The sequence below is a fragment of the Fringilla coelebs genome, assembly GCF_963513975.1.
Source record: "Fringilla coelebs genome assembly, chromosome: 1".
Taxonomy (NCBI): Eukaryota; Metazoa; Chordata; class Aves; order Passeriformes; family Fringillidae; genus Fringilla; species Fringilla coelebs.
In genome coordinates this window covers 8325907-8391513 of record NC_140028.1, presented here as the reverse complement: position 1 = coordinate 8391513, position 65607 = coordinate 8325907, and the positions used below count along the sequence as shown (strand labels likewise).

Here is a 65607-nt window from a genome sequence, read left to right as displayed (position 1 = left end):
CAGCTGGAGATCCCATCAGCAGTGATGCCTGTGGAAGGAAGGGACAGAATGCCACTTTCAGCTGGAGATCCCACCAGCAGTGATGCCTGTGGAAGGAAGGGACAGAATCCCTCTTTCAGCTGGAGATCCCATCAGCAGTGATGCCTGTGGAAGGAAGGGACAGAATCCCACTTTCAGCTGGAGATCCCATCAGCAGTGATGTCTGTGGAAGGAAGGGAGGGGCCCTGCTCTAACGGGGCAGGAAGGGACGGGCAGCCGCTCCAGGGAGGATTGAACTCCAGCAGGCTTTTGAGGAAGGAAAGAGAAAATCCTGTGCAGAGGGCTGAAAGGTTCCTTTGCACCATTGGTGTCTTAATGCCCTATCTGGGCTGGGTGTGTCCATGTGTAACCCAGCACACCCCACCAGGGAGGGTTTGCATTCCCAGCATGGAGCACCTGCAGCCTGGCCAGGCTGCAGTGATGTCTGGGGGGAGCAGGGTTTGCTGGGCAGATGGAAAGGCTAAAGGACACCTGTAGAAGATCCAGACAGGTCCATTTGCCTCCTTTGGCCTGGGTAGTAGGGCTGCTTGCTAGACCCTCACTCCCAGGGAAGGCTGGTGAAGCGCCTCAAGCCCATGGTCACTGTCAGAAGCCCCACAGGTCCAACAAAAGAGGCTCCAGAGTTGTTGCAGTTCTCTGTGCTGCTGCAGCTTTCATTCCTGCAGAGTAAGCAGCAGTTGGTACGTGCTGGCAAGGTTTTTTGGGTCAGGGTGGGTTATCAGGGCTGTAATAAAGGGATAATGTGAGGGTTTCTGTGAATCCACATCACCTTTTAAGATCTCCAGAGTTACCAGGACACCATAGTCTTTACCAAAGCACTCCTCTGATAGAAATCAACATCACAGAGCTGATCTGATGCGAAGTTCATCGGGTCAGGCAGCATACAAAGCATCCTTGGAAAAAAAAGATATAGAGCAATAAAGATTGTTTGAGCTATCCTATGGAATTTAACATGGTAGCAACTGAAAACTGGAATCTCTATGGCCTCACAGTCTTCCTGTGAGATACTGAAATTTTTTATTTTGGTCTTCTTTTTGCAGCTGGTTTTCTCAAGATCATCTTACACATTCGTGCTGGAGCAGACAACAGAGGTTGTATTATTCCCATGTTCTTCTTTTTGCTGTAGGCCCTGGACACACATTCCTTTGCCTCCCATTTTAAGTAGGTTAGTTAACTTCATTTCCTAATGTTAATACAATCTTTGCTTAAGGGAATGTTGCAACTGGATATTGATTTCTTATAAAAGAGATAGGACAGGTCATTTCAATTCTTCATGAACTTCATCTTCCCTACTGCTTTGGCAGAGCTGGAGGACAAAGAACCTGCCCTTGCTCTGCCTCACTGGCACTCCATGCCTTTTCTCAGCCTCCTCTTGCATCAAGTCCTTTGCTACACTGTTGTCACTTTTCTTATTTTTGGGTTTTTATGATCTCTTCCCTTTCTGTGAGTGGCAGTTTTATCCTTCCCTGTTCTATTCTTCCTTCCTTCCTTCCTTCCTTCCTTCCTTCCTTCCTTCCTTCCTTCCTTCCTTCCTTCCTTCCTTCCTTCCTTCCTTCCTTCCTTCCTTCCTTCCTTCCTTCCTTCCTTCCTTCCTTCCTTCCTTCCTTCCTTCCTTCCTTCCTTCCTTCCTTCCTTCCTTCCTTCCTTCCTTCCTTCCTTCCTTCCTTCCTTCCTTCCTTCCTTCCTTCCTTCCTTCCTTCCTTCCTTCCTTCCTTCCTTCCTTCCTTCCTTCCTTCCTTCCTTCCTTCCTTCCTTCCTTCCTTCCTTCCTTCCTTCCTTCCTTCCTTCCTTCCTTCCTTCCTTCCTTCCTTCCTTCCTTCCTTCCTTCCTTCCTTCCTTCCTTCCTTCCTTCCTTCCTTCCTTCCTTCCTTCCTTCCTTCCTTCCTTCCTTCCTTCCTTCCTTCCTTCCTTCCTTCCTTCCTTCCTTCCTTCCTTCCTTCCTTCCTTCCTTCCTTCCTTCCTTCCTTCCTTCCTTCCTTCCTTCCTTCCCTCCCTCCCTCCCTCCCTCCCTCCCTCCCTCCCTCCCTCCCTCCCTCCCTCCCTCCCTCCCTTCAGATCTTTGAGTATAATTTTAGCTGAATACTTCTACAAGAAACTCAGAGCAAACCTGAACTCACAAAAAAAGCAAACCAAAAATCTTAAAATTCAGACCTCGAGATTCAGACTCATTTAACCATAGAAAAAACAATGGAAAATTGCAGCCCAGTGCTCTGAAATTTAGCAGTTTTCCCAATTATTGAAAAGAAGGCTTTAGAGCCAAAATGTCAAAGTGAAAAAAGAGAAGTGGTCCCAGATTGAGCCATCACTGTTTCCCAAGGAGTTTGATGGAAATACCTGTGCATTTCCTGGGTCTGATCCCCCAGCACATGAGCTAATGTTACTTGGGAAGCTGAAGCAGAAATTGTGAGTTGTTCTCAGCACCTTATTGTTCCCAGCCTGTACTCAACGATAGCCTGGATGTTTCTCAAATGTACCAGTCCTTTCCATTGGACTTTGATGTTTGCCACTGTAGACACTTATTAACCAGTCAGAGCTAATAATTTGGATATCACTGGCTTTGTTTCTTATCTTGGATGTATATTATGATCACATTTCCTGAGTGTATATAAATGCATGTACACAGCAGAAAAGCAGATTCTGCTAAGTCTGGGAAAAATGCTTCCATTTGCAGGCAACATGCCTCTAGGCATCCCTTACTAATGCATATTTTTGCCACAATTTCTCCACAAGAGGAGAAAAGATCCTGCCAAAGGCTCCTAAAGAACCACAGTAACTCCCAGTCCAGAAGGCAGTGGTGTTCTGTCAGAAAATACCTGTCCCTACAAAATACACCCTGTAAAAGTAGGACTGTGCACATGGAGTTCAGTCAGCAGATACTTTGTGCCATAAATGCACTTGTATGTTGGTGCTCCTCATATATTTCCCATCCTCTACCAAAATGGTCAAACCTCACCTCCTGGGCCAAGGTTAGGGGCTTCTCCCTCGCAGTGTTCCATACTCCAACACAGAATCACAGAATCACAGAGCCCAGTCCGATTGGATTGGATGGGACCCTGAAGATCATCCAGTTCCAACCCTGCTGCCATGTGCAGGGATGCCTCCCACTAGACCATGTTGCTCAGAGCCTCATCCATTCTGGCCATGAGAATGCCCCAGGGATGGGCCATCCACAGCTTCTCTGGGTAACCTGTACCAGTGCCTCACCACTCTCACAGGAAAGAATTTCTTCCTAATATCTAATCTAAATATACTCCTTCCAAACTGAAGTCATTTCCCCTTTTTCTGTCACTCCAGGCCATTGTAAAAAGTCCCTCTCCACCTTTCCTGTAGGCTTCCTTCAGGTACTGCAAGACCACAATCAGGTCACCCCAATGCCTTCTCTTTTTCCAGGCTGAATTATCCAAATTCTCCCAGCCTTTCTATACAGGAGAGGTGCTCCATCCCTGTAATCATCCTGATTCCCTCCTCTGGATTCACTCCAACAAATCAGTGTTCTTCCCGTGTGGGAACTCCGCACATCGCTCCTGATGTCCAGAGCTACCGAGCGAGCCCTTGGGGGGCTCGGGAGCCTTGGAATGTTGCCAAAAGTGCCTGGTGGCTTGATTTTGACCCTTTGAGAGATGTACCACCTGTATATGGGGATATGAGAATCACTGGGGTTTAAAGGGTATAGAAATAGTATATTACAGGGCAAAACACAGATTTTAAGATTTTGGTACAGGGGGGTTATGGAGACAAGATGAAGGGAGTTGAGGCCTGCCTCGTGGTTCTTCTTCCTTCTTCATGTCTTCCATTTTCTGTGTGACGCAGATATTTCTGATAAGTTCTTAGTGAAGGTACACTTGGTAATAAAAATGATAAGTATTGGGGACAAAAGATAAATATGGTTTATGTAGTCTTTGTTATAAAAGGATGCGACCGCCCTGTGGGTGGTCAGAGTGCCTTTGGCTGCCTTGCTGGTCAGACCCTGGCTGGGCAGAAAGAAAACTTTGTAGAAAAGAAATAATAAACAACCTTGAAGACCAAACCTGGGAGTCCAGCCTCGTCCTTTGGAGCCCGATAGGAGCGAACCCATCTCACGCGTGTCTGGGCAGAGACAGACAACAGCCATCCCAGACAGTCCCGTGCTGGGAGCCCAGTGCTGAAGCAGCCCTGCAGGTGGGGCCTCAGCAGAGCCAAACAGAGGGGCAAACTGCCCCCACAATGAACAGCTCGAGCAGGGCTGCAGGAGGCTGCTGAACAGGTTCTGAGCTAACAGGACCGTTCAGCCTCTCCCATTCTACACCAAACTCTTCTTGCCAAATTGTCGCTAAGGGTGGCAATGCTTTGACTGTGTGCTAGGAGGAGGCAAGTGGTGCTGTGAGTGCTGGAAAGCCCTGTTGGGGCATTTCAAACCTGCCACCACACAGGGATCTGCCCACTGAGGGAGGGGAGCTCTGCTTGTCCTCCTGCTGTCTTCTTCCATTCTTTTCTCAGCGGTAGTTCCTGAAAAGGGATCACATGTGTGTCCAGTTATTATTATTAGTAAAGCTAACTGCATTTTTTCCAGTTGAAAGGTTCCATAAAACCTTCCTTTTTTCCTCTCCTTCTTCACATGTCTTTGATTAAAACTTTTCAGTGGTTTTGTTTTTTCTTCTTATATAGCAAAAGGCTTTAATTTCAATTCAGGGATTCTGGAGAGCAATTTTCATGGCATTATTAAACAAAATATAACAGAAAATACAGATAAATTTGGGGCCAGATCTGCTTGTCAGGATTATGTTGTATCTGTCCTACAAGAGTGCATTTATGATCAGCCTGAGAATATCTGAAGATTGGACCTGGCAGTCCACTTAAGCTCTTTCACAGATGATTACAGCAGTGCTGCCGAAAGCAGGATGTCAAGGTCTGAGCTAACAAAACCCATTTGAGTGAAGAAATGCATAAAGAGAAACATGACACAATTAACAGAGCTGCTCAGGCTTGTCCAGATGCATGGACTTACCTGATGGATGCGGTGGAGGTGGTGGATCCCATCACTCTCTAAACCAGAGATGCCTGGACAGGGCTGGCTGCTGCTGGAGGTGGACTCAGTACAGTTCTCAGACAATGACCCACCTTCCCTCAACCTTCAGTGTCTAAAGGGGACATAAATGAGTATAAAGCATGTTGTCTATGCAGAGCTAATAATTATACAGAGGGCACAAATGTTCACCTCAGGTTTCAGACAAGGCAAAGAAGTTTTCAGACCATGGGGAAAAATGAAGTATCAATGGCAGGTTTATTGTCTGATGGATATAGTTTCAATCACTGAGGTAGGGGAGTACAATAATACTTTCTCACAACACAATTGCATCAAATAATAACCGCTTTCAACCTAAAATGCCACATGTGACTATGAGGACATACAGCTGCCACTCTAAGGCTCATGCTTCTGAGATCCTTGGTAATTCCAGGAGAAAGGCAGAAGGACTTGGCAACGTGCATGGACTCAGTTCATTTAGCCAGTGATGACTCAGCTCATGTTGACAAAAACTTTTGATCAAATTTCCTCTCAGATTGCATCAGCTGTAAAAATATGTATAAATAGGCTCCTTTTCTGTGTGTATCTCGCCTCTCCGTGGAGAGTTTGGTGATATTGTTACTTTAGTTCACATTATGATTCTTTCCCACCCTGGATCAATGCAGTGATGCCAGTAAATCTTTTTATTTCAGATCTGCCCTGAGCTGGAAGTGTGGGCAGTGTGGTGATGCTTCCTGATGTGCTTGGATGCAAGCCTTGACTGGTCTGGTCCCAGCTTAGATGTTTGATCCTGGACTTGGACCCTTCACTGGCCAGAAGTCTGGGGTTTGGAGGCCATGTAGCTCTCAGTTAACATATTGAATTATCTGTAAATTGGTGCTGAGAGTTTCCAGTGGCATTTTGCTGTGGGCTGTGGATCCAGGATCACCCCCAGGATGAGGTGATGCTCAGGGCTCTCAGATGTGGCCTTCCTCCTGCACAGAGGCTGCTGGGTGAGGGAGTGCCTCAGCAAGGGATTGGATTGGTTTTTATTTCTGTTTGGAGGATCATATATTAGTGTCTCCATGAAAATAAACAAGAATAGCCCCAAGCAGTAGCCAACTCCAGGCAATTTCTCTTTGTTCCAGAAGCAGAAATTGCAAGGCTCAAGCAGCCACTAAATAATGTGTGAACAGGACTTGATGAGCTCTTCACTTTTATATTTTTAATGATATAAATATTTGAACTCAGCTCAGTCATGAGAACATAAATGGGGGTGATGCCTTAAGTTTTAGCTTTTATATTTTTCAGGTTCTGTACTGCTTTAGTGTGTAGATATGAGCTTCACATTAAGAGATGGTAAGCTCTATTCACAGGAAGACAAAATGAGTCCTTCTCTAGCTTGGGACCAGGGACAACCAATCCAAATTTCAGGCCCATGAGCATAAATAACGGTGGACTGAAGAGAAAAAGGATGAGACTTCATAAGCCACAGCTATAACTGGACAATTAACTCCAACATGCAAATGGACCAGAACTTATAAAAGCATGAGACACCGTGACCTGTCACTCATTTTGTGACCATTTTGGTTCATCTTGGGCGTAGCCCTGGCTGGGCTCTTGTGCTGCCCAAGGTGGATCCATTGAGGCCACCTAATAAATACCAACTTTATTCTTTAGCTCTGTCTAGTCTCTGTCCTAGGTCAGCCTTCACAAGGCCTCAGGGGAAGGACCACAGCAGCCCAGCACTGGCCACAAGACCAAAACCTGTGCAGAAGAAAAGGCTTGGAAGTGCTCACTCAACTCTACTTGTTACATGAACCATCAATTCATAATTTGATTTCTTTTGGACTTTGCTCCTCACATTGTCTATAATGAAGAGTAAGGACAGAATATTGTTTTAGCCAGGCTACAGGGAATCTGAGATGCTTATTTTTATCTCAGTCCTCCCTTCAGGTTTGAAATTATTTTTGCTGGCAAAATGAGGTTTAGATTTAATGTTTAATAAAAGAAAAAAAGAGAAACCTGATTGCACATGATATTTTTCTTTGGGAAGTATCTAAAGCCCATTATTTTGTTCTACCTTCCTGCTACATGCTGAGTGTTCACGGTGAGGTTGCACCATATCAGATTTCAGGGAGAAAGTGAACTTTGAGGGCTTTGGAAACTTTTCCCACTATCATACCACAAAATCGTCCTCTGATACATCATTTCTCAAAACAGGAGAACAAAAAAGTTTTGGACATGCTGTTGAAAAACTTCATCTTTTACATCATGAGTTTCCACGCACCAGTTAATTTGCTGACAGAAATTCACCTTTTATGCAAAAAACCTGTGCCTTTGGATATGGAGGCTTCTCAAGCAGACCTGGATAATCAAAGTCCATTGCTTTGCCTCTTGTTAAATGTCAGGTTCATTTCAAGTCCAGGAGCAGAACTTGCAGGGGAAGAAGTGGCCTTGGTCAGAGCTGCGATGGGGTGGTGTCACCAGCCTGTGTTTGAGGGGGTTTGCTGTGGTTTGCTGTGTCCTGGCAAGGCAAAGCTTTTCTTCTCAGCAGGATGGGTGCTTGCACAGCCTGTCATGTCCCTGATTTTCTCCTTGGTGGACTGATGACATTGTCTGGCCAAGCTCCCCTCTCCTCCAGCTGCTCAGCAGCTCAGCCCCATCACGCCTTCTACCCCAGATGAGCTCATCTGGTTCCAGCAACACTAAAGACCTTCACAACAGACTTGGGATGCTGGGAGATAGAGATCTTGGATATTAAACTACATGTTGGCAGCACTGGGACAGAATCTGAGAGTCCTGACACACTGAACCAGATTCCCAAGTGGTTTGCTCTGCATACTGTAGAAGACAAAGCAGACAAAGAGCAGACCAAAGATTACCAAACCAATGAATCCCAATGACCAGCTCTCTCTGGTTTAGTATTAATTAATTATAGTATGCACAGTGGCAATGATTAAACGTAATTGGAGCACTTGTACAAGGGAATATACTGTAGACTACTAATTAAAATCCTCTCTGAAGAAAACAAGGACAAAGACTAGATCGCAGAAATCAGCGGGCTTCTGATTAAAGAGCAAAGGCAGCTTGGAAATGATTAATTTGAGGCTGGCATCCAGCCAAAACAAGCCAAAGGAAAAAAAACTTCAAGGTGATGATTCATGCTGCCTTTTTTTTTTTTTTTTTTTTAAATGGTGGCCTTGGGTTTTTTTGTTGGTTTTTTTCATTGTTTTAGGAAAACAGTGAAGAAAGAGGATGAGTAATGGAGACACCAAGGACACTGGTCAGGCAGGTTTCAATAAAACTGATTTCTGGGTGTCTCCTGTGCACCACTGAGAAAAACAAGGAGCTGCCCACAGTGTAAGCCTGGATTTCAAATGTCACAGAACTGCTTCTGAGCAGAAGTTTAACTGGGACAGCATTTAAATGTTATATCCATGAAAAGCTCAAAGTGCCAGAACTTCTTCATGACTTCAGATGCAACAAAATTATTTTGATGCTTCTCTTGGCGCTTGGTCTTGGGCTGTTCTTCCCCTCATGCTTTTCACCAATACATGGAAATGACCTTTAATCTTTAAAAAATACCAGTAGCCACCCCAAATTGTGGCTGCACAATGCTGAAGACAGACTTTTACCACAGGTTACCATAAAGCCTCCCTTTAAAACAGTGTCAAGAGTAAAGTGATGTGACAGCCCTCTGGTCAGGCGAGCCTGTTCCATGAAAACCAGTCATAAATAGGCACAGCAACATTTCACACAAAGGCTCAGGCCGTGGGTGAGTTGTGATGTTGACAATTGACAGAGAGTCAGATGCTTTTCCCATTTACTGCTGAGACAGCTGAGTTTTAATGCAGAGTTGGGAAAAGCCAGAGTAGCTGCACATTGTCTCTTTTTTTGTCCCCAGTGTGGTTTAAAAGTGGAATTCTTCCCTACTAAAAGGCACAGCAATGATTTGTAGGCAATGCAGAAGCACCTATGCAAGATCATCCCTCCCATCCTGAAAGAAATTGTCTAAGAGGGGATCGTCCTCCCATGTGTTTGTTTTCTCCACTGGTTACGGACGGAGAGTACAAGATCACTTTGCATTACCTGTCACAAGTTTAGGTGGACAAAATCAGACAATCCCATCCTTGAAACTGCTTCCAAGAACAACAGGAAGAGATAATCTGAGCCCCTTTTATGAGAGCAGAGACCTCACACCCTGCTTGTAACAGAGGTTTGTGGAAAGCCTTTTCCTGCTCTTGCTTAAACAGTCCGAGTGTCCCGCATGGTGAGAACTGAGTGGAGCCCACCACATCCCCCTCTGCATGTGCAGCCATGACATTTTATGAAAAATCCTTTCCTTAGGATTTTTTCTCCTGAGAAGCTGAGAGGCCTTGGGAACAAAATGTAACCAATGATTATCTGCTGCTGTGGAATGCCACAGGTGGATCTGGAATTGGTCTCATGTGGTTGTTTCTCATTAATGGCCAATCACAGTCAGCTGGCTCAGACTCTGTCTGTGACACAAGCCTTTGTTATCATTCCTTTTCTATTCTTAGCCAGCCTTCTAATGAAATCCTTTCTTCTATTCTTTCAGTATGGTTTTTAATATAATATATATCATAAAATAATAAACCAAGCCTTCTGAAACACAGAGTCAACATTCTCATCTGTTCCCTCATCCTGGGACCCTCGTGATCACTGTCACATGCATGTCCTGGGGAAGATCTGCACTGTGCCAGCCAAAGGGTGCCAACCTTCAGCATTTTTGTCACTACTGGGAAACCCAGATCATGGGGCTGTGGCTGGGAGTGCTAGGCATGACCTCAGAACTAATTAAAAATCAGGACTCAATTAGTTGTAAGTTCCAAGTATCTCATAAAGCAATGAAGCATCTTACTGAAAGATAAAGAATAAAAAAAGCCCCAGTGATTACCCTTATATTTGTCTGTGCCTGTATTGCTACTGCCAGAAAAAACAATCTGAGGGTTTTGAATGAGGCTGCCAACAGTTGGGCTGGTTTTTGTCATGCATCAGGGAGGTGTGTGGCTTTTTTGTGTCCTCCATAAAACTTCACTCCCAAAAAGCCCCAGCTGCAGGTGCAGTAGTTCCCTGCACTCAGGAGCCAGAGGGTGAGTTCTGTGTCCTGGGCAGGGGATGGGAGTCTCCACCTGGATGCTGTGGAGGTGCTGGAGCTGCAGCCTCAGCTCCCACCAGCCCCTTCCTCCAGGTGCCAGCTCAGGTGTCCTGAGCCCTGTGGGGACAGTGTCACACAGAGCCTGTGTGTGAAGGGCTGCCAGAGCTTGGTGCAGCTCCTCCTGGAAGGATCTGGTAGGGAAACCTCCTCCCATGGTCATGCTGAGTAGAATTTGGCTGCTCAGAGTCCTTCAGAAGTATCTGTATGTCCCTTCCTTTTGCAGGGAGCACAGAATTCCCTTTTCCTCCCACTCTACGGTATTTGCATGGATGCTTCAGATGAGGGTTTTATTAGATGCTGCCTGTATTAAAAAATTCCCTAACTTTATCTGTAAATTCAATAAAAGTTAAAAAAGAGAAAAGAAAGTAAGCTTTTACTTGGATAAAATCAGACTAAGACCTGTAGTCTATATTAAACTAAATTCTATACCTTATCTGAAATTATAAAGAAGAATTTTAAGACTTTTAATGAGGTGAACAAATTTGAACAAGAAAGAATGGCAGTTTGGTAATTTGTGATGTGTAATGTTTTGGGAACAATCTCCAAACCCTTGTTAGCAGATGTTTTGGCAACAGAATTAGCTGCTTAAGTACATTTTGTTTTATTATTTATTTAGTTTCATTTTAAGTACATTAAACACTGAATTCTCAAGTCCACTGGCCAAAAAACCCCCAAACAAATAAACAAGCAAACAGAAAAACTCAGGAAAATTCAAACACGGTGAGAATCCAAATGGTCACATTAAAATTAAAGGTGGGCAGGAACTGTAAATATTTTGACCCTTTATTTCAACAGAGGAGCCTCATAGAAAATTCTAAAATTTTAATTCCTTGACCTAAATATGTTTGAAGGACTCTTATATCCCAAACTCTTAGACTGAAGGAAATTTGTGTTCAGGGTCATAAAATGATAGAATCATTTGTGTCAGAAAATGTCACTTGTCACCTGTGAGAAGAAACTGACCCCCATCTCACTACAGCCTGCCTCCAGAGAATGGGGGAGAGTGATAACCTCACTTTTAAAAGGAAGTGCCCACACTTTGGTTTTGAGATCTTTCCAGGATGATGGTCTTGGTGGCACAAAAACCAGAACAGGACCCTCAGGGACTGAGCAGAGGCCAAAAGAGTTTCAGAACTGAGTCAATGTGAGGAACAGGTCCCTGATTGCTGGGACAGGGCAGCTGAGTGCAGGAGCTGATCAGTGCACTGATTAATTGGGTGGTGACTGAGCATTATTGAACATCCATGCTGAAGTCCTGTTAATGGCTGGGTACCTTTATGCCAAAGGGTCATGGAAAAATCTAGGTGCAATGCTTTGAGTGAAGCAGTTCATGCCTAAAAGGAGAGTGTGACAGTGATTAAACCTAGAATTGACTGACCAGGGCATGTAAAAACATTGCATTTGGGTGTCTGAGAACTGCATAAAAACACAGGGAGTAAACAATTTACACTGAAGGATTAAGGTGACCCAGGGCTCCAATAAATGCCTGACAAGATTAAATTTGATTTTTCTTTCCTGAGGTCAAGTTGTTCTTTGTTCCAGTAAATTTCTTTAACCACATTCACCTCCTCAAAGATGTATTTTATGTACACTCTCCATGCACTGCAACTAAGCCATCCTTTAATATTGTGTCATGAATGGACAACTCCTTGTGTGACCAGTGAATGACCTCCAACTTTACTCCAAATAAGTATGAGGTTTTTATCTCTGTGGCAAGAGCATTTACTATTATTAGTGCCTCAGAAATGTTGCTTTTGTTGCATATTTATGTATGGTACAGGCAGAAGGGTGTAGCAGGTACGTGTGCATGCTCATGTGTGAGCATGCAAGGGAACTCTTAAAATTAATTGCCTTGGCACACAAAACCTTCTGGATCTGTTTACATTCCTGAGGCAAATTCCTTAATATATCTGTAGTTAAACTGTTCCACAGGCTCTAAATGCCTGGCTTTGGTATGCTACCCACCTTCCCTGCACAGGGAATAGCTGGGAACATTCAGTGCCTGCTGAGCATGAATGTGCCCCTGATATGAGCACAGCAGCAACGTGTGAATACACTCTGCTGATGCTACTTAATCCTGAGGATGATGTACTGGATTTTCTGCATATTATCTTAATATAGCACAGAAAGGGGAAAGTGTTTGGAGTGTGGAGAAGTGGGCAGAGGGAGGAGAGTGGGGAGTGTTTAAATAGCTTCAGTAATGACCTCGGTGCTGATGGGGGGCTCCCACTCTCAAAAACGCAAACTGAGTATTTGAATTGAGCAAGATTTGCCCAATATTGCCAGATAATGAGCAGTGCTAAGGGCTGGGCAATGCTCATTCAAGATAACAGCGAGAAGTGGCTGTACTCCTACAGGAGAGCGGGTGGGAAGCTCCTGCCCCAGCCCTCAAGGCCACGTCAGAGCCATTCCCAGTGACCCCTCAAGGCCAGAAGTATTAGCTATGAGATAAAGGTTTGGAAACCAGCCTTGATCATGCAGATATTTCCTCCCAGCAGCCTGAGACCCCCTCTTCCCAATGGGTGTGTGGTTCAGGATAGGGCAGTCCTGTGAGAGCCTTACACGGCTGAGGGATCACCATCTGCACAGCTGGAAAGTGAGCAGCACATGAGAAAGGTGCTTGTGGGTAGGGGGATAGTGTGAGTAAATAGGAACAGCATGGGAGAATGAAGGTGGTATAGAACTTAATCTTATCCCCCACTGAGCTGCAGCTGGACCAATTACTAAAGATTAGAAACAGGCCTGATCTTAACAGGCCACACCTGTAATCAATAAGAACAAGTGGCATAAAAGAGTGGATTGGTGGAGTGAGAGGAGTAAGATAACTGATGTAAGGACTGGCAGTGTGTATAGGAGCTGCATTGGCAGAGACTTTAAGGAGGTATGAAGCCTTGGTGATCTGAAAACCCTTGCACTATAGTGACTTTAGAGCTTGTGCTGCCTAAGATGACACTTATGTGTTTTGCTTCTTCTGCTTTATGATAAAAAATAAATAAAAAGGTCTGGAGAAGCTGGAACAGAATATCTACAGCTCCAAACACTGTGACTCAGTGAAAGTGCGGGAGACAGATCCTTTTGGACAGAGTGGTGGGATTGAAAGGCAAGCACAGATCTGCACCCCTTCTTTTCTGACTGCTCTTTGATCACCTCTGCTGGGAATAGAATCACCTCTGAGCAGTCCCCTGTTCCCTCACTGATGTCACAGAGCACATTCTCCATTTCTCCAAACTTGTCTGGTAAAGCCAGTAGCAACATGTTAAACTTTCTCAACAGAATATATTAATGCATCTGTTTTCTTTTCCAAGGTAAAGGTGCCATCAAAAGAGTCAGTTGTGCAAGAGATGTTTTGAATGGTGTAGCAAGGCACTGCTGTAAATTATTCAATTTACCAGGCTTTCTGGTGTTGGAGGCTGGTACTGGGGAATGTGGTGTTCACCAAGATGGTGAATCACTGGAGTTTATGCAACAAGTGCTTTACATAACACCTTGCCTGGTTTTTTAATGCAAGGTAAAGAAATGAAGAAGTTACTTTAGTGTTATGAACATACATATATTTTTGGGGGGGAGAAAATGTCACATATTTAAGGTTCCTTTTCATTTTAATTTTTGTAAAACTAACACTTTTTTACTTGGTGTCAGTTATTTTTGTACTGGTAGAGCTCAGAAGCTCTCACTCTGCAGAGAGGGCTCTCCAGCATCTCTCCACTCCTTTCTGGTTGTCCCACTCACCATTACAAATCCACAGCCCCTCTTCACAAGCAGTGGCAGGAGCTGGGGCTTCTGCTCATGGTACAGCCCCAAGCTCCTTCCAGCAGCTCCCTGTGCCTCTCTGACCCCAGCCTGGTGCTCTTTCTGCTGTACAATGATGAAAATGGAGAGATTGAATGTTTACAGTGATCACAGCTTGGAACAGCACCATGGAAAGAGTCATCAGCCATAGAACAAAATACCACATGAGGAAAACAAGCCTTCACCTGAGATGGAAATTATCAGGTGTAACGGACCCAAAATGTACCTAAGGGAGGAAACCTTTTCTTTCACAAGAGGTGTGTTTGTAGCCACAGCTCAAAGGGCCAGTGTCAAAGGAATAGGAGATCACTGAAGAACCTGTGGAGGACACAATGCTAATTTCAGACTTGAGCCTCCTCCTTCTGGGATCAGTGTCTGCTGGTTTCACCTTGCACACCTCCAAAATGAGAGCTGCCACCTTGATACCAACCAGGAGATAAACTACTGCCCCTGCTACTGTTCTGGAGGCGCTATTCATGAGCACACTTGGACTCACTTTCTTGCATGTGTTTATTCAGAGCTGTCACATGCTTCAGCAAAGATCAGTGTTGATTTATGTCTGCTGAAAACCCCTTGAATATCAGTTACTGATTAAGTTCTTGTTATCATTTGGAATAGATTACTGTGCTAAGGCAGCTCTTGGCACACTCAATAGGATTTGTCTGGGACTATGGTAAAGCTTGGTCAACACCATCCTGAAATTAAGTACTGCTTTATTGTACTTTGCTTTCTGCTCAGGAGACATTTATGAGAGTTCAAAATGTAAACATGAAATTCTGACTTCAGATAAGCCTTATCCAGAAATGTGTGTTAACTGCTCGGCCGTTTGTGTGCATCTGCCTTTCTGTGCCTTTGTCACTTTGGAACATGTCTTTATCTCTCTTTTATGTTTTAATAGTGGCCATATTAGTAACCACCCAGCTTACTGCAGGGAGCATGTCCTTCAACAATGAAACACGCAGGGCTGTGCAACTGCAGCCCAGAGAGGGATGAACGAGATGGCAGAAAAATAAAACTTTCTCCATAGAACTGTCACAGCTCAGCTGCTGCTGCAGCAACTTGGACCTGGCACCCAAGCTGGGGAGGGATGAGAGAGGAAACAAGGTCAGATGGACTCCAGTGTGAGCAGAAGCCAGGTTCCCATCAGTCACTGTCCCTGTTCCACACAAACAAATCCCAGCCTGTAGCTGAAAACCTGCATCACTCCCCCAACCAAACTGCTCCCTGAGCTGGGGCAGTGCTGCCTCCAAGGGCTGTACTGTCCTGTCCTACCTGTCAGGCTCTGGCCAAAGATAACCTTTCCTGAAGGACAGCAGTGTTTTGAAACCTCAGACAACTACTGTCTGCCCACTGACCTTTGCTGAGAGGCCTTTTGGGAGCAGATAGGCATTTGTGGAGACCTTGCACTGCATTTCTCAGAAGCTGAAATGTCCTGTAACAGGATTCAGCATTCTTCAAAGTGCTGCCTCAGACTGCCTCAGTTAAAGGGAAGTATTACTTCCCCCACGTTACTTGTAACCAAAACAATGGACAATATTATACCCTCTGCTGGCTCTGGGCTGTGTGAGTGGGAGAAGGCAAGTCACAAGTTTTACTAACTAGAGGGATTGTTTGATTGCCTCTTAAAAACATCCCTAAATCTGGAGCAGCAAAGCTGCAGCCACAGCCATCTTTCAAGTTTTGTGTTCCTGCAAATGAGGATTTATTGCTTGCCCTGCTGGCAGATGGATGGCTCACCACTGAGTCACAGGGAGCTGCTCTTTTTTGCCTTGTTTGCCACTTGTTTCCCACAAAGGCACAGGATGCTTTGTGTTTTCAGGTCTACCTCTGCCACTTGATTTTTCAGGTGTAATTTAGAGTTTAAAAAAAATAAATAAAAACAATGTGGGAAGCAAACATACCAGCTGAAGACTTCTTCCTGCCCAGGTGTTGAACAAAGCAACCCCATCTTCACCAAGCAGCTCTAAATTATGAGAGTAAAGGCCATTTATAACTTGGAATTCTGATTTTTCCACTGGAAAAGTGGACAGATTTTTTCACTTGAGGTGTTGATTAGGTGGGGTTTTTTTTCTTGGCACTTCTGTCTCAAATGATGAATTCTTTAATCACCCTTTATTTGCATCTGCATTTTCCCACGAAAGATGAAGATTTATCAGATTACCAGCAGTCTCTAATCACAACCACACAGTACCTGAGGTGTGCTGCAAGTGCACAGCATATGCAGAATTCACACACATCCCTGTCCCACCAACACCCAGAAATGGTATTTCTTCTATACACCATAAATAAATTAATAATTAAGAATAAATAAATACATAAATAAACAAGTACTAATCTATTATTTACTGTCAATAATAAGTATTTAATATCAATTCTTCATGAGGCTGGAGCTGCACTTAAAGAGCCCTCTGTGGACTGCTTGTGGCTGGAACAGGAGTGTGTGCAAGTGGACACATCCCAGTGCAATGGGATCCAAGGGGAGAACCCACGGGAGAGAGACACTGCTGTGGCCAACACAGAGCCACCAGCATCCTCCTGGCTGCTCTCAAGAGCAGGAAATCCCAGAGAGGGTAAGAGAGGAGAGCACAGGAACACTGCACCCTGCAGAAAATCTTCCAGATAACGCTGGAATCCTTTGCATATTCAAGCAGGATGGACCCCAGGATAAGTTTCCACCCAACAACTATTTCAGGAATGCAGTTGGGATCCTGCAGGGAACAGCCCAGCCCTCAGCAGGGGAGGCCCAACCTACTTTTAATGGGAGAAATGGTGAGGCAGAGTTCCCTGGGTAGGAGGCCAAGGAGCTGGAGCCTGAAGGGAACATTACACTGAGTTGAAAAGACTTGCTCTTGGCAAACAAATCCTGTAAGGTCTGATAGGAAATTAAACACCTGAAAGGAAGAGCTGAAATGTCTTCTAGGGATTTACCTTTCTGCTACATATTTTACAGAAATCTGGGTAAGGTATTGCCTTCTTGTCTCACTGCAGGGAGTTAAATGCTCCTGAAGTTTCTTGGAGTTTTGACAGGGGTGGCAAAGCCCCCAGGATTTTGTACCACAGGATCATTTTCAGTGCACTGCATGGTGTCCACAGAAGTGACTTGTTCTGTCACAGCTGGGCACAGCAGGAGCTCCATGCCAGAGGCAGAGGTGGGATCCACCACTGCTGCAGAGTAGGACTGAGGTGTGGGGGACTTCCAGGAGCTGGATGGAAGGCAAACCTGCAAAGAGGGTGGGGAAAGAGGATTTCTGCTTCTCCTCACTTGACTTTTCAATTTCTTTGTGTGGAGCTCTTACGAGGGCTGAAAATAGGATGGGTGCCAGAAAACTTGTGAGAAAGCCTGCTGTAGGCTAGATTCATTTACTAGATAACATCTAGTGCAGGAAACTTGCAGCTTACCTTACACTGGAGGTTAAACATTTCTCTGTCTGTCACTGAAATTCAATTTACAGGTGCAATGTAATTAATCCCAGATTGGACTCCCAGCGCAAACTGAGACTTGGGGCCATATTTTATATCTTCTATCCTCCCAGAGGGTATTTACAGTGCAGAAAGATCAGGCTTCTAACAACTACCACTGGGGAAGCTTTGCATTTCTGAAATGTCTGAATAGTGCTGTCCTAGCCCATTTGCTGCATGTTTTGTTTCCACAAGAATGACACAATCACCGTAAACAGCATTTTTAAATGACATTGTGCATGCTGTGAATTCTCATGGTAATTCCCTGAAGCATCTGTTCCTCCATATTCACAGGTCCTTTAAAGGACCACAGCCTACCTGTGTAGAACTTTGCATCCTAATATTTCCTGGTTTCTGCCACAGATTAAGGGTACATTTCTCAAATGCATGGCAGTGAAACAGGGAATTCGTTGAAGACACCTCAGCTAGATATCTCTGAAAGGCTTTCCTAGCTCTTTCCTTTTGGAAGGACTTTTTAGAGGACAGGGTAGGACAGAGTACTTTGTGAGGAGCTGGATGGCGTTGAGACTGCAGCTGGCTTGGGAAAATCTGGATCCAGAAACAGTGTTGGCAGAGCCATGCTCTCCAGAACCTGGCTAATGTTTTCCTCTCTAGCAAACCTTTTACAGGCATAACTTACCCTGGAACTACTTGCATGTTTTAAAGAAATCCCACTGCTGTGTAGCAGTGACCTTCCTGGCACCAGTTTCCAGCTCACTGCTGGTTACAGCTGTGGCAGGGTTTGTCTGGTCAGGGTTTGTCAGAGCTCAGCCCTGCAGCCCTTAAGTGAAGAAACAAAAGGAAAGAAAACACTTGATGACTGATGAGCTCCTCAGAAATCAGTTGCTGAAACAAAAGTTTTATGCCAATATCTGAATTGATATGATTTATCCTGGGCTTTCCTGAGTTTAGCAGTTCTTTGAGTTGATGCTTCCTTATGTGTTTGAGCAAAGGGAGAACTTGAGTTTCAGCCAGAACTCCACTGCCTGCTATTCTGTTTTATACTGCATTTTTCAATTGCATTAACATCCAGTCACTCAGCTAATCTGGTCCCATCCCATCCCACACAAGATCTCTGCTTTTCAGTAAAAAAGACTTTTACTGAAGGATAAACAGTGACAATGTGAGTTTCATCTGGGGAATGTCTGCTTTCCTTTCATTACACAAAAACATAGAGCTGGGCATGTGAGAACAGACACATCTTCATGATCCATGTCCGGAATGCCAATAATTTCATTATGATTTGTCTGGGGATGGCACATACTCAAACCCTGGAGAAGCCAAACCGGTATTTTCCTCATACAGGACATCACAGCTGATCCATCCCAATCTCAAAGAACCCCTAAAATCCTAAAATCAAATCTACAGTGTGTTTATAATTCCTCAGGCTCTTCATAATCCTTTACTCCTCTGCCATACTGAGTCTCCCTGCTGCAAGTCCCTCCTCCCAGTGATGTCCTGTCAGGAAACACAGTTTGCAAGGGGGTTCATGGCACCATTATCTTCTTTCAGCTGCTCTGTGAAGATGGTACCAAACAGATCATTTCAGTTTTGCTCTACTGCTTTTCTACCAAGTGATCAACTCTCATTCTTTGTCGTGAACACACAGCAGGGATTTCCCACTCGAATCCTGGGCAGGTCCAGTCTTAGCTTCTACTAGCAGGAGTGTTCAGACCATTAAATACAAGGTGAGTTTGGTTTGTTTGGGGTTTTGTTTGTTTTGTTTTTGTTTGTTTGGTTGGTTTGGTTTTGGGTTTTGTTTGGTTTTTATGTGTTTGGTTTTTGTTTTGTTTTTTTGTTGGGTTTTTTGATACTATAAATGGCAGCAAAAAGGAGTTTCTGTGTGAGTCTGTGCGTGAAGGGTGATGCTCTTGGCATCTGTACACTCTGTGTGTGACTAAGAGACTTATATCCTGGTTCACACTCATTTCCTTAAGGTCATCACCTCTGTTCTTCTTTCATATTCTTAGACTGATGGTTTCTTTCTCTCCTGACCCTGGGCCTGCAGACTTCAAGGACAGGATTTTCAGAAGTGACTTAAAAAGAGTTTATATCTTGAATAATCCTCACTCCCTTAATCTTTTAGCTCTGAGATGGGGCGTGCTGAGCTGTTTGAGTATCAGCACATGTGCACCACACAGAACACAGGCATGGTTCTGGTATGAGGAAGTTGAAGTGTAAATCAAGATTTTTCATTGTAGCCACCCTTGGTGACAAAACAATGTCTCACCTTGCACTAAGGAGGAGGGTGAGTCATCAAATCTGATGACTTCATTCTTCCCGCAGACACAAGGCAGGGTGAAGTTCACCTCTTTTCCTTCCTCTCTTGAGTGCTGGAAGCTATTTTGGGGGCTGAAATGTTTTCCACACAAGCTCGGGGAAATACAGGGTGTTTTCAAACAGAAAAGGCTGCCAAGATTCATGGAAGTCACTTAGCAGTAGTGGGAAGAGATAGACACTATGAAATAGACATTGTTTTATCAAGACAAAGAACCAATATCAGAGAAGGTGAAAGGCACCTGAGGATATGGAGAGCTGTCATGGAGGACATGACCCGAAGACCCCAGCTTTTCATTTCCTTTGGGTCTTAGTTTGTGGTTTTACTGATACCTGCAGAGAAACAATGAGCTCAGAAACCTCCTGTGAAACTCCTGTGTGCTGCTGTGTGTGCCTGGCTGTGTTTGTGCGTTGCAAACTCCCCTTGTGCAGCTCCCAGAACAGCAATGGTGGTGAAAGCCACACTGAAGGTGCAGGGCAGTCTGAGAGCTCCTGCCCAGGCACGGGAGCTGGTGTGGGTACAGATGCTGAAATTCTGTTTGGCCCTTCCAGGTGTGCCCAGAGTCCAAGGCAAGACTGATGCTGAATTTCCACTGAGAATCCACTTTGGCTTAAATGAAACTCTGTTCTGGTGATGCCTTGGATCTTTTGAGTGTCTGGTCTGGGGAAGAGGAAAAAAAAATAGACTGAGAAATAACTGCAAGGTGCTTATAAGGAGCAGTCACCTCCAGTCTCCTGCTCTTGGGTTCCAAATCCTTGTACATGTAAGCACACAGGAAGTTCTGTCTGGCATTGGTCAGAACTGGAATATTATTGCTTGGTTGGTCACTTTTCCCCATGTCTGGCTTCCGCTTTCCAGAAGTAAAGTAATGATTGGTAGCACAAGAGAGGAAGCAAGGAGACAATTGCAGACAAAGTTGAAGTTTAGCAGGTTACAAACCTTGCTAGGTTTGGTGAGTTCCAGGCTGGGCCGTGCAATGTTGGGAAAGTAAAGTAAAATTTTAACTCAGACAAAAATCCCAGTGGTGAATGAGCAACCAATTCCCTAAGATCACATCCCTGCAAGCACGTCCCTCACGTCTCAGAGGAGTGAGTGATACCTTTTCCTGGGACATACACCTTCCATGTGATGTTCCTGAGCTCAGTGCTAAAAGAAGAGCAGGGCTGCCTGGCATGTTTTGACCTGTCTGTGCTCTGAGTGTGCCATTGCCTCTGATGAGCTACTGTTTTTCATCCTCCCTTTCCCCTTAGGTTTTTTGAGAATTAAAATCTGCAGTCATGAAAAGTGCTTCTGCTCATATCCCTTGACTACAGGTCTGGGTGTGATTTGTTTCCATGTGAAGATATTGATATGCTTCTGAAAGATAAGGCCTCCTCTTTCAATGCAGATAAAAAGAGTATCTGTCCTGAGGCAAGGCACACTGCAGAGCAGCTTTCCAAACAGAGAAAATTTCCTTTCCTGATTCATAGGGGGTAGGTGCCTGTAACACCTGGCTCTGCCATGAACACTCTGCACCAGATTTCAGAAGAGGTTACAGTGTAAGGACATCTGCTGGAACCCTGGATGCTGAGAATTTGAAACTTTCTATGCTGAAAGGAACCGACTCTCAAGAGAACACTCTATTTGACCTGGGGCCATGGAGAAGGCTTCTAAAATGGAATTATAGAACTGGGGTTATGGGTGGGTAGTCTGAATAGAAGTGTGTAATACCACATGGAAGGAAACTTAGAGTTTAAGGTTTTAGAACAAAGTAACATCTACAAAGATAAGATGGAGGTTTTAGGGCAATGTCTGGTCCTTCTTCTTCACCTTCTTCTTCATGGGTTTGTGTGGTATTTTGTAATTGGACAGAAAAGTCCTCATTGCAGGACTGGTTATTGGTTATTGGGTTAATAGTAAAAATAATTTAGATGTCATTTCTTAATTGGATAGTTTAGCTTAAAAGTCCTTGAAGAGAAAGATAGCTAGATGTTTTGTAGCTTGTTAGTAGCATACAGTAGAATTCGCCACTTGAGAGACTCTAATATAGATAAGAAATAATAATAATAATAATAATAATAATAATAATAATAATAATAATAATAATAATAATAATAATAATGATGATGATGATGATGATGATGATGATGATGATGATGATGATGATGATGATGATGATGTGAGCCCAAACAGGAAGTACCATCTCGAGCACTTCTATCCTGACCTTGACAGAGGCAGAAAAAGAAGCCAGGAACTGGCAGACATCTACTCTGGAAAACTTAGTGGGAAATTAGTGGGCAGCTATGGGAATTTTCTGTCTTGCCCCTTATCTGCTGCAGCCAACCAACCCTTCTCCTCCCTCCAGTGCCAGCCTACAGCCCCTATGAGCTTCTGTCACCTGCAGCCACTTGACTGAAGGCACCCACCAGAAATGATGATGCATCAGCAACTGAGCAGAAAAGACAAACTGGTTGCACAAGGAGGAACTGAATGTAGACAGAAGTGTAAAAAGTTACTACTCCCTTCTTAACAATGAATGGGGCAATATGGGGGTTGTTCAGCCCCTGAGCAATTCAAGACTGGATGTCTCATCTCAGGGAGGTTCCCCCTGGGTTTGTAATTAGCAAACACTTTTTTGAGCTGTGTAAGGAGCTCTGGGGGGCTCTCAGTGCTATGTGAAATACTGCACTCGAGGTAAAGGTGTGTGCACTCACTGTTGTCTCTCACCACCATAAATTCAGATTTGTAGGTAACAATGGGAAATAGGGGCAGCAAAGATTTTAACACTTTGAAATCCCATACTGCATTTAACACCTGGACAATGCCTTGGCAGGAAATACAGTAATTTACACTGTGAATGGCACTGCTCTTGATTGCCTGGAGCCTTATGGAGAATGGCAAAAAACTTTGTATCTAGAGATGACTCTGATTTTCACATGAAGCTTGTGTTTTATATGACCAAAGCTCTTCAGCCTGACCAATGACTTTGTATGGCATTTTCATGCTCAACTAGAGACCTGCTATGGAAAACCAATCTATGTAACACTACTGACCTCTCACAGGTTTTCTTGGCATCTTCTGTAGAGGCTGATTTCTATTCATACTGCAGAGCATGGACCTCTTGCTTTGTGTTGTTTTTTGTGACCAAACTACTACTCTACCTCCATCAAAAGGAAAATGGAAAATTACTGATCCTTTTTTTTCTTTGTAAGATCTCTACCTCCTGCTTACTTCTTTTGCCTCTTTCATCTCACTGCAAATAACTGAAATATTTCATTAAAAATTGGTAACACAAAAATATTGTTCTCTCTTATCTCTCTAGGGAGCTTGGGCTTTTCAGGCAGCTTAATAAATAGTACTATGAACCCAGGGCTGTTTTTGCAATAGGTGGCTTTAATTAGTGTTTAATGTAGGCTGGAAAGAGAAAAGGGGATTTCAGAGCCAATGACAGGAAGCAAGTAACATCATTGCCAGGTCAAGAGAGTTTCTTCTCTCAAAAGCAACCATGAAATTTGCCCTGCACAGTTGTGGATTTGTTGTTTCTGGCTCTCTGTGTTAGACTTTTCCACTTTACAGGAAGAATATGTCCATCAATCCATCCTTCCTTTCTCAGTACCACTCCTTTAAATGCTGCCTGGGCTGTTGGCATCCAGCTGTGAGCTTTCAGGCTCTGTCAACATCACCAGGAGTGTGAACTGCAGAGGCACTGAGCCTTCATTTAATTATATGCCCCCAGCTTTATTTTGAGTGAGCTCAGGCCCATGTTCACAGCCTGTTTCTCTGCTGGAGGTTATGTGGGAGGGCAGAGGCTCTGGGGCAGAGAACCCCACCAGGAAGCTGGAGGTGAGTTAAGGAGAGCAGCTGCAGCACTTCTGGTGGGCAAAGAGGAGTTGAACTTGGATTATTGCATGTTGTTATCAGTGGTGAGAAGAGTGGATTATGAGCAAAGCTTTGACACCATGAACTCTTTTTAGCAGCTGCTTTAAAAGCTGTATTTTGAAGAAAGAGAGAGAGAAAAACAACCAAACACTGAAGACCTGGGGACAAATGGGCCACAAGAAGGAATCAGAGTGATGGAGTGGGAAGGGGCACAGAGAGATCAGCCCATCCTTTGCAGAGGAAGAATTGCATATTAAAAGTGCATATTAATGCTCAGTGCTGCCTTTATGTACTTTCACAGATGTCAGAACCCTTCAGGCTCAGCTGGTTTAGCCCTGCTCATGGACCACATGCCCCAGGTTACCTGTGAGCAGGCAGAGTTGTTGGCTTCCCTCATCCACACAGGCAGCAGTGGCAAAGCCACAGAAAGTACCTAATCCAAATTTCACTGTGCAGCAAAAACTTGTTCACATCCTTGCTGCTCTCCCAGCAAGCACTGGCAGAGAGCACAAAACTTTCAGAGATTTCATTTCTCCAAATGTTTCTGTGGTTCTGAGTGAACAGTTGGAAAGGAAAGGACAACTGAAGATGCTGAGACAGCATACAAGGGGTAAAGTCATACCGGGGTGTGCATGGAGATGCCTGCAGAGCAGCACAGGACTGGGAACATGCCAGACTAGGCATGGTGTGTAGTGAAGGGGCTGAATTCTTTTTTTTTTAATTATTTTATTTTGCTAGTAGCGCTAGAATTTTCCTTTCTATGTGTCCATGACTGGGGGATACAGCTGCTTACAGTCAAAATGGCCTCCATCAGAAGTCATAATATGTTAAGAGAACAGGTGTATTTAATCCCCTTTCCAGTAGTTACTCATTAAAGAAGGCAAAATAACCCAAACCAGCAGGTATTGCAAGGGAGGAACAAAATAGTTAAACATGCAGGTGATAAACATCTGAGTTACTGATTAACTCCTGGCTTTTGTGACCCCCAGAGCTCTTCAGTTGGCTTGCTGGGAGACCAAAACACAGACTTGTGCCAGTGCAATAATTTATTATGCATTTATCTCTCCTTGGCACAGGTGTGCCTGGGCTGTGAGTGAGGACAGCACTGCCCTCTCTTGATGGGAAGGGTTCAGATCCCTTTCAACACCTGCAGTGCCTTTCAAAGTGTGTCAAAACAGCCAAAAAGTCCACGTGGGACAGGGTGGATGGAAGTATAATCTCTTCTTTGGGGTGTCAACTGCCAGAAGCTGGGAGAGAAGAGAAGGAATAATTGACTTGCTGTGTGTGCACAACCCTGGGCATCTGCTTCAGGATGTCCCCTGCAGATGGGATGCTGGGGCAGCTTTGGTCTGTGACTCTGTGGCCGAGCTTATGCTCTCAGGGAAAAGTCTGGTCTGGAAGGGAAAGTGGAGACTTGGCCCTTTCAGGAGCAATCAGTGAAAGCAGTGCAAGATGCCTGGCAGGATGGAGAGCAGCCTGATGCTCATCTGTGAAGAAAAAAAGGGGATTTCAGATGCTTTCTTCCACCTGAAGCATCTTGTTTTCCCTCCTGCCCCCAACCAGCTGCACTCAGCGTGGAGTGTTGCCTCAGGCAATATCTCTCCCTGGCTGTCAGCGTTGGTGTTGTCACTTGTTTCTGCAGCCTGTCACCCGGGTTTCGCTGAGCACAAGCTGTTTGCCATCTGGAGGCAGGTCTGAGAAGTGAGGGGGCAGCACTCGCTGCCATCAGGGGCTCAGCTCAGCATCCTCAGCTGCTGGCTCTTCCTTGCGCTGCCCGACTAGAGCATGCTGAGGTCCTGCAGGGATGTCAGGAAACTCCTGGAGATGTGAGTCCCTGAAGAGGGGCAGCTTTGCCATGTGGTGCAGAGGAAGTGCTTCCAAAATTTAATAGCTGCATTTTTAACTAACACAGCTTGTGCTTAAGTAGCTCTGGCAAAGAACTGATCCTGTGACACCCCAATCACTGCTTCACTCTGAGGTTGTAAATGTGGAGAAGTAAGCAGAAGCACCCAGCACCATCAGCAGAGATGGACACAGGTTTGCTGAATGGGCAGGCTGACAGTGAACACTAGACCAGGGTGAGCTGAGCCAAGGAGGACCTAGCTGTGTCTCTGGGGATAGAGGATACCCTGTGAGTGGAGTCTGAAAAGATCCAAGTCTGGTTTGTGCTCTCTGTCACTCCTGCTCAGTCTCTTTTAAAACTCCTCATCTATAAGCCAAAAACAATAGCCATTAAAAAATCCAAACTGTTGTTTCTCACCATTAGCTGCCACAGAAGGCAAAAATGCCCATTTGCTGGACCAGCACATTCTGTTGCTTGACCTGCCTTTGCAATGCTCAGCTTTAATACTTTTCACTTTAAATTTCACAGTAAGGCTCTCTTTTCCAGGTCCCAAACAAACAGCAGGGTGCTCACTGAACAATAGCAAAGGGTTTGGCAGTATGCAGATTTCTTCTCTGTGCCAGAAAAGCTTTTCTGATGGCCCTGAGTTCCTCTTTACCCCCCTCTGCCAGGGCCTGACATCAGGGAAAGAGAAAATACAATTGAATGCCATCAAGAGTAATGTTCTGTTTATTTTCCTGCTAACAGAATTATTTTCAGAACATCTCAGAAATGGGAACGATGGGAGGGGTGGGAAAAATCAGAACGAGCCCACTTTGGGATTTCATTAGGTGCCAGCAGAGAAGAGACTGGATCAGGACTGAGGTGCAAACCAGAGACACAATAAATGAAGCTGGACATGTCACATGTCCTTGTTTACCCTTCTAGTAAAAGATCCTAAAGACCTGGGGAGGTTTCTCTGCCAGAAGCAGGATGATGCAATCTGTTAATTGTGTTTATTGGGCATTGCTGGTTCCTGTAGCTGTGTGGGACAGTCCCTCCAGAGCAGCCCATACATCAGTATGGATTTACCAGGGGAGGAAACAGAAGGAGATATGGGCTCCTCCCCAGGAGCAGGGGCTGCTGCTGGTTGCCCTTGTGCCCAGTGATGTGGTTGTGCATCTGCACAGCCCCTTCCTGGTGACACAAAACGGGAGAGCCAGTGTGGCATCTCCTGCCTGCTGGAAGGGACAGGCCTCCCTCCCCCTTTTTATCTCCTTTTCTCCCCACAGTTGCACCAGTGCAGTCTTGCTCCCTTGCACAAGCTGTAGCTTGGATGGGAAGGGGAGGAAATAAGTATCAGTGGGGCTGGGGCTCTACCAGCTTCTATACTTCTGTAAAACAATTTTTTTTTTGCTCAGTAAGACTACTGTGTTAAATCCTGCTTTGTTAGCTCTAAACAGTTGAGATCCTACTCTGTTCTTGTTCTGTGAAACTGTTCTTAAAATCTGCTTAATTATTCCTTAAAAGGGAGGGCCTTAGGATGCTGAGCTCTCTTACCCAGCACAGAGCAGCAGGACACATGGACCATGCAGATCATCTCAAGGTCAGTGGAATGTTCTCTGTCTCCCCTTGTCCAAATGCTGTGTGCCCGTCAGAGATGTTCAGTTCTGCCTTCCAGGATTTTGAACAACCCTCAAGAGTTCAAGTGCTCTGCTTGTCCTCAGGCCAGGAGGAATGAGGTGGAGGCACAAGTGATCAGGTGTGGGTAGAGGAAAATGGGGTGGATTCCATCCAGGTTTGCAAAGTGGGAATCAGAGAGCAAGTGTGCTGCTCCTGATCATGCAGTCTCTGGACCACCTCTGCCCACTCCTGCATGGGAGATGTTCCTCCTCTGGAAGCACCCACAGCTAACACTGTTTCCACTGTTTTAATTGTTATTCCCATCCCTGCAATTACAACTGCTGTGATGTGGATCAATAACAAACTGATGAGCCAGAGCCCTTCCTGAGGCTCCTGCATGGAGCAGGGCATGAGGAATGGAGCAGGAAGATTTCCAGCTGTCAGCTCACTACCTCCTGTCTCACCAAGGTCAGCAATAACCCAAAATCAGGCAGAACAGAGGGCTGACTCAGCAGGACCCCCAGGTGGGCTGGCTGCCTGCTCCTCTCTGAACTGATTGTGCTGGTGATGATGGGGAAGAAAATACCTGGGAAGGGATGATGGACCTGTCACCTCCTGATGGCAGGCTGGTATCAGCCATGGACTTAACTGGGGCTGGGTAGAATAAGGGCTTGACCTCTCTCTCCATTCCCTGGACCAGTTCAGGGATGTCTTTCCACAGACAACTGTGCTATGAAGCGAACTTACAATTTTCCAAGATAAGTAGTTCTTTCCACAGGAAGTGAATGAGCCATGAAATGACATTTCTGTCCTTTACACAGTATCAGGAACCACAACTCAATTGAGCTTTTAACCAGAACAAGTTACTTTACTGATCTGTGTGCCGTGCACTCCCTTCCCTTGCCCATTCCCATTTTGGTAGGGACTGCATTTGTGGCATAATTTTCTTTGCACAGCTCTTTTCCAGCATAAATCACTTCCCATTGTTCCAGCCCAACCACCGAGTGGAAAAGAAAACAAGCATGGGCTTTGATTGCCCTCTCTCTTGCTGGTAAAGGAGAAGTGCCAAACCTGGTCTCTGAGTCAGAGCTGACACTGGGTGGCCAACACCTGCTTGGCAGGGGCAGGAACAGCGAGGAGATGGCACAGAGCATGGGGATGGCTCAGCCTGCCCCTGGCAGAGAGGCATTTCCTCTGCTGCAGAGTGCCCTGGTGGGACCTGCCTTGGAGCTGACCCAGGCTGGGTGCACAGTGGTCAATAAAACACAGACTGAACCCCTGCCCCACAGCTGTCCTTTTTGCTTGGTTGCCTGCAGACTTGCTGGCCTGGTTTTGGGGCCATTCCCATGAGGCAACACCTGGAACGTGGATCTGATTGCAGCCAGCTGGGTGGATGGGAGCTGTGCTAAAGTTTTGGGACAAGGACATCACCTGCAGTTCTCATCCAAACCCACTAAAAACAAGGGAAAGATCTCCTGGTGGCTTCAGAAGCCTCTGTGACATGTCCTGAACTGGATTCAGGCCAGCATGGGATCAGACCAACCTCACTGCCCAAGCAGCTTCAGGCTGAGGTCAGGGGAGTGGTTGGTGTGGATGCTCAGCATCAGGGCTGGTGTTGAGGGGTGAGAGCTTCCTCAGGGATGGATGTTGCTCATCAGGAGTTTATAACTGTGAGCATGACCAGTCCAGTCTGGGTAAATTTTGGAATAGTGGCCTGGATAATGGGTAATGACTGACCTGTAGAATGAATTATTGTGGATGAAATCTGTTAACCTCATGCTTAAAGCAGCCATGCTGTATTCTCCCTCCAGAGATGAGGGTTTTTTCAAAACAGAATGGGATTTAATAACTTATTAAATAATAGCTAAAAGTTATTAACTTTTTCCAAGGAAAATTTTCACTTTGTTCCAGAACCTATTGCTACGTTGTAAATACAGATGCTTTTTACTCTTTTCTCTGACTTTCAAGATTACTCCACAACTCCTAAACATTTGGAGGGGGGAAAAAAAGATTTCGACAACATGTTAAAAAAATTAAAAGTTAGGCTCCAAGGATAGCTAGATTTTTGTTGTGTAAATATATGCATATTTCTATACAATCCACTTTATAAAAATAAGGTTTAAGATAATTTTGAAAATTATATAGTCATTAATTCCATTTCTTCATTAGTCTTTGTGCACAGTAGCTATATTAAATATTTACATATCCTGTGTTTCTTGGGATAGGAATCTTTTTTATCTGTGTTTGTACATCTGGTAGTGGGGACAGACACCATTATGAAGACCCTGAACACTTTTGCTGCAGCAACAGGGAGTTTTGGGGACAACCTGTGGCCCTGCTGCATGCCATTTAGTGATAGGATTTTTAGAAACCTGTGGAGGTACAGGGAAACATTTGACTGACAGACAAGTTTTGCCAGGCTTTCTTTTTCATGGCTGCTGAAGATCAAAACTGTCTGGTCAAGGCCCAGATCTTCCTGTGCTAAGCTCCAGGCAGAGGTTTGACAAGCTGAAAGAGTTGAATGGAATGGATACCAAGGATGGCATTTCTATAAATGCCATGGGGTATTTCCATAAATCTAGACCCAGAAAGTTAAATTCAAGGGTACAGGCAATTACAAAAATGGAATTTTTAAAATTCTTTTTTATTTCTCCTGGGACTAATGGAAAATCATGCTGCCTGGTGTAAACTGATGTAGCTTTGACCTCTGGGAGGGGATGATCTGCATCTATAAGAACATGGCCAAGTATTACTGTGCTGTAGGAATGCACAGGAGTGGAGAGTCTGAAGGGCACTGTTATCAAAGGAAGTGAATACTTGAAACACAAAGAACTAAAGTTGTTCTGTACCAGTTGTGAGGCCAACATTTGTTGCTGTAAGCACAGTAATCTCTCTATCCTTCCTGCAAAGTAGAGCCTCTTCCAAAATAGCCTGGATGACAGAGAATCTTCCCTGATGAGTTTAAAGGAATTTTTTTGTCTTTTGTTCCAAACCCTGCAACATCAGCTGGTTCTCCAGAGCCGTTTTCCTCCTGGAGTAGCTCACTGACACAACCCCGAAACCCCAGCCTTGCACATCAACAGAAAAACACTGTTAGGCAGAGCTGCCTGGAAACCTCAGCTGAAAGGACTCCCAGGAGGGGTCTGACCCAAGAGGGAATCCACAGCCATGAGACCAGCCATGGCTTTAGCTGGCCCTGCCCTGATCCCTCCAGGGACAGAGCTCCCATGACTTCTCCTGGCTGACCTGTTTCCTTCTCACCCTCCTGGTGACAAAGGGCTCTTGCCCAATGTCCAGCCTGAACCTCCCAAGCTGCAATGCATGGCCATTGTTGCTTCTGCTCCATTGGATGCTTCAGAAATGAATGTGTCTCAGCCATCTTCACCTCCCCTTTACAGAAGGGCAAGAAATCAATGCCAGACAATATTTCTTGGCCTTTTTATACACTGTTTGCTCATATGGTAGAAAAGAAGGCTCAGGGTACACATTCAGGCCAGGGACTAACCAGGACCTGATATCACCAATGCTATTTAGTCCATGGTGTGTTTCCTGGCACTGTTTGAGCTCATGGCTATTTATCCTCCACAGACTGCACCCAGCCTTAGCCTGGGACACAGCATCAGCCAAGAGCTGTTCCCAAAGACAGCAGAGGTGAAGCCATCCAGTATTTTTAAGACAGTGAGGTTTAGCTGTACAATCATACCCCATGCCCTTGGTCACAAGATGGGATATGACAGATCTTATTGCATCCCACTTTTATGTTTATATATCTACATATACCAACAAGTCCCAGAACACACCTCTTAAGTGCCAGCTGCCAGGTCACCCTTTGCAATGTCCACATTCCCTTCCTGCCACCTCTGGGGACACAGTGTAAACATTCAGCTTCGTGTCCCAGGAATCCCACTCTGATGGTGCTGCTGAAGTGTTCTTACATTATTTCATATGATTTTGCTTAAAATACATGAGTTTAAGGAATAACATTATTTTAGGTAACAGGGACAGTACTTGGGGCTACAAGAGGTGCAGGGTTAGGTGCTAATCAGAACAGATATGGTCAGTCAGCTGGAGAGAACTTGTCCTCAGCACTGTAGGTGAGACCAGCTCCAGAAAATTAAGTCTGAGCAGTGCTGATGTAGCCACAGGAATGAATAGTTGGCCATTCCTGGAAGGATGTCTAGAGCTGGTAGATGAGCCTAACTCTGCTTTCCATTATCATGAAGAAAACACTGGGCAAAGAGCTCACCCACTGCTGGCAGCCAGCAGCCAGATAGACCTTCTGTTTTCATTGAACCCAGATAATTAATTTGCTGCATTGATTGTTTTTTACAATATATGTGTGCCTCATTTAACATTTGGTACTACAGCTGAGAACAAATAAGTCCAAACTACACAAGCTGCTGGTATTGGTAGCATAACATGAAAGTCGTTCTAGAAATAAGTTTATGAGTTGCCTTTATGGTTCACAAAGGACATTTTGTCTGCTATAACTAAAGCCCATTACATCCCCAAATAAAAGATTTGTGCCCCTACAACATAGCCAGGACTCCCAAATATGTGTTCCTTATCAGGAAATTAGGTTACAAGGGAAGAATTTTTTTATTTCTTTTTTTTTTTTTTCAATGATGAACACTTCTACAGGGTCAGAAAAAAAAAAATCCACAACATATCTGGGAGTGCTGTCCCCTGTCAAACAGAAAGGAAAATTGCACAGAAAGCAGTACTGATAGAAACCCTCAGGGTGTGAAGCCTTGCAAAACTTCTCCGTCTTCTTGTCCCTCATGGCCTGTGGGCTCTTGCATTTAGTTATTACCCAGAGGCCAAAACAGATAGATTCAGCAAATAAATCCCAAGCCTTATAGCTGTGAAGATAGAAGTGCCAGGAGGGAACACCCTCTGAGCCTGAGATGTGACACACTGCTCTGAGAGCGCTCCAGAAGCCATGGATAACTCATGGGAACGGGAAAAGAGCACGCTCTAGTGGGGAAATGATTAGTCTGCTAGAAAAATCTGTTAGAAAACAAATCACTGCACTGAATACTGCCTGTGAGAGCAGCTGCTGCTTCCTCTCTGTGTCCAGTGTTTCTTCTCCCACCACAGGAGTGCATCTCCTGTCCCTTGGTGCCCTTGGTGCCATTAGCCTGGGCAGGGGGACAGTCCTTCCAAGGCTGTCCCACCTACTGGCACACAGCTTGGGCTGATTCAGGGAGCCAGAATTGGGTCTTCTCCCTCTGCCTGGCTGGGTGCACTTGGCACAGGGCAGGTTTGCCTGTGCCAGGGTGGCAGGGCCAGTAAGGGGGGTGTGGGAGGACACTTGGGTCAGACATGGATGGCAAAGTGCCTCCTCAGCACAGTAATTAGCAAGCTCCTTCCCTCTTCCTTTCACTGCCACACAGTGGAAAACTCTGTCTCCAGTAGGAAGGAGAACTCATTACTGGCAAAACAGACACTAATCAGATATTAGCTGTAACCATTAATGAAAGAGCTAATGAGGTGCTGAGGTCCCCAGCGCTGACTAAAATGAGTTAATCACATCTCACTGCTCAAAGGCCCATTAATCTGTGTGCATGCTGATGTTTCCCATTCCTTTGCTTATTATAGGAAATAAAAAACACAGTTCTGGCTTCATTTGTGTGCATTGCTGGATCTCTGTGCTAAGCTGTAAAGCCATGTTGCAAAACCTGCAACTGGTGACAAGCAGTGACATTCCCTTGGCCCACAGGAAGCCACCACAGAGAGGAGGAATGGCACCCACCTTAAAGGAAGGAAGCAAACACCATTCCCACAGCCACATAACAGTGATTTCTCATTGCCCCTGGCTTTTGGTCTAAAATGTGATTCCAGCCCTGACAAGTAGCAAGAAGTGAAGAGCTACCCCAAGTGCATCCCCCTGAAGCAGCTTGTAGTTTTTTCCAGCTGGATTCCTGTCTTCACTGCTAGTGGTGAGTATTAATCTCACCTGATTCCAGTGGGGTGTCTCTGGGATGGATGGGTAATGAGAAGCATCAAGCAATTGAGGTAGTTAGGTGTAAATTTGACCTAGATTTATTTCAGGTGTTGTTGGCAATACATGTTTGCAGACTTACAGAGATCCTGGAATCCACAAGATTCCTCCAGTATCTACATTGTTTTAATCTGCCTGGAATGGAATTAGTTTTATTCCTAGCACCCATACAGTGCTGTGCTTTGGATTGGTGGCTGTGGGAAGTGAGTGAGTGGCTGTGTGCGTGCTTGGCTGCTGGCCAGGGTCAAATCACCTGTGTGCCCAAAACCATCACCAGCCTAATTCCCTCCTGGCCCACCTTTGATGAACCAAAAAAATGGGTAAAACGATTTACTATCTACTTTTCTTCAAAAGGTTCACCAAAAAGATTTACTTTCTTTTTATGCATCCTGTCTTCACCTTTAAATCTGTTTATTTCTATTTCCTTACCTACCTATTCAAATCAAACCCTGCCAGCTTGCAGAATTTCTCCCTGCAGCCAACTCTTTGGTGTCCCCAGTGAAGAACCATCAGCTTCTCCCATGACTCTTTCTGTGGCTCTGCAGGCAGGAGCTCTGTGCCTCATCAGCATCTTGGGGAGCTTGCTCACAATTACCCACATTACCTACCCACCCTCTGATACCTGAATCCTTCCACATTTAAAGGAGAAAGAGAAGTTAAAATAGTGGTGGGACAAGGGGGAACAGTTTTAAATTAACAGACCAGAGATTTAGATCAGATGTTATTAAGAAATTATTTACAGTGAGGGTGGTGAGGCCCTGGCATGGACTGCCCAGAGGAGCTGTGGATGTCCCATCCCTGGAAGTGCTCAAGGCCAGGTTGGATGGATCTCAGAGCACCCTGGTCTAGTGGAAGGTGTCCCTGGAAACAGGGTTGGAACTGGATGATCTTGAAGGTCCCTTCCAAAGCAACCATTCTATCCAACCATCTCCATGTTTCTGAATACAGCAGCAAAAAAATTCACTTTTCTTTATCCCCCACTTCTCTCTTGGATCTAGTTTTAAAGGCACAAAAGTTATTTCTGGGCTAAATAGATGAATGGGGACAGAATTCAGCATCATAAAGCCCCCCCAGGACACAATGATTCTATGATTGGTTCTGTGATTGATGCTATGAAATCACTCTGCTCTTTTGTACCACATGGAACCCACTCTGGTCTTTGCACAGGCTGAACATGGGATGTGGCTGCAAACCTGAAAAACCACTGGAAATGGCAAGTCCATTCACACCCCCAGCCCCAGACTGTGGGTTTGGGGTGGGGCTGGGGAAGCAATGTGCAGCTTCCCTTTGGGGCCAGCCCCAGTAAAGCAAGGAGAGGAACACAAAAATGCACACAGGACAAACGGCCACAGGGGGCTCCTTGATGTGACACAATTTGGGGCATCCCTGGGGGAAGGCACGGTGCTGCAGGATGCAGTGTTTGTGGCACAGGTCAGGATTCCTCGCTGATCTGGTGGCTGGGGGACAGAGAGGCCAGCTGATAGTGCCTGTGTAACTCTGGAGTCTCTGATTATGTGGAATCTACTGTGGGAAATGTCTTGTCTTAGTAGGAGTGTTAATGTCATGGGGACAGACAAACCCCTGCAAGGATATATTTATATTCTGCCAGCCAAAGTTTACCTTAGAAACTACAAACTAAGGAGTAGACCAACAGAGTAAATTTCCAACAGGAGAAAATTTAACTGAAAACACGGAGATTTACCTCTGCATGCAAGTACCTGACCATGAAGAACTTTTCACTGTGTGAACCCTATTTTATTTCATATTGCCTGAAGACAATAAATGTAATGAGACCAACTCCCTCGAATTCTGTAGAAAAGACAAGGGAAATCAGATTTTTAAGGGTGGCAAGGGACTCCTTTGCCTTTTAATTCATTGGTTTAATTGCTATTCTGACTGTGAGCCATCAAAGGAACCCATGCCATGGACTGAAGGCGTACAGCTCCCCTGTGGGTCCTTTTGTTCTTCGTTTGATGGCAAAAGCAACGTCCTCTCTCCAAGTCCTGTGGCTGGTCCATCTGTCTGCATGCTGCAGTTGTTGTTGCTGCATGTCCTACTAGTCTCAAGCGGTTTCCAGATTGTAATTTTATGCAAATTACTTTCCTGACAAAATAATTTCAGATCTGGAAGCTGCATTGCCTTGCACCTTTTGTGAGTGGATGTGAAGCAAAATACAAAATGAGTTCTAAGAAAGCTGTTCCTTGGTGTTATTTTGCTTTGCTGAGGATAACACAGGAGCAAATGCTTTGCCTCTCCTCTGCACCTGAAGTGACTGGAATAGCTCCTCAGGCCTGTGTGTCTCTACTTCCCACCTATTTTCAGCAAGTGTGTTTCTAGCTGGGCTGTATCCATTAAGATCTCAGTGATGCAGCATTTTGAAAAGCAGAGTACCAGGCAGTTTGTGAGAACCTGATCCTCTGAAGGTCACACCAGACTGCAGCTCTTACTGTGACCAGCTGACCACTGCCTGTGTCTGAACAGGAGCATCCTGGGCTGGTGACTCCCTGAGCTCCCTCCACCAGGAGGGTTCCATTTCAAAGGGCACCTGGCATCACTGCCACCCACCCTACTCATTCCCTAAAACAGGGAAAAGGGCAGATAAGGAAAGTGAGCAGTTGGTGAGGTCCATGAGAAACAGCCAAGGTGGTGTTTCCACATGTGGGGGTCATGCAGATGTGGGTGTCACCTGCTGAAGTGACACCTGACCACAGGGATCCATCTCCTGGAGGGGTTCCTCTCATGGACAGCTCAGCCAGCCATGACTCCAGTGCTTGTGTGACCTCAGAACTGAAAACAGGGACCTGGGGTGGATCCCCAGATCTCAGCCAGCTCAGACAAGTTGAATTTATTCTCAAGTCACTGATTTCTGAGTCTGCATTATTTTCCCTTGTTTATCACTTAATGGTCTCCTCCATCAGGAGACCACATGCATATTAAGTTCAATTTCTTTTCTCCAGAGAGGCCTAGAGCTGCCATGGGAACAGTGTGATGACCACAAGCAGCCTGAAACATGCCAATGTCACCCAAGGGACCACAGAGTCATAAAGGCTGGAAAAGACCTCTAAGATCATTGAGTATGACTAGATGGGTGTGAGGAAGTGGAATAGCCTTCATTACACTGTTATGTGACAGAGGAGGTTCTAGGAGTTAATAAAAATACTGTGGAAAAAGAAGTGTGCACAGAAACACTTTGATTTGATTACAATAAAAAATTTATTTTGATTCATATCATACTGAAAAATTAAATAAATAAAATGTCAACAAATGATTGTGTGAGACTCCCACCATTAGAGAAAAAAAAATCATAATCGATTGTGTAGTCAGAGAAAAGTACAAAGCAAACCTGGACATGGGAGGAAAAAAGTGCTCAAGAGATTTGGCTTTGGTAAAAAACATAACACATACTCAAGGAGTGCTTCAGAGATTTTGCAGTGGTGGCAAATACAGTCCAAGAGTTTGAAGCCTTGACATGTTGTTAAATGTTTTCCTTAGTTCTTTTAAATGAAATAAACCCAAAAAGTTTCTAACAGGAAAACAGTCTTCAACAATGCCAGTGGGAATTAATTATTCTTCCCTCAGCATCATCTGTTGGTATCTCCTGATTCTGAAGGCAATTGAAAGAGCAGCAAAATTGTGGAGAAACTGAGACAAGAATCTAACACAACAGTCAGCTGCCTAAACAACTCTAGAAAAAGTTCCCCTGGAATAGAAACATGATGGCACAGACTGTTCCTCATCCTACACCTGGAGAGATCCACTCTCTGCCCTCCCTACACTCCCAAAAATGGATACCAGTGGTACACAGTTACTGCTTGCTGTTGGCAAAAAAATTAAATGGGAATTGCAGCTTGTTCCATGATGAAGACACTAAATCTATCTGCATGTATGAGCCACGAGGTTTTATATGTGCTGTCAGAGGCAGAATGTTCAGGGGAAAATGGAAATTTTATTAGAACAGAAAAAGGAAACTTTCAAACAACACAGGCTGGAATATAGCTGGCTTCTTTTTCCACTGTTTTTGATTCCAAATTGACCCCTGTGATAAAAAAAAAAAAAAAAACCAAAACAAAAAGAACCCCAACAACAAAACATCAAGGGGATTTAACCACCATGAGTTTTCTTCCAAGTCTTTCTAAAAATGACTGAAAGGGCAGTCAATGTTTCTGAATTACTAATATTTGTCCATGAGGAAAAAAAAGAAAAGTACTTGAAGCTCCAAAATCCAGCCACACTGTGAAGTTATGACTGGCATCTTACACATCTTTACCTCTTAAACTTGCTTTGTTTGTATTGTGCAGCATCTCACAAGAGCCATATTGATTAACAGCAATCTAAACAAGCTGGAATAATTAAAGCAAACAAACATGGTTCAGGCAGTGATGCTTCATTCTTTCTCAAAGGACTTGTAGAAGACAGTGAGCCCATCAAATCTGCTGTGCCTGCGACATGCAGGTCAGTTCATGCTGGGAAATGGCTTCTTGACACGAGGACTGTGAACAGGTCTCATCATGAGGATTTGAAAATCCTGCCCTTTCCATATTGCTGCAATGAAGGGTCAAGCTGAGGGAGCTCAATTCCCACAGAGACATTTGGCATTCTTGGCTCTTCATGAGCCACAAGTCCAGCAATACTCACGTGGGTAAAGCAATTCATGCTGGTGAGCAGTGCTGTGCCCCAAAATTCCAGTGCCCATGACACTGTGCCCATGACCCTGTGCCCATGGCACTGTGCCCATCACACTGTGCCCATCACACTGTGCCCATGGCACTGTGCCCATGGCACTGTGCCCCTGACACTGTGACCATGACCCTGTGCCCATGACCCTGTGCTGTGTGTTGCTGCCTTGGAGGGCACCTCACTGGTACCAACAGGTGCAGACAGACAAAGGGATAAATCTTGGATGAAGCACATCACTGTTGAAGAGCTTTCACTGACTCAGATACTCATCTGCTTGGACATTCTGCCACAACTGGTGCACAGAGGAGAGGACATTTAGATGATGATTTCTTTTGCCAGAAATTCCAACCAATGTGATACATTAAAAATCAAATATGCCATTTTTCTCAAGCCTGATCAAAAGTCCCTTGAAGTCTGTGGCAAGAACTCCTCTGGTTTCACCAAGGCTGAAAGTGGATCCATAACCCATGAGTCCTGTTTTCACCATATTGAGAAAAAAAGACCACAGTTTTCTCTTCTTCACTGACTGAACTTGGATTTAAACTTTATCTGTCCTTGAAGCTTAAGTGCATTGATTCCAGCAAAAATCTGTGAGTATAAAATCTCCACTGTAACTTCCCTCCTCTCACTGCCTGGGGGTACTGACATCAATATACTCATTTCTCCAGAGATGTACATGATTTTGAAATCAGTCTCATGCTCTAAGATCAGCTTCTACAGATTGTGTCTTTGTAGGTGCTGCTACAGAGCAAAAGATTCTTAGTGTATAATGAGTTAATATCCCAAACCATGATTTTTTTTTTCCATTTTGGATAGAGACCTTGTAAAGAGATACTGCATTTTTAAACTCATAAAAAAAATTAAGAAGAAAATTTTCCTTGGACTTTTGAATATTTTCTCATAAAAAAGGTAAAAGCTACCTTCAAAAATTGTCTTTGTGTTTGCTCAAATACAACATAGGAGTTGTTATTATTGGTTTTGACTACAAAAGCATACCAGACAGAAGCTAAACTTTGGTTAATTTTTCCCCCTTTTATAAAAATGTTGAATTTAGGGTTTGTCATCTTAAAAAAAAAATCACATTTGTTGCACAATTATAAAAGGCACATATAAATGACTTGAAGAAAGTCCACTTTCCAATTTTAAACTGTTTAAATAAAAAAATAATAAGAAAAAAACATTCCAGAGTATTTTCCACCAAAACACCCCCAAAAAAACCCCAAAATTACATATAACCAAACGAGACAAACAAGTGGCTAAAAAGGCCATTTTTTTTCCCCTGGAGTTTCAGTATCATTTTCTCCATCATTATGGCTGTGTAGGAAGCAATATTAAATATTACATGAGATGATTTGATTCAAATTTTCTAGACACTATCAATGCAAAATGAGGCAATGGTTGAAATATTTACTCCTCCAGGCAACTTCATCATGTTTTTCCTTAATACAGCATGAAAACAGAAGTAATAAGAGAACAGAGAAGGGGTGGTTCAAAAAGAAGATCAACAGCAGAAGTGAGTTCATTTCTTTGAGGTAATCCTTACTATGATGTTCACAGCTGCCTTAGCAGATTTCAAGTCCCAGAAGTCATTTTCACTCTTCTTCAAGGATCTGCTGCCTTGCTCGAGGAGAGAACAGACACACAGACGGCAGTTCCTGTGCTCAGGCTTCCTCTAATTGCAACAGGCAGATCTTTCATCAGTAATTCAAGAATTGAGCCATAGAGCCTAAGCAGAGATTAATTTATTCCAGCTGATTGGCAGCTCCCAGCTATCCCAAGATGGGAAATCGTGTGCAGCTTGGAAGCCTGGGCTCGTCCCTGCGGCGTGAGATGCTCCAAACCCGCCGCAGATCCGCGTTCAAACCTGGCTGGTGCCCAGACCATCTTCACTGAGCTTTGTTCTGCTGCATGCTGGAAATTGCAGCCCCCACTCGTCCCTGTGGCCAGGGTCATCTGCCCTTGAAAAATTTTATTTTTTCAATGGAGGCAAGAGTCAAAGTTATATTGAACTCAAAGTCCCCGTCATGGACGCCGGTCTTCCGGAATGCCCCACCTGAGGTGTTGTTTTCCCAGTAGTGGTGCCAGTGTCCTTTGCTGTCTGCTCCAAAGCCGTACACATTCACCTAGGAGGGAAGGGAGAAGCAGTGTTATGGACTGGAAAGCAGTTGCTCTTCATCTGAAATGCTGAAGAGACTCTTCCTTCTCAGTGTATTTACAGGCAGCAGCACCTGAGGTGCTCAGTGGTGTCCCGAGCTCTTCTGCTGCATGACATGACCACAGAGACACAGCCCAGAGCATGTGACATCCTAAGCTGTGCTGAGACACCACCAGACCTCAGCTCAGAGGGAAAAGGAGATTTCTATCCATTAATTCTTGTTTAGCAACACAAAAATGCGTTCCTATCCCTTAAGCATGACTGACCTCAGGAGATCTGTGGCTTGGGATGGGAATTTCATCTTCAGATGATTTAAGCCACAAAAAGGGGAAAAAAAATTTGGTTTTGTCCTGGTCTTTCAAATAATGACCCATGGTCACCACACTTATATGCTTGACTATATGTTATTTGCAGTTCCTTCAGAGAAAAGTGGATTTTATGTTCTTTGCATGTGTACCCAGCTACAGCCTCTCCCCTCCCAAAGGCTCATTTGTTGATGGCTATGCCTGTCTGCTCTGATGGTAACAGTCCAAACATCATCCCTGATTTATTTAAACTGGGAGTGGTGGTATGTCTGACTGGATTAGAATGGGTCATAACCCTAAACCAGCTCCCTACACCAACCACACCAAGATCCATTAAATATGAGCTATTTTTAAGTTGGCTTTGGTAATGTCAGAGACCTGTTCATTGCCTGCTTACCAGAAAACAGGCTCCAGCCAACCTGCTGTGACTATGATAGAGTTTCTTCCAGTATCTTTAGGAGTATTTCCATCACCTCTCCAAGCAAAACAGGCCTGGGGGACCAAAACTCTCACCAGCAGATGTGTGCCCAGGACAGGGATTTTGCCAGTGAAGTGCTTTTGATGCCCCATCCTGACAAGCCCCTACTTGCAGGATTTTGTAGACCTGACCTGGCCTTACTCTGAGTCTCCAGTCACCTTGGAGCACCTCACATCACTCAAACAAGGGAATTTCCCCAGGTGACTGCTGGAGCAAAGGCACTTACTACAACCTACAGTACAAACCCACAGCCTGAGTTTGAAACTAGGAGACAAAACATAATTCAAACTCTCTCTAGCAAGATGGGCACAGACACCATTCATGTTTAGATGTCTTTTGATACCAGCTGGAATCTCTGTTTATATTTAATTATATTCTCCTGGAGTACATAGTAAACCCTACGATTTGCTGACATTAAAAAAATCCATCACTGGCACTGGAGCGTGTCTGCATGCTTCTGAGGAGTCTGCACACGTTGGAAGAGAAGGTGGAGAGGGGGAGACAAAGGCTGAGTGAGTGGCCAGGTGTTGTTCCTGGCTCCCCAGTGTGAAATGCCCTGGTTTTCATCCATATATCCAAACACAGACAGACTTTACCTCATCACATACATGGAGAGCAAACATCAAAGACAGAAGGCCTGTGGAGGGGTATCTCCCATGATGCTCAAGCCAGTTTTCATAGATGTATTTCATAAAAGCTGGATTATAAACCAGGATCTAGGCAAAATTGGAGAGAAAGACTCATTAGTAACATACTGGGGAAAAAACAATGGTAGCACATAATTCCTAAAGGACACCGGGGTAGGGGACCGGGCAAGAAGGGAATAATAGATATTCCTTGAAGGCAAATAAAAGGCAAAAATAAGTCCCATGTTAAGTGCCTTCAGGAATATTTCCCATGTGCAAGTACATATCAATAGCCCTTCCTTGGTCTTGATATCCCTCCTGCTTACAGTAATGTAAATCCTGGAGATTCCTACTGAAACCACTGGGAATGAAACAGCACAAGTGAGATGGAAATTAGGTATTAGCCATTCAACTCTCCCTGCAGCACCCTGCAGGTGAGCTCTGGGGAGCTGGAGTCCTGAACAAGGGAAACATGAGATGCCATGACACATTTCACAGAACCATGGATTAATTCAGGTTGGGAAAGACCCCTAAAATCATCAGTTCCCATCAGTCTGAGGGAACATAAGAACAACTGCCTCTTCTGCACAATGTGCCAGCCATGTCTTGGTGTCTCTACAGGTACAGATCTAAGGAAACCAAGGGCCAAATGCAAACTATCAGGAAGCCTATCAGGTCATGTATGCTTCTTTTATCCTGTTTTTCAAAGGTGCCATTTTTCTATGCTGTACTTTTTTTCCTTACAAGACATAAAATTCATTTGTTTGTCTCACAAAGGTCATCTCCCAGAGACAGAGCACTTAAGACCTGAGAGTAGAGTAAATCCAAGGACTGGCAGGAGCCCTTGGTTTGAACCCCCTCCCCTGAGTGAGGCAAACAGAGACTTTTCCCTCCACGCTGTGTTTGTTATTAGAGTGACAGCATTTCAGTGGTATGTGGTTAGCTGCAAGGCTTTTCCTTTTACAAAGTCAGAGGTTAATTGCTGATATTGCATCTGTGTGTAATCTCTTCTCACAGGCTGTTTTGCATTGCACAGTGTGGGAAGAAACACAGGCTTCTCCTCTCATGCTCAGGAAGCTGCTGCATATCACTGTACCTCGAGCTGCTGCCACTCAGCTGTGCTGTGAGCTCAACAACCCGCCCTGGTGCTTCTCCCAGGGGTTTTGCAGAGGTTATCAGGTACCTCACAACAGGTCAGGATGAGCTAAGGGATTATTTAATGCACCCTAGAGGTCCATGGTTTGAAACAAAGGAAAATAAACTGATACTAGCTCAGGGTCTCACCTGAAGGCTTTGGCAAAACCTGACCTCTTGAATGAAAGGTGTGTGCTTTAATTTGTCATCTTAATGTTCTGGAACTAATGTCATACTTTCACAGCCCTTGATGGACTAGACACCTGTACTTCTTTGGGAAATCAGTCTCTCCAAAGGCTGAGAGAATGAGAGCTCTATTTTCCTGGAAGCTCCATGGAAGAGGTTCTTCCTCTCCCACACAGCCTCCCTTGGTTATACTCTCAAACCATGCAGTTACAACAACAGAAGAATTTGCACAGTGGCTAAAGTTCCTCCATGGGAATTAATGTCCTGCCCCATGGCAAATCCTGCTTCCAGCCTGTCCCTGTCTGTGCTCTCATGCAAACTGTGCTTGAACATTGCCTGTGAGACCTGTAATACACCTGGAGCAAAACCTCCCTGGACTTGGCCTGAGCTCAGCCTCCAAGCTTGTTTAATTGGGTACAGGTAATTACTGCAGCTGTGGGCTAAAAGCCTACCACCAGGAATTCTCCACTGGCCTGGAAACACACAGCTTTATTTGTGCAGAGTTCACTTAGCCCCTTATTACAAGGAACTGACCTGGGAGTCAGAACCATCCTTGGTGTTCAAATATTAAAATTGTTTAAGAAAACCTCTGAAGTCTCTCCTCAGTATCACTACCTACAAATGGCTGCAGTGGGTAGGAATAGAGCAGTCACTGTGATGGACAATGCTGCACTTTTAATGCTCCTGAGCAGCACCAGAGGAAGTGATGCAACCTTCAGAACAGAGCTCGTGCAATGGCATAGCCACAAAAGCAATTTCTTTCCAACCACAGTTATTTAGTGGTTGATCTATGGCCTAAAAGGCACACAGGAGCCAAATCTTTAGCTTAGCTGAGCCTTTTAAAGTGTCTGTATTTTGGCTTCAACTTTTTATGAATGTCAAGGGCTTGCTTGGATTCTTGCAGTTTCCCAAACAGGGAAAAGACCTACAAATAAATTAGCAGAACAAATCCCCAAAGCAGCACTGCTCACCTTTTCTTTTTTGACTTTGATTTTCCTTGGAACTGGAACATATGTGCTGTTAAAGAAAAGAGAAAGAGAGCACCATGGTAAATAAAAGCCCAGCTTATCAATATTTTCATGTAATTCCAAAGAAAGAATATTCTTCACATACAGTGATAAACTGAAATTATTCTAAAACAGTAAATTCAAGAAGTTGTTGTAAAATGGGGCTGGAATTAAGTAACACAGCAGGAAAAAACCTGAGCAGTCACAGAAGGAATTTTATAGGAAACGATGACGTTTTTAAATATTCAAGTTCATTATTGACAGTAGGACATGGAAGATTTAGCTGAGACTATCCTGTAGAGTCAATACTATGTGGAGCTTGAGACTTCTGATTCTTGAGCCATTATTGTTGCAGTCTTGGCTCTTTGATGATGGGAAAGACTTTCCACTCAATTTCATGGCAGAAAAACCTTCTCCCACCAGGGGGAGACTTTTCCTCTCCTAATACTTGGAGCTACCACATGATTTTCAGAGTCGGTGGCAGCAGAGTTCACCAGTTCTGTGGTTATGTGGAATGGGCATTCTCAGTACACAACCCCTCTCAGAAAGCTATTTCCCTCCTCCCCAGGGTGATGCTGAAGGCTTCCTGCAGTTTCCAGCATAAAACTTCCAAGTTACACCTTATGACTGGGTTGAAATCACGAGTCGTGTCTTGAAAATGAAAAAAACTTTTATTCCCCGTATCTCATGCACAGTGTGTGCTGGCATTGCACAGCTCATCATGAGTGCTGTAAGAAAAAAACCATCCTGAGTTTGTTTCAAGTGAAAAAATTCGGGTGAGCTGGCCTTGTAATTGGAGTATATCCCAAATATATCCTGCACACTTCGTAGATGGGTTGTGGTAAAGCACCAAAGCCTTCCATTAGTTCAGGCTCAATGTTTTCACTTGGTTTTGGTGACAAGCTTCCTGTCATTACGGTTTTATTTTCTTTGAACCACGGAACATCATCACTTTTAAAACTTAGTCTGAATCTCCCCAAACCAGGGCAATGTTCTCCTGACCTGCCACCTGTGCTCTGGGCTGGAGGCAGTGAGAGAGGAGATGGGTGGTTCCAATGCTCCTAGGAGGTGATGCTGCTGGGGAAAGGGACACTTATGTAGACTTCTCACTCTGGTCACAGCAAATGTGCCCTTGCAGCTGCAGCCTTGATCAGCAAATCAGTAAACATAGTCTTGGTGATCCCATGCCCATTTTGTGCTCAGGAAGACAGAAAAAGGCTTCTTTGCTGGTAGAATCTCCTTGATATCATATAAATAAACAGTTAATATTTTCTAAAAAGTTGGTGTGGAAGAAACAAGGGGGCTGTATTTCATGGATAGATACAGTGGAAGACCAAAGAGATGAGTATGCAGTGTCATGACAATACTTGTGGACATCTCTGATCTAACCAGGAGACTGCTGCAGCTCTTGCCAGGTGACATATTATTCCTTTTAACCAAGGGCTACTTCATTGTTTCAGAATACCTAAGTCCTGCTGTCATGAGACTGCAGAATTTCATATAATGACACAGAAAATATTGGCACACTGATTAAGGCCTCTTCTCTTATGCTCATGTAAAACCTGGGCTGCAGGGCAGCCAGAGAATGAGTGACCCAGGAGGCACCAACCAGGAGGGGGATAGTGACACTGTGATGGAGGTGGCTACAGGCAGTGGAACATCGCCTGGGAAACATCTTCCATGAGCCACTGAGCAGGGCTCCAGTGGAATCTGTCATTGTCCCTGTACAAAACGTTCATTTCATTGTACAAAACATTTACTGAACCCTTGAGCCAAGATGTGTAACATTTTGAGGAATACTGTAACTGTCTTTGACAAACAAAGCAGAGTTTTTTCACCATACAGATTCCTAAAAGACTTGCAAGTGAAGGCAACCAGGGTAAATATATGGCTGATGAGGGCCTGAAAGTTCCCCATCCCAGAAAAGGCATTTCTTAGTCTTAGAGAGCTGTTTTTAGATGGAAATACATCAGTCAAACGGGACTGAGAATGTCTGAGAGAATCACTCAGCTGTCAATTGAAACGTCCATTAAGGCAATCTGAAGTTTGGCTTTTGTTTTGAATGATAAAAAATTGCGAGAATTACGATAATATTAAGAGAAGAATATATTTAACTCACAGGTTTTGAGTTTTGGGAAATTCTTTCATTTGGCTGGAATACAGAAAATTAAACACTGTGTAAAAGTCTAACCAATACAGGTTGCTTATCTTTTTTAGCTATGAGTACACTTGGGTTCTTGTTAGCCTAAACTCAGCTGACACTATGCAGGCTGTGCATGTGGAACAATGCCCAAGAAGACCAGGATAAGGAGATAAGTACTTCTTCCTTTCTAAAATACTGACTTTCAAATGTGTTTTATTTTTATTTCATGCTTTCCCCCCTTTAAGAATGGGCACTCAACAATTTCCTTATACCATAATCTGACACTGTGTGTTTAATGCATGCTCATAGGTCAATTCTACAAGGCTGAAATTATGCTATGTACATTGCTATGATTTGTATGCTTATTATTTTCTGCTTTTATTATTCCAGCTTATTAATTATGCAATTTCCCTGTTTTGAGTATGGCAAATATCTTAAAATAGTGGTATTTCTTTCATGTGGTTAAATAATTGCACACTAACTTATACCAGATGCTTACCAAGGCCATGTATACAATCTAATTATAAATATATAATATATCCTGTGATTTATTAAGCAAAGGTGTTTTCCCTTTCATGTGCTGTGACTGCATTGTGGTCAGTTATATCTTCCTAATGGGCTAAGGGCTCACTTGAAATCAGTGCAGGGCTCAGAGCTCAGGAAGCACCAAGAGCTTTCTCCTGGGGCAGGGACAGGCAGTGGACCTGCCTGAAAAACATGTGCCCATGTAAATTATAAAACAATAAAACAATAGAATCATGTAAGTTGGAAAGATGTCTAAGATTATTGAGTCCAAAAGTTAACCCACCACTGCCAAGTCATCACCAAACCATGTCCCTAAGTGCCACACCTATACACTTTTTAAATTCCTTCAGGGATGGTGACACCACCACGCCCATGGACACCCTGCTCCAGTGCTGGACAACTCTTCTGGTGAAGAAATTGTTTTTGATATTCAATCTAAACCTACCCTGGTGAAACCTGAGGCATTTCCTCTTTTCCTGTCTCTTGTTACTTGAGAGAAGAGACCAGTCCCCACCTGGCTACAGCCTCTGGTCAGGCAGTTGGAGAGAATGGTAATAACTCCCCTGAGCATCCTTTTGTCCAAGATGAACACCCCCAGCCCCCTCAGCTGCTGCTCATCAGACTTGTCCTGCAGACCCTTCCCCAGCTCCATGACCCTCCTCTGGACAGGCTTCAGCACCTCAATGACTTGTGGTGAGTGGTACACTTTTCCAAGTGTGCTGATTTTTCCAAGTGTACTGATTTTTCCAAGTTATGAGTGTGTCTTGAAGGTGGTTTTTTTTTTCAAGCCAGTTTATGATTGTATGTATTAAATGCTGGTGATAAAAAAGGTAAAAGGAAGCTAACACAGATTTTTTACAAGTTAAGGGAATCTTAATAATACATGAAAATAATCTAAAATGTATCTACAAAGAGAAAAAAGAAAATTAAGAGAAGAAATAAATCTTTATTTGTTTTTCCATCAAAGAGTCTTAAAACTGTGAAGTGGGTCTTATGCCCAGTCAGCATGCCCAAGACACAATTTTCCAAGTTTAAATCTTCTGAGACTTTTTGAAATTGGGAAAAAAGTTTAAATGTCTTGAAATATTTCTCTCTGGAGTAAAGCAATCTGATCTGCTCTTGCTGTCTGTGTGTAGCAGAGTGTCACCAAGCAAGCCCACAGGGCTGTGGTTTCACATCCAGCAGATAACCTCACACACAGTGCAAATGTCACGTATTTCATTCTCTGGATTAGGAAAAGCCAGCTTAGAGGGAGGAAAAGAATCTGCTAGCAGGCTTCCACAAGAAACATGCATTTTGATCACATTTCTAATTCTGGTGCTGCCATAAATCTAGCAGGAGACAACCTTTACTTCTGACAGCATTCAGAAAAGAACTGGAGAATAAATTCCAGTGTGCCACATCATTGCCAAGTAGAACTCTTGAATTTAAGACTAAGACATGCAGGTGACACATAAAACTTTGTTTCCTCTGCAAAGTTCTCTGTCACATTCCACCAGGAAAGACAGACCAAATTCCTGACCAGCCTCCCAGGGGAGCTCATCCTCTGGATGGGACACCAAGTACTGCAGTCTGCATCTGCTCTCACTGCCTCAGGTGAGCAGCCTTCACAGCCCTCACTGCCTCCTCATCCTCTTCTGCAAGTGTACTGACTCCCAAAAAACCAGAGAGGGGGAAGGACGAGCAGAAAAGCCCAAAATGAGGCACTGAACCCCAAAGCTCACAAGCCTTCTGACCAAACTGGTCACCTCCACCAGCAAAAACTCCCCTTTTCATTTCTCTGAGACATGGGGGATGCACGGGACTGGATCTCCATCCTTGCCTCAACAGCAATCATAACATTAAGCTTTTCCTAGAATCACATGTTTAGGGCTGAGCTCTGAATTGAGAGGGTCTGTAAAGTATCCCTAGGCCTTTCCAGGAGCAGGGATTGGCCCCCCCATGTCCTACAGCAACAGGAAATACGGAGCTCCCACCCCGCGCCTGCCCTTACTCACAAGTTGATGGTGCCGGTGGTGAGAGCGGTGACGACCCAGCGCAGATCCAGGGTTTTGAAGGGGATCAGGATCATGCTCACGTTTGCTGCCAGCTCTCTGTAGCTCTCAGGATAAACAAAGTGGTGAGTGGTCTTGCTCCCAACATCTGACTCGTAGCCAGCAGTGGGGGCACGGTTCATCCTGCAGCCCAAAAATAACAATTGAGACAGAGGAGGAATGAGGTAAGTACGAGTCCATGTGAGTTTTCATCAAGTCATTTGCTTGAGGTCAGGAATAGGCTCCCATGGCTAAGGGGAGTGCTATATACAGAGTCTTCAGGCAGCCCTGAAAGGTGTAGGGGTCCTCAGGCAAGCTGAAATGATCATAACCCCTGTGACTGAACAGTAAATGAAAGCTCAGCTTTAGTGTGGAATTCCTTGGGCTGAACAGGAGTGTACCAAGTGTATCTCTGAGCACATCCCTGTGTTCACCTTACAGACATCAAAAGAGTGGTGAGGCCATGAGGACGCATCTCACTCCTCATGCTGCATCCTCCTAAAGCTGCATCCTCCAGGTGGTGAGAAAAACATTGCCCTGAAGTACATCAGCTTGACTTCCTGCAATTCCATTTCCCCATTATCCATACAGGTGTATTTGAATGTCTTAGGGTCAAGGTAATAAACTATGCTATGTGTGATGAGAAGCAGCAGATATTCCTTATGGTTCTCCCACAAAAAGGCACAAAAGTCAGTGCCAAATAGACACAAAGACAGTGACAAATACAGGACCTGTTGCTGACCCTTCATTTACTCAAACCTTACTTTTACTTTGCAGTATGTACTCCAAATCTAACAGATACCCAGGGTCACTCTGCACACACATGGGGTGCTTTAGGAAACTCTGGGGTCAGGGCATGGAAATCTGCCCAGGGCCTCCAGGGCTCAGTTAAGATGTGTTGGCCAAACAGGGCTACCCTGCCTTATGTTGGATGTATCAGAGATTCACAGAATCAGGGGATATTCTGAGTTGGAAGAGATCCACGAGGATCATCGAGTCCAACTCTTAAATGAGTGGCCCATACAAGGAACAGAGAGGGGATTTCTGAACTCAGGAATGAGAAATGCCTCTATGCTTCACTTCTGAAAGCCAATCTGGGAACACATCAGCAATTCTTTCCCTGATGCTTTAGCTCCTCATTGGCAGAGATTTGCATATTTCTGTGGTGCAGCACAGTGCACATTAGAGATCCCTGAAGCAACTTGTACAAATCCATGATGCTGTGCAAAACCATGGAGAAACCTCTCAGTTGTCTCTGAGCAAAATGTTTTTTTTCCTGCAATAACATTATCTCAGCTCCTGGCAGAAGCACAGGGAGGACAAGGAAGGATGTAGCTGACGAGGTAATGAGGAGCATCATACACTGCCAGACAACATGCTGCCCTGGTTAATGATAACAGGAGAGGCAAAATCTGTTTATCAAGTCTATGCCAGGCTGTGTTATTGCAGCTCTCCCCCAGGTGAATTACTTAAGTTTCTTCTAACTCCCTTCAAGGGAGTTATTAGTGTAGTTAGAATATCTGGCCAGCTCCTGGATTTGTTACTGAGTTCCCTTGCATTGCCTTCCCTGCCAGAGACCCACACCACACTGTGTAGAAACACTGGAAAAGCACAGGAATTCCTGTGTTTTGCCTTGAGATTAGTCAGTCAAAGGTACCAAATATGGGTCTTTCTTTCCATCAAGACAAAAACAAGGGTGGCATGTTGGTCATCTTACAGTCTGCCCTTGGGTCCACGTACCTCTCCTGCCACCCATGGTGGGACTCTTGGTGCCATATGGCAGAAGGCAGAGCTCACACCCAGGCTCAGCAGGAAGGACCAAGCAGGAACTTCCTTCTGGTGGAAAGCAGATAGTTACACAAATAAAAGTGGGCTGTTTGGAAGGAAAGGTGCACTCTCAGACTCCTTGGCTCCCTCCTGCACTTGCCTGTATTGCCAGAGCATGTGGAAGTGAATTTCAGGTCACCAGAAATTTTGTGTTTGATGCATAGAGGGGTCACCTCTGCACAAATTCCCTCGGTGAATCCTAAAACCTTGTGCAATCCTTTCAGATCTGGCTTAAAATTGCTGAAATATAAATCTGAGACTGAAGGAGTCATTAAGTCCCTCAGAATTCTGCCCTTGCCAGGGATGGTTGGCTAGGGGATGAGCAAGGCCTCAGAGCAGAAACATGCACCTGGGTGTGTTACTCTTTAGTTATTACTGCCAACTTTTGAGTCCTGCAAGGTCTTTTCTGCAGGGGTCTGGAAATGTAGGACAGGCAATATAAGAAAGTCCACGCAGGAGTGGGGCTGTCTCCATATGGAAGGACACAGAATTAAGTATAAAGCACCACAGCTTCCCACATTTGCAGCTGTCCCACATTTACAACCTGCAGGAATAACGTAGAGGGCTCTCCCTTTCCCTTCATGGATCTGAAGACCAGGTTGGTGCCTCTGCCTTTGGGGAGGTAGTTTTGTCAGAGAGCAAGACATATAACTGCAGGAAGCAACTCCTGATGTGATTTGTGAAGATGTAGATGTCACCTGAAGACTCTATGCCATGCTCAAGCCACATCAGAAGCCAAGGTGGTTGAACAGTTCAAACAGTGTTGGTCTTCTGTTGATCTTGACTTCAGTGCACAGCTTCCTACTAAGGCTTTTGTTGCTTTTGAGAGAATAATCCCACATGTGGCATTTCAAGAGCAATCCCTCCCTTCCTGCACAGCATAATTGCTCTCCAAATTGTACTCTGCTGGTGGCTGTGGTGTGAAAGGCAGATGACACGCTGGAGATTAACTTAGTCCAGATATTTTGGCTGCCCTCTGGGTGAAAAGCCCTGCTTACCTAGCTCCTGCTTGCCTTTCAATGGAATAAAGTAGCCAACCTTGCTGCCTCGAAAGGGAGAAACAATGCCATCCTTTACAAAGTACCTGTAGCCAGATAGGTGATTCCTGTCCACTGAAAAGTGTCTTTGGCTTCCCCACCCTGCCACTGCTTAGGAATGAACTAGTGCAATGAAGTCAAATCTAACACAGTCAGCTAATGTCTTAAAGATCACTCGTGAGCAGTGGCTGCAGAAATAACTCTTACTCATAAGTGCAAATCTTTTTTTTCCCCTACATTTTTTAACACAGGCAATTATGGCCTGTGCAGAACAAGCCACAGCATCAATACCTATCAATGTTTCTTCATCCAAGCTAAAACACGAGGTCATCTCTCCAACACACACGTTTTATGCCGCTGGAACTTAGACTTGGCTTAAGTACCGGGTTTCACCAGACAGATCCTGAAACCTTGTTTACTCTCTTGTCCCCCCAAATGCCAGTGAATTTTAGACAGCAAAGGCAGCTGTAGCTGAGTGGTTTCCCCTCACCTGAGCACGAAGTCGTGGGAGTCGATGTCCTGGCCGTACTGGGACTGCCGCAGGTTGCCCGAGTTGCCCACGACGGCGCAGCGCCGGCAGGAGTCGGAGCCGCGCTCCTGCAGAGGGTCCCCGTCCCCAGGGATCACCCCAAACAGCTCTGCCAGAGTGGCATTCAAGCTCCTTGGAGCTTTCTCTCCCTGCAGCTTCTGTTAGGGAGAAAAAGCACTCCGGGTTACCAACACAGGCAGCTTTTCTGTGAGCTGGAGATGGCTTGAAGCGTCTCCTCAAAGAGCAATCCTGCATCTACCCACAGATACTGCCTTCTGCAGCACAAGGCTTCGTGTTGGGAGCCAAAGTGTGAAAAAAACCAAGTGGAAAACTCCTTAACTTTTTAAACTTGGCTTCCTTTTTCTCCTCCTCCTCATCAGATTCCCACACTTCCTCTATCTAGCTATGACAGAACAGATCAAGTATTTTCCCCGAGGCTGGCCTTAGCAGAATAAATGTTCCTCTGGTGTTCTATAAGCCTAAACCCACTCTGGGTCAGGTGTTTTCTGTTAGGATATGGATAAGATTTATTTATTTATGGGTAAGATTTCTTTTAACTCTCCTACAAATGACGGAAAAGCCTCAGGGGAGCTGATGGAAGACTGAAGTGGCCGATATCCTTGCCACAAATTTTGGCATATGCCAGGAGTGGGAGAGGGAAATGGGAAGTGAACTGTGGAGGAACCAGCTGCTCAGTCAATAAGAAACTCTACTAGAGCTAGCCCTGAGGGCTGGAGATGTATGATCATCTAAAAAACCTCCAGGATGAAGAAAAGCACCCGGACCTTGGTCATTGTGTCTGTTGCCATGGAGGGGAACTGCTCTGCAGCAGCTCTGTGGTGCATGGTGGAAACAATGGCTGCACTGGGAAGGTACAGGCAGGTGCAGGTGATGGTCAGACACTCCCCTCCTGGGGCTCAGCTCCCTGAGATTTACTGAAGAGGTTGGCAGTACTGGCATGCTCACAAACAGCATCACTCACTCTCGTGGTGCCACGTGCTCACAAAAGGAGAACAGCTCCAGCACAAGGCCAAAAAGGCTCTGCCTTGCTCTGCCAGCCCAAGGCATGGAAAGACAGGGAGGGAGAGAAGAGAAACACCCATTCCCACGACTCCCAGGAACGGCCTGGGCTAATTTGGCTTTAGTTTCCAATGCGTTTCCCTTGACTGCACCAGGAGCTGTAAATTTGTCCTGCTATCTCCCTCTCTCCCACAAACACAAACAGGTGCAGCACTGTAATTTTTGTTTAAATTCTGTGCTTTTTGCAGGACCTTATTTGCACTGAAACAAACAACAGGTCTCTGGAGCTCAGAGCTAGATGATGACATTGAGAACTTGAAACAAAGAAGACAAAGAAATGCATACACAGACTTAACCTTCCCACTAATCCTTCCTAATCTATATACATGTATATGGACTGCACAAGGGGATTAGGATGCAAAGTAATTAGGATGACCAGACAAGCATTGTAATTATGACTGTTTATGTCACCATTCAGTGCAAAGCTCAATTATATAAATAAAAAAGGTCATGTTCCAAATTGTGTGTGATCCAACCAACACATGGCCACATATCTAAACTCTTGTGTGTTCTTTATGAATTGAATCTAACCTCATCTTACTTTGAATGTGAGCAAAACAATGTTAAAAAACCTGTTAAAAAACCTTGAAATAATTTGAGATTTCATAGATGTCACAGAGTCTAGTACAGGGTATAATGTAGTAAAATACAATCTTTTTTGAAAAAGGAACTTATTTTGAGTAATTTGAACACACATTTGCATATACCATATATACTCTCTTTCTCTGTAAAGATGAGCTGGGTCTTTAAGGGTCTTTAAGAAATGAAAAGGAAACCCACCAAAACCTTATTCTTGAACTGATTTTGCCTGAGAAAATTCAAGAATAGGAAGGCAATTTTCAGAAAATTGAGTACCTGAGTGCCCTTTTTAAGTTACATTTTCTTTTTGTCCAGATTGACAGCATCAGAAAAGGGAAGGACCTGGAGTAGTGATGCATTTTTGCTGCATAAAGATAGTAAGAAACATCCTGGATAGGCACCTCCATTTGCAGAGCTCAGGCATCTACCATTCTTTTATGTTTCTGTCTAGAGTAACTCTACTGCAACCAAGCTGAAACATGGGCACCAACACCAACCTGAAAGCAGGGCACCATTGTCCTGCAGTCCCTCTGCTGTACACAACTTCCATGGGAAAGCCCATTAGTAATGCTGGAAATCCTCTCAGTGACCTCAAACAGGGTGATGGCGTCACTGCAGTGTGTGCTGAACATCCATACAATGGGACATCTGTCCTTAGCTCATTCTAAGTGCACTGCTTTGATTTCCCAATGATTATCTGACTGAACTACACGTTTCAGGCCTAATCTTCTATCAACACTGGTCACTCTTTGACGTTTCAGGAAAACAGAGAAGAGGAAGCAACAAAGCTGGTTAACTCCAAGGCCTATTCAGCTTATAAATGTTCAGACATAACATGCAGGCTGTTCCTTATTGCACAATGTTTGCTTGGCTTCTTGAAAAAGGACCATTTTAATAGTATTACAATTATAAGCCGGTTATAGTTCACTTTCCCACACCCAATTTTTGTCCTATTTTTTTTTTTAGTATTGTTGTCTTTTTTTTCTTTTTTTTTTTTCCTCCTCCTTATCAAGCTCCCACCAGTCTTGTCTTTCCCATAAAGAAATCAACAAAAGCACAGAGTGAAAGTCTGTCCATGCTGTGCAAGGCAGAGCCACAGCAGTGCCATGTGGCTCTGTTAGGAGAGCATCCTCCCTCCAGGTGCAGGAGATGTGTGATAGGGATATGTGTATGGATATAGCTGCTACAGGTGGCCTTTACACTGAAATACTTGAGCCCTGTGTCCTGAGTGAAGTGGCTGCTTTTCTCAGAAGTCTGTGCAAGTAATATGTGTGTTTAAAGAAGAAGTTCAACTTTTTGTCCAAGATCATAAAGCATCTTTAACCCATCTTGTGTCCACATGTGAAACATCACTCAACAGTCCGTCTTCCCTCCATAAGATATTTGTGTGTCACTTGAGAGTCAGCTCTCCACCTTAGGTTGTTAAAAACTGTATTTGGGAGTTCAGATTGAGAAGTTTCCTAAATCATCTCCCAGCCTTAGAAACTCCCCACTTCACATACAGAAGTGAACAAGCCGGTTTTGCGTATTCTCATTTTAAAAGAGCAAGCAAGAAAAAAAAACCAAAAAAACAAGGCAAGAAAAAAGAACCCTCAAAGTTCATGCACTCCCTTTCTTCACCCATGAATGGCTCTCCAAGGAAGATCCTGTTGTTCCCTCCTCACCACTGTGCACGCTCCCACTAAGGAGGACAAGGGATTTGCTGCTTTTTTAAACTTCTCAGCAGGTTTCACTGGGCTCTCCAACAGCAGCACACTGACAGCACTACCCAGCAGCAATACCCAAAACTTGGCTAAGGGGTTGCAAAGGAGTGTGAACTGAGCCAAGGCTGCTCAGACTAATGGCTTGGAGTGCTGAGGACACAGCTACAGTCACGGATCACAGAATGGTTTGGGTTGGAAGAGGCCTTAAAGATCAACTCGTTCCCATATCGTGGGCAGGGACAGGTCCCTGCTCCAAGCCCCATCCAACCTGGCCTTGAAAACTACCAGGGATGGGGCATCCACTTCTTTGGGCAACCTGTGCCAGTGCCTCAACACCCTCAAAGGAAATAATTTCTTCCTAATAGCTAATCTTAAACCTGTCCTCTTCCAGGTTAAAGCCATTACCCCTTGTCCTATCAGTACACGCCCTTGTGAAAAGTCCCTGTCCAGCTCTCTTGCAGCCCCTTTAGATACTGAAAGCTGGCCATAAAGTTTCCCCAGAGCCTTCTCTTTGTCAGGTTCAACAACTCCAGTTCTCTCAGTCTGTCTTTACAAGGAAGGTGCTCCAGCTCTCTTCCTGGCCTCCTCTGGACTTGCTGCATCCACGTCCTTCTTACCTTGGGGCCCCAAAGGAGTCAGGAGAGCCTCCAAGGACATCTCTCCTGGTGTGCATCCTGCACCCACAGCCAAGTCTGGCAGTGTATTAACCACAGCTTCAAAACCCCAAATTATGAGCAGGTAGAATAGATGAGCCTGCAATCATGGGTGTGATGTAGATGCAGACACGGAGCAAGGCAGAACCCTCGTGGTGGACAGCCAGGTACAGCTGTGGCTGTGGCAGCAGCCAGCACTGGTGGGGCAGCCCTGCCAAAACACAGCCAGGCAGCCTGGGGCAAGCTGGGGTAGCAATACTGGGCTTTGTGGCTTTTCTAATATTTTTAAACAGTTTTTCAAAGATAAAGAGCAAATAAAGCCCCATGAGAATCTCTTTTGCCCAGCCACTAATTGCCTCACTGCTGCAGTTTGGAGGCATTAACACTCATGAAACACTTTCCAGCTACAAGAATAATCCTAGCAACAGTCTGGTGGGGCAAATCCAGGTAATCTCTGTTCTGCAGACTCAAGGAGAGCCCAAAAGGATATCATCAATTTTAAAAATGCCTCTTTGGTCTGGAAAATATGGCTTTATTCTTGTTATATTTAATGTCCTTCAATTACTATGCATCTGAGAGTTGAAGGGGAAGAATAGAGGAACTGTCAAGAGTTTTGTTTTGTTTATTGATCTGTGTAGTCAAAAAATTTACATTCTCAAATATAAATATCTACATGCATATATTCTGTAAATATCACACAATAATATGCTGAGTTGTACAATTTCTGACTTCCACAGTGTGGTTGGTATGGGTCACCTCTACACTACTCTGACCCTTGTGCTGAGAGAGAATTGTGAGCTTGGACCACCTCCACATCCATCTGTCCTCACCACAGGAGGAGCAGCTCCAGCCCAGCTGGACTTATGTGGGCACTGCCACTGAGGGTGAGAGGTGGCCCAGGGTCAGGTTCTTGGTCTAAATGTCACAACCAAGCAGCAAAACTGCAGGTGGGGCTGGGTGGGACTGGGCCAGGCCCTGGGACCAGAGCCTGGATTTGGTACCCCCTTCTGCAGTGATCTGGCAGCTGCATGCTCCCTTCAAAGTGCTGAGCCCTCTGCATCGCTCTCCAAGCGTCACAGACGGCATCCCAGATTCAAAGGAAACTTCTGGTGATCAAAGTATTTGGACACATTTTCCTCAGAGAGCATTCAAAATGCATGACTCAGGTGCCAAGCAGCTCTGCTGCTGCCTTAAAAATCAGTGCAGCTGCCCCAACTTCCCCAGCACGTGTTGGGTGGGGATGTCCCTTTGTTCACCAGCTGAAAGAAAATTTTTAAGCCCTCTATTACATTTTTCTTACAAACATAATGAATTTAAACTAATATTTTCTTTTAAATACACTAATAACACGGCCCCAAGATCTGAGCTTTCTTCCAAAGAAAATGCAAAATCCTCAGACATTGTAAAACTTAAGATAAAAGTTCCTATAATATGTAGTTTATAAACAATGTGCTACAGAGAAGATTGCCAGGAAACTCTGAGCCTAAATTTACTTATCACAGCTTCAATCCATCAACCTCAGCATTTGGGCTTAGAACAGCAGGATCTGATCTCCTATTTTTAATACTTTCTGACCACCAAGAACAATGTATCCAGCCTTTAGAACAAAACAAGAAAACTATAAATAAATGCTGTGCTTTGTCACAGCATGTAATTCTTGCCATGTTTCCTTATATATGGGTTAGGAGATTTAGTGAGAACATTTAGTGAAATTTAATGAGAAATTTAGTGGGAACATCCACAGCATTTGTGTCATGGTAAAACAATGGAAAGCTTGCAGGTGAACCAGCTCAGGGAGGTGGAAAATAAAATATAAACAGAAAGGAATGTATCATGTAACACCAGGTGCCACCTTGCAAAAACACTCTCACAGTCCCTGAGCATGAGATGAGAGAAGGCAGAGGAGAAAGAGAGAGAGAGGAGGCGGGAGACAGGAAGGGTGAGCAGGAGAAAAGGGAGGGAGGGAGGAATTTCTAACAAAATGTTCACAGCCTGAAGTGTTATTAATGCCCAGATCCTCCCTGAGAGTAGGGGATTCCAATCCAACTTTAAGTCACAAAAAGTACAGAGCAGCTGCAGGGGTGTCTGTGGGTGAATCTGGGCCATTATTTGCTACCTGATAATGAAGAGACAGTCTATCAGTTGTGCATACTTAAGCAAATGAGAAGCAGGGAGCAATCCTGACAACATCTCCCTTGTTTCCATGATCAAAAGGAAAGCCAGGCACATTTTCAGAGGCCTTCTCTGGAGCAGCCCTGCCCCATGCAGCAAGATGAGCCACTGCAGGGATGGTGGCTCTGACCTTCCCCCTGCTCCTTCCCACCTGCACAGGTGGCAGCACTAAGTCCAGTATACACAAACAGTTTTATTCAGAGCAAGCAGGAATACTTCCTTCTAAAGGTCACATCCTGCCAGGCTGAAACTGTATATTCTCCAAATAAACCATGAAGCAGCCTGGCAGCCGTGGGAAGAGCTGTAAGGAAGGGAAACCTCCCCATTCTTTGGTCCCAAATGTCCCTTTGTCTCCAGTAGTGGTCATTAACCTCTGAAATCAGTCCTCACTGTCCTGGTTCTGCAGGGATGCTAATGCTGCAGGACCATTGGGATGAGCAGCACTTATTCACACCTACTGCAACAGGGTAAGGGGGAGGGAGGGCAGACTGACTTTGGTGGGCAGGCAAGGGCTGTGCCTGCTTTTAGGGCAGCACAGCACACGGGTCTCCCCGTGGGAGGGAAGTCACAGCTGTGTAATAAAGAGCTCCAGTGCATCTCAGAGCCTCAATTACAGCTCAACAAAACCACCACACTGTCTGAAATCAGCTCCTGAGAGTCAACACACAGTCATCCCCCCCCCCACCCCCGCACCAAAAAGAAGTTGGAGCAATCTCAGGTTTCCTCATACCTCCTTTTTATGTACAAATATAGCAAAAAAGTCACAAATTACTGAGTTGGCAGAGCACACAAGAGTGAAACATGGCCATGAGCAATGTTTCCTTAAAGACTGGCTGAAATCTCTGGATTGCTTTGAAGATGAGCCTAAAAATGAGCAGCAAAAAGGGAGTTACCCTCAGGATGCACCTGGGAATTATTTACTGAAGAAATGACACTCTCTTGGAAAAGCTTACCCAGAGCAACATGTACATAAGGAATCAGTTGCAATGAGGAGATGAGGCCACATCATGCCTGGAGTTTACCCAAAACCATCTTTCAGAGGAGTCAGGGCACTTTCTTCATCTACTACACATTAGGGCAAAGACTTTCAGTGAGTAAAAACTTCCAATACACAATGCAGTTATGGGGGACATCAAAATATTTCACACATCCAGGTTGAAGATTAAAAAAGTCTAGGAATATTAGAAGATTTATTTTTACCACCTGAAAAAAAATTGCTTTGATTTTGTATTCTGAAGCGGTGTATTCCCTTTGAACATGATCTGAATAATAAAAGAATGAAAACACTAAAAGATGGTTAGACAGCCCTGAAAATTAATGAACAGCTTTTGTTCAGGATGGGGAGGGGAGACTTTCGGCTGTTCTGAAAATCTGCTTTTTTCATTTTGCTGAAAAAAAACCAAACCTTCTCTGAAAGGATCTGCTTCAGGTTGAGCTGAACTTTTAACACTGGTGAGGGCACACCTGGACTGCTGGGTCCAATTCTGGGCCACTCACTTCAAGAAGGACACCGAGGTGCTGGAGCAAGTCCAGAAAAGGCAGCAAAGCTGGTGGAGGGTCTGGAGCACAAGTCCTAAGAGGTGGCTGAGGCTGAGGGAGCTGGGGTTGTTTAGCCTGGAGAAAAGGAGGCTCAGGAGTGACCTTGTCACTCTACAACCACCTGAAATGAGGTTGTGGCCAGGTGGGGGCCAGTCTCTTCTCCCAGGGAACTGGCAAAAGGATGAGAGGACACAGTCCAAAACTATGGTTGGAAGGTTTAAGTTGGACATTAGAAACAATTTCCTCACAGGAGGGGTGATTAGCCATTGGATGGGCTGCCCAAGGAGGTGGCAGAGTCACCATCCCTGGAGGTGTTCAAGGAAAGACTGGATGTGGCACTTGGTACCCTGGTCTGGTTGACAAGGGGGTGTTCAGTCACAGGCTGGACTCGATGATCTCAGAGGTCTTTTCCAACCTAACTGATTCTGTGAGCTGAGGAAGCACTGTTTTCTTTTTTTTCCCTGTTCCACTACAAGAAGGAGCATTACATATTCAGACTTCTGCACTGAGTCCCAAACTTTTTTTTTTTTTTCCTAGGAGAGAATGCATTCAAACCTCATGCTTAAATCAGTGAGTTCTGAGTGCAGAATGCAGAGTAACCTCATCCTCTCATTACTGAGCTCAGTCTGGGCTTGTCCACTCCTTTGAAAACTGCCAGTTGTCAGATCAGCCCAGCTCCCTGGTGAAACCTCAAGCCAGGGCAAGGGCAAGGACCTGAGCTTGCCATCTTCCCTGCTCAAGGCTCCAGCAAAGCCCAGACAGTAAACTGGGGACCAGAAGGAAAAGTGTCTGGAAGCTGCAAGAAAAACCACAATCAATGGGAAATCAAAGTCATGGCCAAGGGCAGGTGAAAAGATACAGCACCTGGAGTACTTGGGACTCACTGCAAAAAGGAGGGCCTCCTCATAAAGCAATGATATCATTTACACAACAATTAAAGATGCCAGAGTTCAGTGGCATTTATTTTTCAGCACTAAATGCAACAGCCAGCAGAGTGAAAAGTGATAAATCTGATACAGCCTCATTCCCACAACACCTGAGATGCCCTCTGGAACCCAAATGTCCCCACTGCAATTGTGGGTGCCTTTGGAGAGGCCCCCTCAGGATGCCAGAGAAGGCCTGGAAGCCCAGAATTCCACAGCAAGGGTTGTGCTTGCTGCAGGACACCAAGTTGCAGGCTGCTGTGGGCTCAAAGAAAGGCACAGGGCACTATTTTTCCAGAAGAGGGGGAAAACAAGTGCAGAGAAACTGTGATTTCACTGGGGGTGTTGCAGCAGAACCTGCACTTAAGCACCTCAGCAGCACAGCCAGGAGCAAATCAAACAACTGATGTCTTGCTTCCAGAGAACATAAAAGGGGCTTTTGTTAAGCAAAACAACAGGATATGTCTTTTTCCCTTCTGTGCTTTAAGAACAAGGCATCCCCTTGCTTTCATGATGCTTGGATCAGGCTTCAAGGGGATCCTGGACCACCCTGCTCAGGATACACTTGGGGCTGCTCCTTCCCAGGGACCCACACCCATCCATGAACTTTCTGGATCTGTTTTACACCACCAGCCACAACAAAGAATGTTCTCATACACATGGAATAAATAATTTCCCATTTAATCCTGCTAATTATTTACATATCTTATGATAGGGAGAGCCCCTGGAGGAATCACACACTTCACAATTAGTTTGATGATCCACCTTGATGACTGGCAAAAAGCCCATCTGAAGCAGAAACAGAGGGGTTACAAAGCCTGGTCTTTGGAAGAGAAGGGAGAAAATGACAGCATTGACATTTGCAAATTCTGGATCTACCACCCAGCTCTGTCAGGGACTTCTCTAGCTGGGACCAAGTGAATATGCACTCCGAGCTAGACAGCAGCACAGACACCCACTTCCACTTCTGCCTTGTCAGCTGAGACAGCAAATGCTGGAAACATCTCTCCCTATGTGCCTGGTGCCCCTGGAAGCCTGACACCACCCCCACTGTATCCACACCCCCACTCACCAGCCACCACCTGTAGCTGTCCTCTGGGATCAAGGCATTCTGTGAGGTCAGGAAAGGTTGCATAGTTGAGTTAAATCTCTGGTCGAACCAGAGGGAACGTCCCAGCTCGGAAATGCACGTGTGACAGCTGCAGGCTCTCCTGGGGTACTTGAAGAGCTTCTGGACGTGCTCTGAGAACTGCACCACGAGATGCCGGGGGTCCCAGGTGGCGGAGGTCACCTGGTGAGTGTAGTTCAGCAGGAAGGACGTGGCTGTGATCAGCAGGAAGGCGAAGGTGAACACTTTCACATTCCTCCTCCTCACCACAACCATCTTTGCCCCTCGGGTCCGGCCCCAGCGCTGGCTGAGCAGCACAGGGTCCCACCTAAGGCAAAAGGGAAAGGCTGCAGCAGGTGCCTGCCCGTCACCACCCCAGCCCCAGGCTGAACTGATCCACTCCTCTACTTCCAGCCATGAGGGAGAAGCTTCATCTTCCCCAGATGGGCTTAAGAAAGGACAAGCTGAGTATTTCCTTTCACCTTCTCACCGGGCTGTGAAGTTCCTTCCACCTCTGTGTCCTGCTGCTAACCTCTCCTGGTGAGGGTGTACTGAAGGCAGACCCTTGTCTTTCTGCATACAGGAATTAAAACTCAGGTTCTGTGTGTGAGAGCAAGCCATACATTAAAACAAGCAAATTGTAGAAGGGATTGTATTCTTTTTCTTGGACTTTAGTTCTTGAAGGATCGGATCATCTGCGTTGTACATTCCATCAGAGAGACACGCTCCGACGTCCATTTAAGCCATGGAGAGAGGTTTGCAACCTAGGGACACACAGACAAGAAAAGAAAGAATAATAATGGTCAGATTTTATTTTTTTTTCATTCCTCCTAACCTAATTTCTCTGCTTTTCTGTCCCCATCCCAGAACTTCTGATCAGGTCAGAGCCCTCAAAACAGCAGCCGTGGTTTCAAGCTCTGCTCTGGTATTTGCACACTGAGGAGTGCGAGGGTGAAATTTTGCAAAGGGCAGAGCATCGACCTGTGGACAGAGTCTCTTTGTATTGAATCAGCCTCCTGGCTCTGCTCTGTCCGCATTTGTGTTACAGTTTGTAGCTATTTGAATGACAATGAGTCACCTCCCTCCTTCAGGCTGACCTTGATAGCCACAAGATAGGCAGCAAAGTATTCAAAAGTCAGCAGCTGAACAGCAAAGGAGGGAGGAGCAGGATGGGGAGGAAGATGAATCAGTTATTTTCTCTTTCTTTCCCCAGCCAGCTTAATTTCTTCCGGATTGGGATTGGATTTGAGATTAGAGAAAGCCAAGAAAAAACAGCTCATATGTCCTGGGACAAACAGGGGAAATCAAAGTATAAATGGCCTTTGTTTCACGTGGAAAATTGCTCTTTTTTTGTCAAGGAAAGTTAGGTGATAGCAGCTTGATTCCAACCGAGGCAGAGAGGCACCAAGCTGCTTTGGAGGTACAGAGGGACCCAGAGCTGCTCTCCCTTCCCCTCCTGGCGTTCCCTGCCTGGCAGCAGCGATTTGAACAAGTTTTTAAAAGTCATAAAATGAATCCCTTCATCCCACAGTGTTTCGTGGGAATGACATTGTGGGACAGACATTGTTTTGTGGGAAGAAAAAAATGCGTTGTTTATAAAAGTTCAGATGTTTACAAAAAGTCCCAAAAGTGCCATTGCTTAAATAACACTCTTTGTTTTGTTGTTTTGTTGGTGTTTTTTTTGTTTTTTTTTTAAGGTAGGAAAAAAATCAGAGGAGCAACCATGTGAGAATATGTGCAACTTAGGAACAAATGAAAGCCCAGGGACAGAAACCTGTTCGCTGCTCAGCTGCAGGCTTCAGCCCAGCAAAGAGCCAGCAGAACTGCAGCTGCCACCACGGATCCTCACTATTTTAACCCATTTCTGTGCATGGCATTGAGGCAGGACCCCCCTCACTGCCTCGCCCAAAAGTGCTGTTAATCCAGACAGGAGGGAAGCGCAGCTGCAGCATCCCCAGCTTTCCTGCTGGCTCCTCTCCTGGGCATCTGCCAGGAACTGCCCCAGGCAAAACCACTTCTCCACCACCTTGGAAACAGCTTGGATTTTAGAGGTGCTGTGTAAATATTTACAGAGCCGCACACAGCCGGTTGTGGAAACAGGAACCTCAGAGCTCGTTTTAAGCCTTTGCCCCAGGTTTCTCCTCCCCAGCACATGATGGGCAGCATGTGCCCTTCAATTAGCTGCTGTTTGCCAAATGCCTCGGATTTATTTTAAGTCTGGCCCCTCCACGAGCATTTATAGGAGCTCAAGGGCTGACAAGTGGGTCAGGCAGGATAACAAAGGGCTGCATTAAGCCCGTCTGCTTGGGCTCCTTGCACCAGTACATCAGGGAGCCAGCCTGCATTCACTTTAATGTTGTGGAGGAAGTTTTTACACTAACCAGAAACCTTCTGAAGTATTGCTGAGTAAAATTCAGGAGTCCCAGCCTTAGAGACACGATGGGGATGCTGCCACTGTGCCTTGGAGAGTGAGAAAGGGAGCTCAGAGAACAGCCCCAGCGCCCAGCCCCATCCACGCCAGCTCCTCTCCGAGCTGCAGAACAGCCACAAACACATTTGCTTTCCTAGGCTGGATGTAGTTTGAGTCTAAACAAAAACACAGCCTCTGACAACCCCGAAAACATGCCCAATCCCAGCAGCAAATTGATTTTCCATTTATGGAGTGGATAATTCAAGAGTTGTAATGCTGGTGGGTCAACCCCCCAGTGCTGTCAGCGCGGGGCCAAGGCAGAATTTGCAAACACAGCTCCTGCTCTGCCCTGGTGTTTTTAGGAGGAGAAGGGAGAGGGATTATCCAGCCTTTCTTGGAAAAGCCTATAAAATGGAGTAGAGTTGATAAAACAATTCTGGCCTCCAAAACAAGCACTCATTTCGCCAGATTTATTTATTTATTGTAACTCAGCTAAGGTTAAATTTATATTTATAACACCAGGAGAAACAAACCCAAACCAGTGTTTTCACAGTGGGCTACAATGTCTTCAAATTCCTAATCATCCTGTCTTTTTTAGCATATAATGGGAAGGTAAGAAACCAGAGTTCCTAAGGCCCTTTTTCCTTGGGGTTATAAACACTGGATACTCTTATTTTAATTCTGACTACTTACAGTTTCCTCTGAATGTTCATATTTCCTATGGATACTTATGATAGAAATATATATATATAAAATAAATAAATATATACACACACACACACACACACACACACATATATGCTGACAGAAAGGCTCCATAGACTATATATATGAGAAAAAGGACGACTGAAATGAATGTAAAATCTTTATTTTTTTGAGTTCAGTGTGATTTGGAGCTTTCTATTTTTTTTTTTTCTTTCTTAAAACACCTGGAAGATCCAACCCAGATATCATTAATTTTATTCTTCACAATATCTTGTACCACATCTCAGCCTATCCCTGTGTCTGCCTCCCTCCCTCTGCTCACACAAGATCCATAAATCTTTGCAAAAGTGTTTCCACAGGATTCACCAAGGTAGGGAAGTGCAAGGTCAGGGACTGGTGTGGGAAACCGTGCAGGGATGCCAACCCCAGCTGCTGGGAATGTTTTACTTCTGGATACTACTTGTGATAGTTAAATTAAGCCATCACAAGTAGCATGATACCAGCACAGTCCTTATCACCATCCCTGGCATGACCTCAGCATTAGCACATCTGTGAACAGGAGATTTTGGCCTCAGACCCAGAAACAATTTCTGGGCACTTAAGGTAGGGAGATTTAGTGCTCAGCCCTCTCCCAGCTACAGGCCCCTGAGAGATAAACAGAGCTCAGCACCGCCTGCCTGCAGCTGTGCCTGCGCTCAGAGATCCCAGCTCAGCCCAGGCAAGCAGCAGGTTAAGCTACCTTAAGTGATTGAGTGCTTAAGGTCTTATTTCTGGGCTGGATTTTCCCTGCTACCTTCCCACTCCCTCCCCTTTCAAGCATGTCACTGTCCCCATGTGAGGCACCTTTGTGCACCCCAGGGCAGTTTATTTATGCTGATAATACCCAGTGATGGGCAGTGCAGGGAAAATGCAAAGGGTCATGTCCCAGGGAGAGCAGACAGGCAGGTTCAGGAAAAGAGACAGGTTCCTCCAGACTGTCCTGAGTGTAGAAGTGTGTCCAGGGTCATTAAATGGTTGTGAGAGTCGAGCTTAATCTTC

At 44.9% G+C, this 65607-nt stretch overlaps 1 protein-coding gene across 1 annotated transcript; it reads right to left on the bottom strand.

The window, feature by feature from the left end:
* Window positions 1–39628: 39628 nt before the first annotated feature.
* On the bottom strand, window positions 39629–61882 carry ST3GAL1 (ST3 beta-galactoside alpha-2,3-sialyltransferase 1). The gene is made up of 6 exons (XM_084206783.1): window positions 61419–61882; window positions 51659–51855; window positions 48269–48448; window positions 43568–43613; window positions 41247–41366; window positions 39629–39835 (listed from the first exon to the last, which is right to left on the bottom strand). Exons 1-6 carry the CDS (start codon window positions 61728–61730, stop codon window positions 39662–39664), a joined length of 1029 nt encoding a protein of 342 aa, XP_084062909.1. The 5' UTR covers window positions 61731–61882; the 3' UTR covers window positions 39629–39661.
* Between the last annotated feature and the right edge of the window lie 3725 nt (window positions 61883–65607).

What these genes read in the sequence shown, in the direction of transcription:
- ST3GAL1 (XM_084206783.1), bottom strand. Translation starts at nt 61,730, where the DNA reads ATGGTTGTGGTGAGGAGGAGGAATGTGAAAGTGTTCACCTTCGCCTTC. An exon ending in ACAGCTACAGGTGGTGGCTG is followed by an intron (nt 51,856 to 61,418) that starts GTGAGTGGGGGT and finishes TCTCCCTAACAG; the next exon opens with AAGCTGCAGGGAGAGAAAGC. An exon ending in CTCTCCATGTATGTGATGAG is followed by an intron (nt 39,836 to 41,246) that starts GTAAAGTCTGTC and finishes CTTCCCTCCTAG; the next exon opens with GTGAATGTGTACGGCTTTGG.